The 67759-nt window shown below is 34.2% G+C and overlaps 2 protein-coding genes and 1 non-coding gene across 3 annotated transcripts; all 3 read left to right on the forward strand.

The window, feature by feature from the left end:
* Positions 1-25498: 25498 nt before the first annotated feature.
* On the forward strand, positions 25499-29535 carry LOC146950372 (RING-box protein 1a-like). Its single transcript, XM_085746296.1, has 5 exons — positions 25499-25689; positions 25790-25840; positions 25943-26002; positions 29003-29074; positions 29174-29535. Exons 1-5 carry the CDS (start codon positions 25554-25556, stop codon positions 29209-29211), a joined length of 357 nt encoding a protein of 118 aa, XP_085602422.1. The 5' UTR covers positions 25499-25553; the 3' UTR covers positions 29212-29535.
* Positions 29536-30128: 593 nt separating this feature from the next.
* TRNAN-GUU (transfer RNA asparagine (anticodon GUU)) lies at positions 30129-30202 on the forward strand. Its single transcript has one exon. It is a non-coding gene; the product is annotated as a tRNA-Asn (tRNA).
* A 2958-nt stretch (positions 30203-33160) lies between these two features.
* On the forward strand, positions 33161-34776 carry LOC146950374 (vascular-related unknown protein 1). Its single transcript, XM_085746297.1, has 3 exons — positions 33161-33743; positions 33845-33910; positions 34020-34776. Exons 1-3 carry the CDS (start codon positions 33435-33437, stop codon positions 34167-34169), a joined length of 525 nt encoding a protein of 174 aa, XP_085602423.1. The 5' UTR covers positions 33161-33434; the 3' UTR covers positions 34170-34776.
* The last annotated feature ends 32983 nt before the right edge of the window (positions 34777-67759 follow it).

The following is a 67759-nucleotide window of genomic DNA, read 5'->3' on the forward strand; positions in this document are numbered from 1 at the left end:
AAAGAGAATTAAAATTGGCATCATATCATATTTTCTGTGCATGGCTTTTCGATTTGTTTGATGTTTCAGAAACCGTTTCTGGTGAAGTATCGACATATCGATTATACATATCGACGGGAACATGATTGGAAACAAATCAAATTAGATTATCTTTTAAAATTGTTTTAAGAGATAATAATATTTTCGCAAATATTTGATTTGCTAATATTTTGATATTCTATAAGGAATTAATTTGGAATGCAAATCCGTTAATAAAATAGAATATTAAGTGTTAATATTTTATTATTTAAATTTAAATATTAATTAAAATTGATTGATCAATATCATATATGTGATATATGATTTTAATACAACATCATTATATGTGATATATTGATGATATCATTCGTTCAATAGGTTTTATATAATTGATTGTGAATTTGTAGTCAACTCGTGAGATTGAGCTTCGAATACCTATTCTGGTGAAGCATCAAAGATCCGGTTGTCCATACTGAACAAACAATTGTTAAAACTATTGATGTTTGATTGTTGTATTAGGATACCTAACTATACAAGCGTTGTATTATTATGGTTGTATCATTCGATCAATTGTTTTCAAAGAGATTGTTGTGAATTTGAACAATTCGTGAGAGTGAGCTTCAATATCCGAATCTGGTGAAGCATCATAGATCCGGTTGTTCATGCTGAACAAACAATCCTTGAAAATATTTATGTTTAATTAATTTATTTAATTGAAGAAAGGTAGTAAATTTAAAAGATCATGATTTTGAAAGAGTTTCAATATCAGATATGATTTTTGAATTTGGTAATAAAATATTTGCTTAATTTTAGCCCTGTAATTTGTTTTGGAAACAAATTGATTGCCTAAATAAAGCAGATTTAATTATAATAATTATTGAGTGTTAATATTACTATAATTAAGTAAATAAAAAATTCTACCTTTTGGATTGTTTTTCAAAAGTTGTTTGAAAGGTAATAAACGATCCTAAATTGATAGTTAATTTAAAAGATCATGATTTGAAATAGTTTCAATGTCATATATGATCTTTTGAAATTATTTAATCGATTTGCATGACTTTAACTTGATTTGTTTATAATTTAAAAGAATCATGATTTGAAAGAGTTTCAATATCATATATGATCTTTTGGATTTGATCATAATATTTGCCGAAACGATTTGGGTGTTCATAAACGTGTCAAGTGTTGATGCGAAATACGCAATCTAGAATATTTTGGAACACAATCTGAGATATTTTGGTATGCAATCTAATATATTTTAGTACTTGATCTGAAATATATTTTGGTACATAATATAATATATTTTGGTACTCAATAAAATATATTTTGGTACATAATATGAGATATTTTTGTACTTAATATAATATATTTTTGTACTCAATATAATATATTTTGGTACTCAATTAAACCCCCAGCTAATCTGCGTAGTGTGATCATATGTCAAATTTTAATTTAATTTATTTTAATTATAAGACCTTAATAATAATAAAAGTGTGTTTGTTATTATTATGTGTGTGAATGATTATGGCCTTAGTCCTTTTTATTTTATTTTGTTTGGATTTTGAAATACGGCCTGCGTGTCGTGCCTCTCTCTCATATTCTATTTGTACATTCTCTTCTCATCCACTCCCTCGTTTGTAAAACGAGTTTCTTATTATGTAATGTAAATAGAATACAAGTAGGTAATAGGGCTGAAGGCGTTAGGATAGTCCTGGAGGCCCAGCTTGGAGAAGCAAGGTCGTTTCTAGTCCTCTCATTGGCTTGAGAGAGTCATAACGTTAGGAGGCCATAATCATGTCACTTTTATTTTGTATAATTGTTATGCATGCTTGAATGATTGGAGTGCGAATATATATTTCATATAAGCCGTGGTGAGGTGAGATCAAACTTAATAAAAATCCTTCAATTCAAAATATTAAGTTTAATGCTTTCCAAAAGTTTAACACCCTTCAAGACTAATATCGAAATGTGTAGGTTTCGCCTCAGCGAGGTGCACTTTCTATACTAGTAAGTTGCGGTGCGGTAATCCAATTTACCCAAGTGTTATTCTTTTGGGTTTAACTTAACTAAATTAATTTTAATAAGATTAAAATAAATTTAGAAGCAATGTTTGGTGTAACACCCCGTTTTCCCAACGTAAAAATTTCTTATTTAAAATCAGAGTTCAACAACTTTTAAACGGAATGCTACACTTCTTAAAATTCATAAACTGAATAAATAATAATTATCCTTCAAAATTCAACATCAAAAATCTGAAAACTGTTGCAGCGGAAAATAGTTCAACATTTAAAAGTCTTGGCACGCAGGCCTTATTGGAAAATCTCATAAATTAGTTCATAAAAGGGACACGTAAGGAATAGAAGTAAAAGCAAGCCCCCATCCCGTTACGTATCAGAGCACCTAGACACCAAGTGAGGAGTCCACTCACGAACGCCTCTAATCTTTATTACCTGCACATTACCCACGGTCGAGGCAACATATACGCAGAAGGGGTGAGATTTCTCAAACAATAATATAAATCATATAAATCATATAAAGTACATTCAACAACTTAAGCATCTTATAGTTCATTAATCATATCTAACAACTTAAACTTTCTTAACTAGTGTCACTATTCTTCCTATATTAGTCATATACTTCGTATCATATCATCATATAAATATCATCACATATCTACAAATATTGGTCATAAGCATTATCATATATCCTTTTAATCATAGTATCATACATCATCTTAATCATAGACATAAACATCATCATATAACATCAAGTACTAATCATAACCATAATCATCAAATCATAATCATCAACTCATAAACAAACATCATCATCAAAACAATCATGAACATCAACAACAATAATCATTTAGCATCTTATAATCATCATAACAGTTTCTTAATCAAACTCATAATCGACTTCATTATCATAGTCACAAACAACTTCATGATCGACTCGACTCTTGACTTGACAATGCGACTCAACTCGACTATGCAACTCCTATCATCTTAAATCATCTTGAGTCGACTATGCAACTCTTAACGTCTTAAACCATCTTTGATCATCATGAAAATGCAAATGCATGTGGTACCATTTTAGGGCATAAGCCCTCATCGTCGTGGTTGAGCAAAAGCTCCATCGTCATGGTTGAGCAAAAGCTCCATCGTCGTGGTTGAGCAAAAGCTCCAGGGCATGAGCCCTCATCTTTAAATGAGTATGCATGGACTCAACATCTTACGTCTTAGAAACTTCATGAACATCTAGGACATCTTAACAACTTGACGACTTCATAAGGACTCGACCACTTAACAACTTCATATCATCTTAACGTCTTAACATCTTATAACTCCTTGACTTAGACCGACACTTACATCTTAAATAGCACATCTTTAAATCATACATCTTTTAAATAGCACATCAATTACACATCGTCAAATAAATCATTAATACACATCATCAAATAATCCATTATTACAAATCATCAAATACTTTATTGTTACTCATCATTAAATAATTTATCATTTAAAACATATTATCTCAAACACACACAAAAAAAGTAGGAATAACTTTATTATATTTGAAACATCTATAAAGATCACTTGAAATTATAGCATATTATTTTAATCTAAATAATGACAGGATAAATATGCTGCGTCTGAAGTACAACGAAGCATGTAGCAGCCACCATATTAAAAACATAAAATATACTTGAAAATCAATTTGTAGCTAGTTAGAGTTTGTGAGCTTATGTATCTCATTCTGGTTTCTTAACCTGTAGACATCCAACACATATATATTTATTATTATTATTTTTTAAAGAAGAACAACAATTGCTATCAAATTAGAAGTGACGTTACTTTGCAACTATACAACTAGAAATTTGGTAAAATAGAATTGGCATACTAGTTACTGAATGGAATTAAAATCGAAAATCAATGTGCTCACAAAAATAACAAGGACTCTGATTGCATCTTATACATAACGATAAACATTTAGTCACATTATGGGCTCTCTTGAACAATTTCAAATATACGATGCATATTACTATCACATATATTATTTAAAACTAAAACCAAACATATAATTTAAGAACACAATTTTAACAAAGTAATCAAAGGGATTAGAAACAATGAAAATTAACAACCCTTCACTACCCACATGAGTACACAACCCTTATGATGAATAAAACTCCCCCCTTACATCAATTCAACGGTTTTTCATCACCTAATCATCAATTCTCACTCAAACCCTAATTTCTCATAATCTCACAAACTCATCCTAAAACATGTTAGATGCAATCTAATGATCTACAGACTTAATATTAGTGAAAGATAGTCTCACCCTTACCTTAGATTGTTTTTCTGAAATCAAAAGCAGCGTTCTTCATTCCTAGGGTTCTCTCTGAGTTCTCCTCTTTCTTCTCTTCTCTCTTGTTCTCCTCTTTTCCAAAAAGCGGTTTAACGTAAAACTCTTTCTAACCTAAGCTTCTGTATTTATAATACTAATCACTCTTCCTAAATCTATTTAGGCCCAATAACTTATTATTCTTTCTATTCTAACCTCCAATTCTACTTACACTAGTAATTCTCATATTTTAATAAATAATATAATAATGCCACTTAATAAAATACCGACACCTCACATATTTAAAATAAATCACATAAATAGACTCTAACTTAATAAAAATAATTAAATATCAAAGTGGGCGTTACATTTGGGAACATCTATATGATAGATTAGAGTAAGGAGTTATTCACTCAAATGATTTGAAAGTTGTATGAGATACAATTGGAAGGAGTTCCTACCTAAATAACTGAGTTTTGAGTACAGCCTCCGTTGACTTAAAGCAAGGTGAAATATGGATTTCAACCCACTAGAAAATCTTCCAATGAGATTTTCCGATTCAAATGTTGAAGGTCATTTGTTTTGAGTAAAATAGTGGGAGCATATTTAATTAAAGACCTAATTAATTATGTTTTTATATCATGATACAATTTTATTTTATTTTCTGTATTTAGAATTTCTTCGGCATATATAATTTTATTATACTGTTAAATGTTCTTATGAAGAACAAAATCTTCAGAAAAGAGTTTTTGAATTGGTACAAAATTTAAGAATTGTTCTTAAGAATGAGAAAAACTGTATATTCTCGAGCAGTTATTTCCTAGCAACTTTCTATGTCTATATTTGAAAAACAACGCTTATCAGAAGCATTGGGTCAAATGAGTAGATATAGGATATCTCATAGTGGTAACGACGATGGAGAATGATATGATCATTCAACCTCAATGTTATAAGATGAATAGTTTAAGCCTATCAAGTAGATGTACATGGATAAGAATAAAATTCAAATTCTGTTTTTTCTACCTTTGAAAGGTTAAACACGGTTGCAAAAAGGGGAAGCAATTATTTCAAAAGTTGAAAAACAAAAATTGCTCGTAGTTTTGAAAGGGTCAAAATATAAGAAAGAAGTAAGACTTCTTATTTACCCATATAGTTATAGAAAGTTAAATTTCTACTTCATCATAAGTATATGATACTTGATGATTAATCTCATATTTGTTGAAATATAGAGAGTTTTAAAGAAGCAGAACATTAACTATAAGTGAAGTTCACCTACGTCTGGAATGGAACAAATTGTTTCATTGACTATAAGAGCTTATGCTTGGACTTAAACTTAACTTGATATGGAACCAAATAATTGTTATTAAATTCCATATAAAATAGAAGCATTAAATCATAAATCTTGTATTGACAAGAGAATGATTGTGTAGTTAAATGATAGGCAAATATTGTCCTATTGTCCTAATAATGTTTTCTATACAATGTTTTGATCAAGTAATGGATTTGAGTTCCATGATCTTGATAAGCTAGTCTATAACATATGAGAAAAGGATCAAATGAGATTTGAACCTTTTGTATATCATTGGCATCACTGTTTAGTACAAACAAGTGTGATTCACATTTCCAAAATCCATGGATATGGACTATTGGACTCATTTGGTTTTATATCATTTGAAGGATGTGAGTTCCACCTTTCAAAATAGATTAGTATACCGGTAAAGGTGAAAAGGACACATAATCTATTTAAGTTGATATACATATGAGATGTATATGGAGCACTAAACATATTTGCTGGATATTTTATTTCTCTTACTTCATCTAACATTACTAATTAATAGTATATGAGAAAAGTGTATTTGACACAATTCAAGAAATCTTTGAAATTGTTCAAAGAGTTTAACAATGAAGTAAAAGAAATAGGTTTGAAAAGTATAAAGACCGTATGAGTAAGTCGTGATGGTAAATGCTTGATTAATGAGTGTAATATATCGCTTCATGTTTGACATGAATCGATCTAAAATAGTTTGGTTATAAATCATTGACTCTTGATGTTAAATTAAATTACAGTTATTCTTCACCCACTACAAGTTCCAATAGAGTAATCATAAAGACACCATATTAGATATGGAGGTAAGAGTACCTAGTTTTTGACTTTATGATAATTTGAGGTTATATGGTTTATTAGATAAACTAAACTACAAATTAAATGAATGTACATTTGTGGAGGTACCCTAAGGAAACTAAGGGATACTGATTATACATCACCTTTCATGACAATAATCATTTGTCTCTAGATCTGGAGTATTCCTATTAAAGGAGTATGTCTCTGCAGGAGCCAGTGGGAGTGTTGTAGAACTTGAATTAAGTCAAGTACCACAAAATACATGTATCTTTAAGAATGGAACATGAACTAATTCAACAAAGGGTTGTTGTTAAATCACCAGTTCGAGTAGCACAAGATCTAGATGAGTTTGATATGTCATATCACTACAATGAGTAACATGATTTTGTCATTGCTCAACAATGTGTTATGATTTTCATGGTAGATGAGCCCTAAACTTACTAGAAGGTCGTAAATGGCCTGAATTTTGAGAAATGGCTAAATGCCATGGGATCTTATAAAGAATCCATGTACACAAACCATATATGGATATTGGTTAAATCATCCAAATGAGTATGACTCATGAGATGAATGTGAGTTTTCTTGTAGAAAGCTGACATGGATGGTATTATGAATACATTTAAGATGTGATTGATTGTAGAAGGTTTCATGTAACTCGTGATGCAAATCATGACGAAACTATTACACCATCATAATGCTTAAATCTAACGATCCCACTTGTCATTATTGTATAATGCAAATTCTAGGAGATGGACAACGATGTTGCATTCTTTAATTAGAATGACCTTGTATATGTATTTGACATATATGTAGGGTTTCGTTAATCCAAAGGATGCTAGAAAGGTATATATATTACAAAATTCATGTATGAATTGGAGCAAGCTTCTTGAAGTTGAATTATTTGTTTTATTAGTGAAGTTTTTTGAAAAACTTTGATTAATAAAAATCTTGTGCACACAAGGAGAATAGTGGGAGCATTGATATTAGTTTGGTGGAGTATGTGGATGACATACTAGTCACCAAAACAATTTATCTACACATGTGAGACATGGTTAGAAAATTATTTTCAATATGTACCAAAATTGATTGTAGTGTTCGACACTAGAATACTTTCAAGAATATCCATGGATGTCTTAAAGGACTAAGGATTGTTTCTTGAACACGGATTAAAGGAACATTGTAAAGAAGTTACAATGATGCTGACTTTAATATCGGTGTACAGTATATCCAAATCGCAATTTGGAATAAATGCTATGCTTGGATATCAACTATGAAATTTGTAAAAGTACAAGCTTCAAATAGTTGTTGTTTCTATTACAGATTTCAAATATATATGATTTGGATTGGTTAGCTCATAACTGAGCGAAACCATGTGTCTCTTGCGTTGCAGATTCCATTGATCCCGTCTGAGGTAAAATTGGTTTAATCTTGCGAGCAATGAATACTTGATCTCACCAATAATCCAAATGTATACTTTGACACTTCAATTTCTTTTCGATGGAAGATCGAAAGTGGAAATTGAAAGAAGTGTAACCTACCAACATAGGAAAGAGTTCCTTATCTACTAGAATAGTATCATGCCCAGGGTGTGCTTGATGCTAACACTTGATCAATATATATTGAGTTAATATTTGATTGGCTTTTAGTGCTAGTGGGAGATTGTTGGAGTAAGCCCTAATATCCAATCAATATTGATTGGGTTTGGCTTTGTATCATGATATTGATATAAATATATATTGTGAATATATATATATATATATATATAATAATAATAATAAGGCATTTCTTTATTGATTTTGTTATGTTTCAAAATAATAAAGTCCCTAGAATAGATAGTTCATGTAATGGAATATTAAGTGTGACTTAATCATGAGATTACATTATCATAAAGAACGCTATTCTTAAATGTATCCGTAGTCAAAGCTTTAATATGAATAAAGGATAATAATAAAGCGTTGAGACTATTATGTATGTAGACTGATGACCGCATCTCATGGGTCATAGATATGAGATATTAAGTCTATACATAGGTATAAATATTAGGAGTAATATTTATACTGGATTGACCCACCGTGAGAATACTACATAGTAAGTTATGCAATTGTCATAAGATATTCTCACAATGATAATAGTGTATATCGCTCTTAGACCTGAAACCACTATGATCCCTAGATGTGGACTCAAGTGCTTTGTTGCCATTCTAACGTTGTCTGTAAAAGGATAACCATAATGTTGGTTGATGGGTACTTGATGAAGCATGCTGAGGGACATGAGTGTCCTAGATGGGATTTGTCCCTCCTCATAAACGGGAGATATATCTTTAGGCCTCTTGATGAAATATGACTGTAAAACTGCATGGCCATGCCGAACTAAGTCAATATAAGATATTGGACTTGTTCGTTATTCAGTATATTTCGGAATCAAGAAATATAAATATTGATCTATACAAGGGTGACAATATCTATGCCTTGGGATCAATAAAGATATCGAGACAAAGGAGTAATTGTACACATGAGTATTATCATGGAAAGGTTTCGTCAGATCACTTGACATTCTTGTCACTTGGGTAGCAATGATGTGTTGCTAGATACCGCTCATTGTTTATAATATTAAATGTTAGATTTAATATTATTGCCAACGTGACTAGAACCTAAAGGGTCACACACAAAGAACAGTCAAAAGAGAAATATATAAGTATGACTTATATAAGGGGTGCGTTTAGTAAATAACGCTAATTAGTTAGCAAAATTACTAAACTCGTTGTTGGGCTTACGGAAGCCCAATAGTGACTTCTGACTTGCAGAGCACACTAGAAGTTCTATAAATAGAACTCTAGTGCTGAAGTTTTTAGTTACACGTTTTTGGAGCAACCCTTCTTCTCTGCACTTCCCATTCATTGGCTAGCACCGAGTTTTGGAGGAGCACTGTTCGTGTGGACTTGCTAGAGGCTTTGCTGCTTGCTGCTTGCTTGGCTGTGATCGAGATTCCAATTTCCAGTTTCCAACGTTCAGATTCCAAACTTCGAGGTAACAATCGAATCACTGATTCATGTTTGAATTTCGTAATGATCCAAGGAAAGAAAATCAAAATTCTTCTTCTTCTTCTTCTTCTTCTTCTTCCGCTGTGTATGATATCTTTCGATTTTCCTTCAAAAGGACCAATAAAAAAAATGGGATGATTTTGAAATAGAGAGGAGAAAGGAAAAAAGAGAGAAATCATTCGCCTTGTTTGAAAGAGTGATTGAGTGAAGGGTTTTGACTTTTGATCGAGTGAAGGAAAAAACTTTGATGCAACAAGACTACTCTTCCGTCTCCTTTTCCTTTCCACTCTCAAGATCCGTTGGAGTTGGTCCTCGTTATAAGTAAGGCTTGGCTTTGGTTTAGTGTTATGGAGTCTTTAAAAGTTGCAAAACAATGTAATTTTCTAATCAAACCACCACAAGCAGAGAAGCTAGTACTGCTCTTATGAGATTCGTCCACATTTACATTGAGAGGGCTTCTAAGACATATACTTTGTTAGGACCACCATATATGGGGGAAAGCTTTTAAATTTTCCTTTTCAATAAGTTGAGAATTTGCTGGAGATACCAAACCACAAGCCATTTTCAAGGTCATATTTACCCTAAATAGTTAGGGCATTGTGGTCCTTTCGGGATAGCAATTGTTGACACAATGAAGATGTAATAGACCATTTACAAGGCATTGTGCCAAAATTATCACGAGGCAAGTTCCAAACATCCATTGTTTCAAACTTAAGAAGTCAGTCCATTCGTCTAACTCGGACGATTTATTTTGAAAGTTATTAATCGGATCACAGATACGAAGCACTTGCCTAATACTTCCTTTGTATTTTTTCTAGGAAATCGTATTTTATTATAAGTTGTTTTGACATTTTAACACATTAAAAAATGTAGTTAATTTTGTATTGAAAAGTGAAATTATGAGTGATTTTACAAAATTATGTCTAATTATTAAGATGAAAACAAATATATTAAAAGAATAAAAAGAAGAGAGTGTAATAAAAGGTAAATGTTATGATGCATTGCTCTTATAAATGGGACGTCAAGGGCCTCTAACCCCATGTATACTATGCTATTGCACACTAACAAACTAGCATAATATATATATATAAAATATGTTGATATCAAGTATAAATCATAAGTTTTGGAAATAATTTAATAAATAATCAATACAAACATTAACTATAAATATTAAAATTATAATCTTATTTTAATGCGGAATAAACATATAAGCATGTATAGAAACTAGTTAAGATCTACGACATGTTGATATATCAAATATTATAGGAATACCTAGATAGATGAATCATTGATAGCAACCTCTTGGTGATCCTGAAATGCAAAGTAAGAAGAAACGATGGCAATCATCAGTTTGCCTTTTGGTTCTTCCTCAACCTAGACTGTTTATGCCTTAGACACTATTCAGACGGGGAGAAGAGACAATATATGGTGTGTCCGACATATTGAAGATCATAGCCTATATATAGTGTGATGACTAGTTATGTTTTTTATTTTTTCAAAATGGGTCATCCTGACATTTACTCAATGATCTCATATTAATTAAATAAATATATAATTAAATGGGTCATTCTTTGTTCTTCCGTTTACACGCAACATGCACCTTCATTATATAAGGGGACTTTTCGAGTTCTCCAAGGTACAAATTATTCTATCATTAAAATGTATACTGATTCAATATACTGATTTAAACGTCAGAGTATGATACACCTTCTGTCGTTTCAGCATCCAGCTTGCAACAACCTCACTTCACTAGACATAGTTCTTCTGGTCAGATAAATCAATACCATTAACAAAGTAGCAGATCTATATCAATGATAGCATGGATCTTGTTAGTATCAATTTTGTTGATATTAATGAGAGTCCTACAAATGAGGCAAAGTTTTTTTCTCCTATTTTTGGTTGAAGAACCCTTATGAGTTTTAGTACACTAAACACGATGTCAATCAAGCAAGAGGGAATCGTGAGCCATCATCATTAACCTCAAAACTTCAATTCATGGTTACGGAAAATATCCCCATTCTTGGTCTCTGTCACAGTCATGGAATCAAAAGATATTGTGATATAATTTTTTATATCCGATTTACTATTAAAAATATTGGTCCCTCATTCGATAGATTTCTAGATCCGTCTTGGAGAGCAAATTGTATCATCTAGGATTACGCCGCTATTTTTCTTTCCTCATTGGTTAACAACTATGAAGCCCGAATACTTATAGGACACATATACGATACGGTACCGATACATTGATACGGGAAAAATTTAAAATTCAAGATACGATACTCCTGAAATACATCAATAAAAAAATAAATTTGAACTACACTTTTTTTTTGACGAAATAAATTTGAATTACATATTAAAACTCAAAATACAAACTATGGATTAAAATTCAAAAGCAAAAAAATAGGCGCAAAACCTAGACCAAACAAACATAGAACATCAATAAGGCACAACAATGAAATCGTCTTCACATAACACTCAACAATATTAGGGTTTTCAAAACAACAAAAAGAGACAAATCAAGTAAATGTAAGAAATATTCATAATAATGAGAGTGACAATTAGTCAATTACATATATGATATATCCAAAAAAAGTGAACACTCATTTATTCCATTACATATATCTAAAAAATAATAGAAACATCATGTATCTCGCGCGAATCGTTTTTTTACCACCTATCCCTCGTGTATCCCTGATGTATTTGAAAAATATCGGACAATTATTTTATTAAAAATAAAATTTAATCTCCGGATACTCTCATGTTTTGATCAAAAATATATCTCTCTCTCCCCCCTCCCTCCCTTTTTAACTTTATCCCGTCTAATCTTACTATACCATCCAATGCAACATTCTAATCTCTCCTGTAATTAATTTATGTTTGTATTGATTTTTTACCGTCCAACACCTCGTCATGTACAACATTGCTCACCCTACCAATGTCTAATGGTAAAAAAATTCCTTCAACATGAATTGATAATTTCGTATCATATAAAACACACCATTCTTCTAATATTCCAACCACCGAGCTGCAAGGATTTTAAATTAATGCATGGTGTAATGCATGGTGTGTGATTCTCACATCTTTATAGTACTGCTAAATGACCTAGTTAGAGGACAAGGCAGGAAATTGGACTAAATTTATATCGGTTTTCTTCTGACTCTCTCGCGGTTTAGCGTTCCTTCCCTAGAGCCGCCGCTTCCACTAGTTTGCTAGTGTTTCTTCGGTGTAATAGACACCGTTTTTCGTCTGTTCATTCTCGTCTCCTCCTTCCCTCTTTCAACTTTTATGCCATGAGAAACGTTCAACTTTTGTGTCCTCTGTTTTTCATGGTTCCTACAGTCAACAGTGCTGGTGAGCCACCACCCATACACCCACTTGCGTTGCACCGACCGCTGCCCAAACCTCCACCCCCTTCATCTGGATCTGACCCTTGATATCCAGATCCGACTCTTTCTTTGTGTGGCCTCCCTTAAGTGTTAATATGTAGATCTACCTTAATCTCGACTGTGTTTCTTTTTATGTTGTTTAGACCCATTGTTCTATCTACTGTGATTGTTCCAGATCTTGATTAAATCTTGCCTGGTCCATATGTGTTTCAGATCTGAGGTTGTTTAACTGGGCAGCTGTTTGTCGTTTTTCTCATGTGAGTTAGAATTATTGCCTAATGTGTATTATTGCAGGTCACTCACTTTTGGGTAATAGAGATGCAGTTTGAAGCTTTTATGGTGCAACAAGATGATATAGTCGTGACTCTAAAGCATCTCCTTTTGTTGTTGTTTATGTTTTTTATCTGCTCTGTCGATGTATCTGTTTTTATTAGGATTTTATGGTGTTCTTTGAAGGGTCCTTGTTGCCCTCTGTCGTGGATGTTCATTCTTAGCTATGCTAGGTTACCATGATCGGTTAGATGCATAAGTCAGGAGCGAGTCTTGTGTTTAATGATGAATTTGTAGGATTTTGCATTAATTCTGTACTTGACCTCGATAGTGGGTACTTTTCTACACATGGTGTAATCACTAGCTATTTAGCTATCAATGAATGAAATATCTACTTTTTCGACAAAAAAAAAAAAAAAGAGGACAAGGCAGGTCCAAATCTTGCCTGAGTTCCAATTAGGTGTTCATACTTCATAATCGTAATATTGTGATGTTGCCCAAGAATTATTTAATTAAATTTTTAGAATTGATTCTTGACCATATCCATTAATTTTCTTTTGGCATATTCTAGACCGTTTCCTTTTTTCAAACTCCAACTTTTTTCCTTTTCATTTTCGGGGCAGTTGGCAGTTTCATTTATTATTTTTTTTGTTTTTAAAGCGTTTCATTTATTATTATTTGCTTCATTATATATATAGTGATATGGAGTAAGTTTTCTAATTAAGTTGTTAAATTTTCTTCTTTTATCTTAGACTATGTGCAATGGAGTGTTGAATCTGACATTCAACAAGAAAAGCCAGGCCAATGGAGTGTTTAATGTGCAGGTGAAACTGACGTGGATGAGAGAAGTGTTTAACGCATTCAACACAATTGAATGCCTCAGACTTGCCACGCGTTGCCTTCTGGTTGGACGGTTTTTGGCGCGTGTCGTGCAATCGCCGACAGGACGCGTTTACAGCAGAGGAAGGAGAGAGAAGCTGAACGTTGGAATGTGGGGGGACGCGTGTTGGCTTCTCATTGGACGCCCGGTTTCTAATTTTTTTTAATAATTGTACATTAATTATTTCGTTGAAAAATAATTTTAAAAAAATAAATAAATATATCAAAATTCATGATTTTTTTTCCTCTATAAATAGAGACTTGGTTTATTTCATTTGGACACAGAAAAAAATACCAAGTTTTTCACTATCTTCTTCTTATTATATCTTTTTATTAGCAAACTAAGTGAAGTTTTAATCTTCTTTTTAGTGAAATGGATCCCAATAAATTTTTTAAATAAATTTTTTAAATATTTTTTCAGTTTTTCTTTATTTTAATTTAATTATAATCGATAATTGTAATTTTATGTAATTATAAAAACAAAAATATAAAATTAAATAAGAATAAGAAATAAAAGGTGGTGGGGTAGAGTGTTGAATGAAAAAAACCATTGGAGAGGTTAAAGTTGAATGAGTGTTGAATTAAGAGAGAGAAGATGATGTGGAGTGTTGGGAATTGAAAAAGTGGGTGTTGAAGGGTGTTGAATGTTGGTGACCATTGTAAATGGTCTTAGCCAAGTCCTGCCAAAATTGCATGTACCTTTGTTGTAGGCCATGATGATGATGATGTAAGTAAGTCCATATATATTGGGGTATGCATGTAGATGGAGCAGGAGCTGTCATGATCCCTAGGAAAAGACAAGTGGCTCCCATATTTGTCATCATTTGACTTAAAAAGGTGAATGAGTAAACAACCTAGAAGAAATCGTCTTCCCTATATTGATTAGGTCAAACCATGAACGAGAAGGTTTCTTGGGTTTTGAAATGCCACCGAGGGGGGTCTTCCTTCCTCTCACCGGCGCTATTGAATGTTTCTTTTCTTTCTTAGGCAATGCTCCCTACTTCCTCCGGTTAGCCAAAGTCATCATAATCTATTGACTTTGCTAAAGAGTATTCTAATGACATTGTTAAGGAAATAACGAAAGGAAATTTTATTGTTAAAATTTAGGTTTAATAGCAATTTTCGTCCCCTAACTTTAACGAAGTTGCGATTTTGGGCTTTAAGAAAAAAAAATATAAAACTGCGCCCCTAAGTTTTGCAACTGTAGCAGTTTTGACCCGTCAAAGCCACAAAAAATAAATAAAAATAACATGTGCCACAAAAGTTTTAGCATTACCCTTAACTTTTTTGCAACTTAGACAAATGAAATTGTTATCGTTATCTATATTTCCACAAAAGTTTGCCTCTTCTATCCTCGTAAACAATATTGTAAGAGCATTCTTGCTTGTTGCTATGGCATGAGATTTGTTGGTTTTTAGACCCATTTTGTTATTACAGCCTTTCCATTCACTGGTCTCTAGACCTCTGACTATTACTTGTTGAGATCAACTAGCGGTTGAATCCACCTGTGTTGTTTTATTGTTTCTATTTCCTGTTTGGATTGACCTATATTTTATGTGGATTTACTATGTTATGCTTCGTGTTCCCCTAATATTTTGTTTTTGTTTTTCTTTCTTTTATTATTTTTTTAGAAGCTAAATTAGTTCACCTAAATTGACATCGGTGAGGGATTTACTATGTTATGCTTCGTGTTCCCCTAATTTTTTGTTTTACTATGTTATGCTTCGTGTTCCCCTAATTTTTTGTTTTTGTTTTTCTTTCTTTTATTATTTTTTTAGAAGCTAAATTAGTCCACCTAAATTGACATATTATTTTTTTAGAAGCTAAATTAGTCCACCTAAATTGACATCGGTGAGAATCGAACCTAAGACCTCGAGGAGTAGCACACTCCAGGTCTCAAGCCAATACCACTAGGCTAATCCAAGTGGGTTTTTTTTCTTTTAATATATATATATATATATATATATATATATTGACAAATTCTTTTAATATATTATTATGAGTAAGTATGCATTTAGGTCATGTTAATACTCTTAACTTAGGGGGATGTATTGGATTAGGATTCTAAGGGATTTTAAAAGACTTTTTAATTATGAAAAAGTCCTGTGGTATTCAATCAAGAATCTTTGCAATTTAAAAAAAGTCTTGTGGTATTCAATCAAGATTCTTTGTCATTTTAAAAAAGTCTTGAGGTATTCAATCAAGACTTTTCATCATTTAAAAAAAGTCTCATGGTATTCAAAATCATTCAAATTTTAAAGGATTGTTTAATAAATTAGATTTTGATGGATTTTGTGAGATTGTCTAGTGAAATTTTAACAAAAAAAAGTCTTTCATGAAGACATAAGATTTCTTAGGATTGTTTTTCTTTAAAAGTTTTTACCATCTCTTTCTTATCTCTTCTTCCTTCTCTCTTCTCCCTTCCCTCTCTCCTCTCTTTTCTCCCTCCTCTCTCTCTTTCCCTTCTCTCCTCTCTCTCTCTCTCCTCTCTCTCTCTCCCCTCTATTTTCTCCCTTCTCTCCTTCCTCTCTTCCCCCTCTCTCTATCTCTCATAAAAATAAAATAAAAAATAAGAGCATGTATTCAAAATATTATGATAGAGAGTGTGTTGTAATCATTTCTTTTCAATGAGTCCTTAAAATTCATAAAATCTTTTGAAATCTTATTAATCCATAAAATCCTTTAAAATCTTATGATGTAAATCCATTGAAATCCAAATTGAAAATCCTGATTGTCTTTTAAAATCATGAAAGTCATTAAAATCCTACAAAATCTTTTAAAATCTTTGAGACTTTTTTAAGCAAAAATTGTCCTTCAAAATCCTAATCCAATACACCCTCCTTATAGTAAATATATTATTATCCACATTAAATAAGTCGTCTATAATTATCAAACCAATAATAAGTTTTGAATTCTGCTCTCTACCCAAATAGATTTGCTCATTCCCAAAGTAAATGATCAAAATGCCCCTGCGTGAGTTAACTCCCGCAACATGAGTTAACTCACGCTAGTGCAAATCTCATTCACTCTCAGCATGAATTAACTCACGCTAGTGTAAATCCCGTGTAAATCTCTGCGTGACTTAACTCGCGCAAAACACTAGCGTGAGTTAACTCACGCAGGGGCATTTTGGTCATTTACTTTGGGAGTGAGCAAATCCATTTGGGTAAAGAGCAGAATTCATAAGTTTTTTGTAGAATAGAAAAGGGGAATTAATCACTTTAGTCCCTTAATAGGAAATGAGTCGTCACTTTAGTCCCTGAATGCAGATAAATTGCAAAACAGTCCTAGAATGTAGACTCTGTTAGTCAATTTAGTCCCTGAATGCAGACTCCGTTAGTCAATTTAGTCCCTGATTGTAGACTCTGTTCGTCACTTTAGTCCCTGAAATTGACCAACAGAGTCTACATTCAGGGACTGTTTTGCAATTTCTCTGCATTCCGGGACTAAAGTGACTACTCCTTTCCTATTCAGGGACTAAAGTGACTAATTCCCCAATAGAAAAAGATGATGTTCATGGATACCCCAAAATCTATTAAATACCCATCAAACATATATACACACAAATTATATGGGGGTGCAATTATCATTTTTATCAATAGAAAGGATAGCAGATGAATTCATATCGCGTTTGTCACTTTATTTACTGACAAAAATAATAATTAAGAGTATAATGTATCAATATTTTGATGTATTAGTCGTCTCTTGTGTCCTCAAAAGAAGGGGGAGATCCTATATAATTATCAAAATAATAATATTTTGTTTATATAATAGAAATAGATGATATTTGTGGATACCTCAAAATAGAAAATGTACTAGTAAGGGAGTAGAACAAAAAAGATGGGATGGAGACCAATCAAAAATCATGATATTAGCCTGGTTGAACACTTTGTTAGAGAGCAGTTAACGATGAGTAATCGTTAGTAATAAGAGAGTCGATAAACTACAAGTGGCAGTAATTAGTAATTTTATGCTTTTTAGTATAATTTTTAGGCTTAAGTTATATTTTAGTGTCACGCTTCTTGGTTTTGTACTCTTATCTCTTTTGTTTTGAGAATTTTCAGTTTACCAATGTTCTTGTTTGAATGATTTAAATGCCAAAACTGAAATATTCGGCTTCTTCGGAATTATTTTTAAAAGCACTGCACATGAAATTGACCATAAGAGTGTTTTAATATTGATCTAAAGACCTTTTAAAGCCAGTGACTCAAGTGCATTGGAAAATCTCTGGGGTCCATTCAATGTGTTGGCGAGTTTGGTGTCAAATAATCAATTTCTCACATTTTCTTTGAGAGTCTGGTGTTTTCAGGTACTTGGTACATGATTAGCAATTGGATGGGGATATCTACCTTACTTCAAAATGAAGGTCTATCCCACTTAGAACAATTTGAAGGGCTGATAGGTAGCGGTAGAGTCTTCACTAATAGACATAGTGTGATATGGTTCGTCGGCATTTGAAGTATTTGGAAGGCAAGGAACAACAAACTATTCAACAACAAGGAAGTTCACTTGGAAAATATTACCGAATCGATGAAATGTCTTTCTTGGAATTGGTTGAGATTCAAGGCAAATAGCATGGATTACAATGTGAACCCTAGAGCTTGTCTTGGATGTGTGAATTTGTGAGTTTGATGTTGAGGCTGGCAGGGTGCAGCGGCGAAGCTAGCAAAAAATTTATGCAGGGGCCAACTAAAAAGAAAAAATAAAATAAATTTTTTTTTGAAGGAAAAAAAAGTTTTAAAACCAACATATTAAATTTAAGGATAAAATATGTTTTTAATCCTATAAATTATAATTTTTTAGGTTTAGTCCTTAAAAAAAATTCAATTTTTGCCTTGATTTTTTAAAATTTTACAAAAAAAAGTGTTTTTAGTTTTGGATTTAATCTATATAACAAAAAAATTAAGGACTAAAATTTAAAAATTGCTAGTGTTGTATAGACTAAAAACAAAATAATCCAAAAATTAGTCAATACATAAAAGTTAACTTATAGCAGCAACAAATGATAAAAATTGACAATAGCTATTTAGAAAAGTTGGACAAAATGTGTTTTAAGAAGCAAATTTTATCTATAATTGATTGTTTACAAAATTGATTAATAATGTTTTTTTCAATGTAAACAAAGAGGTTATTTACAAGAAACTCATTACCCATTTAATATGTTTATGACTATTGTCTTGATAATTTTTATTGTTAAAAAAGTTTTCTCTATAGTTGTTATTCAAACCGGAATTTCCAAACCAATACAAATGAATCTATCAATCATGTAATAATTTTTTAACTTTCTTATCTAAGCTAATTTTCGGCAACTGAACTTAATTGAGGTAGCGCAATGTTTATTATTTGGGGTAGCTGAATATAAATACATACCTACCGACTCAAAAATAATATTGTTTTTGGGGTAGCCAAGGCCACCCCTTCCACATGATTGAAGGGCTACGCCCCTGGCAGGGTGTATTTGTTGTTGGGTGAAGGTTTTATGTTTTTGCTGTGATTGCTCGATGAAACATAAAATGCTGGTCTGGTAATATGATAAGTTAGTCAAGTAAGCGAGTGTTGGTAATAGGTTAATGCAGATATTCTTCGGTACTGGCAGAGCAGCATTGGAGGTGTTGTTATGCTTTCAATTGCATTAGCATAGTCCTTGTGTTTTGTCTCCTAAGTAAACAAGCATCATTAGTGGAGGACTAGGCATCGAAAATTGCATATCAAAATGAATTCATGAGCAAGATCTTTGTTTCTTGATTGCATCAATTGGATTGGAAGGCATTTACGTTTTTTCACTGTTATTTAGTAATAGGGTTATGTTAACCGGTGCCCCCGGGGCACTGGTTAAGCCAGTGACTCAAGTGCATTGGAAAATCTCTGGGGTCCATTCAATGTGTTGGCGAGTTTGGTGTCAAATAATCAATTTCTCACATTTTCTTTGAGAGTCTGGTGTTTTCAGGTACTTGGTACATGATTAGCAATTGGCTGGGGATATCTACCTTACTTCAAAATGAAGGTCTATCCCACTTAGAACAATTTGAAGGGCTGATAGGTAGCGGTAGAGTCTTCACTAATAGACATAGTGTGATATGGTTCGTCGGCATTTGAAGTATTTGGAAGGCAAGGAACAACAAACTATTCAACAACAAGGAAGTTCACTTGGAAAATATTACCGAATCGATGAAATGTCTTTCTTGGAATTGGTTGAGATTCAAGGCAAATAGCATGGATTACAATGTGAACCCTAGAGCTTGTCTTGGATGTGTGAATTTGTGAGTTTGATGTTGAGGCTGGCAGGGTGCAGCGGCGAAGCTAGCAAAAAATTTATGCAGGGGCCAACTAAAAAGAAAAAATAAAATAAATTTTTTTTTGAAGGAAAAAAAAGTTTTAAAACCAACATATTAAATTTAAGGATAAAATATGTTTTTAATCCTATAAATTATAATTTTTTAGGTTTAGTCCTTAAAAAAAAATTCAATTTTTGCCTTGATTTTTTAAAATTTTACAAAAAAAAAGTGTTTTTAGTTTTGGATTTAATCTATATAACAAAAAAATTAAGGACTAAAATTTAAAAATTGCTAGTGTTGTATAGACTAAAAACAAAATAATCCAAAAATTAGTCAATACATAAAAGTTAACTTATAGCAGCAACAAATGATAAAAATTGACAATAGCTATTTAGAAAAGTTGGACAAAATGTGTTTTAAGAAGCAAATTTTATCTATAATTGATTGTTTACAAAATTGATTAATAATGTTTTTTTCAATGTAAACAAAGAGGTTATTTACAAGAAACTCATTACCCATTTAATATGTTTATGACTATTGTCTTGATAATTTTTATTGTTAAAAAAGTTTTCTCTATAGTTGTTATTCAAACCGGAATTTCCAAACCAATACAAATGAATCTATCAATCATGTAATAATTTTTTAACTTTCTTATCTAAGCTAATTTTCGGCAACTGAACTTAATTGAGGTAGCGCAATGTTTATTATTTGGGGTAGCTGAATATAAATACATACCTACCGACTCAAAAATAATATTGTTTTTGGGGTAGCCAAGGCCACCCCTTCCACATGATTGAAGGGCTACGCCCCTGGCAGGGTGTATTTGTTGTTGGGTGAAGGTTTTATGTTTTTGCTGTGATTGCTCGATGAAACATAAAATGCTGGTCTGGTAATATGATAAGTTAGTCAAGTAAGCGAGTGTTGGTAATAGGTTAATGCAGATATTCTTCGGTACTGGCAGAGCAGCATTGGAGGTGTTGTTATGCTTTCAATTGCATTAGCATAGTCCTTGTGTTTTGTCTCCTAAGTAAACAAGCATCATTAGTGGAGGACTAGGCATCGAAAATTGCATATCAAAATGAATTCATGAGCAAGATCTTTGTTTCTTGATTGCATCAATTGGATTGGAAGGCATTTACGTTTTTTCACTGTTATTTAGTAATAGGGTTATGTTAACCGGTGCCCCCGGGGCACTGGTTAAGCCAGTGACTCAAGTGCATTGGAAAATCTCTGGGGTCCATTCAATGTGTTGGCGAGTTTGGTGTCAAATAATCAATTTCTCACATTTTCTTTGAGAGTCTGGTGTTTTCAGGTACTTGGTACATGATTAGCAATTGGCTGGGGATATCTACCTTACTTCAAAATGAAGGTCTATCCCACTTAGAACAATTTGAAGGGCTGATAGGTAGCGGTAGAGTCTTCACTAATAGACATAGTGTGATATGGTTCGTCGGCATTTGAAGTATTTGGAAGGCAAGGAACAACAAACTATTCAACAACAAGGAAGTTCACTTGGAAAATATTACCGAATCGATGAAATGTCTTTCTTGGAATTGGTTGAGATTCAAGGCAAATAGCATGGATTACAATGTGAACCCTAGAGCTTGTCTTGGATGTGTGAATTTGTGAGTTTGATGTTGAGGCTGGCAGGGTGCAGCGGCGAAGCTAGCAAAAAATTTATGCAGGGGCCAACTAAAAAGAAAAAATAAAATAAATTTTTTTTTGAAGGAAAAAAAAGTTTTAAAACCAACATATTAAATTTAAGGATAAAATATGTTTTTAATCCTATAAATTATAATTTTTTAGGTTTAGTCCTTAAAAAAAAATTCAATTTTTGCCTTGATTTTTTAAAATTTTACAAAAAAAAAGTGTTTTTAGTTTTGGATTTAATCTATATAACAAAAAAATTAAGGACTAAAATTTAAAAATTGCTAGTGTTGTATAGACTAAAAACAAAATAATCCAAAAATTAGTCAATACATAAAAGTTAACTTATAGCAGCAACAAATGATAAAAATTGACAATAGCTATTTAGAAAAGTTGGACAAAATGTGTTTTAAGAAGCAAATTTTATCTATAATTGATTGTTTACAAAATTGATTAATAATGTTTTTTTCAATGTAAACAAAGAGGTTATTTACAAGAAACTCATTACCCATTTAATATGTTTATGACTATTGTCTTGATAATTTTTATTGTTAAAAAAGTTTTCTCTATAGTTGTTATTCAAACCGGAATTTCCAAACCAATACAAATGAATCTATCAATCATGTAATAATTTTTTAACTTTCTTATCTAAGCTAATTTTCGGCAACTGAACTTAATTGAGGTAGCGCAATGTTTATTATTTGGGGTAGCTGAATATAAATACATACCTACCGACTCAAAAATAATATTGTTTTTGGGGTAGCCAAGGCCACCCCTTCCACATGATTGAAGGGCTACGCCCCTGGCAGGGTGTATTTGTTGTTGGGTGAAGGTTTTATGTTTTTGCTGTGATTGCTCGATGAAACATAAAATGCTGGTCTGGTAATATGATAAGTTAGTCAAGTAAGCGAGTGTTGGTAATAGGTTAATGCAGATATTCTTCGGTACTGGTAGAGCAGCATTGGAGGTGTTGTTATGCTTTCAATTGCATTAGCATAGTCCTTGTGTTTTGTCTCCTAAGTAAACAAGCATCATTAGTGGAGGACTAGGCATCGAAAATTGCATATCAAAATGAATTCATGAGCAAGATCTTTGTTTCTTGATTGCATCAATTGGATTGGAAGGCATTTACGTTTTTTCACTGTTATTTAGTAATAGGGTTATGTTAACCGGTGCCCCCGGGGCACTGGTTAAGCCAGTGACTCAAGTGCATTGGAAAATCTCTGGGGTCCATTCAATGTGTTGGCGAGTTTGGTGTCAAATAATCAATTTCTCACATTTTCTTTGAGAGTCTGGTGTTTTCAGGTACTTGGTACATGATTAGCAATTGGCTGGGGATATCTACCTTACTTCAAAATGAAGGTCTATCCCACTTAGAACAATTTGAAGGGCTGATAGGTAGCGGTAGAGTCTTCACTAATAGACACAGTGTGATATGGTTCGTCGGCATTTGAAGTATTTGGAAGGCAAGGAACAACAAACTATTCAACAACAAGGAAGTTCACTTGGAAAATATTACCGAATCGATGAAATGTCTTTCTTGGAATTGGTTGAGATTCAAGGCAAATAGCATGGATTACAATGTGAAAACATTTAAGTTTCGAGTTTGTTTCGGATAGGTCCTTTAAGTTTCTAAGGTTTCAGATAGATAGGTTCTTTAAGTTTCGAGTTTGTTTCAGATAGGTCCTTTCTATCAAATCAATTTTGGCTTAACGAAGGTTGATAGAAAGGACCTATCTGAAACAAACTCAAAACTTAAAGGACCTATCTGAAACCTTAGAAACTTAAAGGACCTATCCAAAACAAACTTCAAACTTAAAGGACCTATCTGAAACCTTAGAAACTTAAAGATCTATCTAAAACAAACATGAAATTTAAAGGACCTAGGGAGATATTTGGCCTTTTTGCAGTGATTGCTCGATGAAACATAAAATGCTGGTCTGGTAATATGATAAGTTGGTCACTATTATTTAGTAATATTGTCTTTAGAAAATTGCTCTTTTCCCAACAAAAAACGTTTACTCCCATATCAAAATACCCACCACTTGAGTTCATTTACTTTCGGTAAGCTGAAATATAACCTACATGAGTTAACTCACGCTGGGGTTATAATCTACATGAATTAACTCACGCTAGGGTTATAACCCACATGAGTTAACTCACGTTGGGTTATAACATGTGTGAGTTAATTCACGTGAGTGGCGAACTTGACTTAAGTCACGTTGGGTTTAACACATGCGTGAATTATCTCATGCGAGGAGTATTTTGACCAGTTTGCATGGGAGCAAACATTTTTTGTGGGAAAAAAGCAATTTATAAGTTCTTGTCTTTAAGGAGTTGTTTTGGTGTGTTTGTTGTAGTGGTTAATAGTTGAAAGTGGACCGTGTAAAAGGAGGTATTTGGTTGTATCTCAAAATCATTGTCCGTTTAGCTTTGGATTTACCGAAGATATTCTTTGCATTGACTTCAATTGGCTAGTACATCATCCAGTCACTATTATAAGCAAAAGTCAACGTTTTAGATTCATTTATTAAATTATGTATGTGGTTTATAATAAAGACCATATACATCATTAATTAAATGAATTTAAAATGTTGATTTTTGCTTGTGACATGAAGGTCTAGGAGAAACTAAATTGAGTGTAGCAGCTCTCTAGAATTCTTTATTATGTTTGGAGATTCATGATTTCTTTGTTGATGATTAAAGTGTCTCTCATGGGAGGTTTAATCCTCTGCAGACTTCGCATAACTTGTACTATTCAATACATTTATTTAATAAAAGCTCTTTTTAACCTATTAAAAAAAGTGCATTAGAAAGTGCATTAGAAAAGTGCATTAGAAAAAAGTGCATTTATTTAATAATACCTCATTTTACTTGGTCCACTTTCAACTATTAACCACTTTCAACTAATGGAAGTATTTTTACTTGGAATCATGTTTTGACGAACGAGGTTGCTTCATTTTTTCTTAAATAGTCCAATGACTAAAAATTCATCTTTATAGAACAGAACATGAGATTTGAACCTCAGATCCCTGCATATTAAAACATCTTTGCCAATTAAGCTATGTCCATGAGAACTATGTAGCTTCATTCTACTTTGTTTACATGCTATAATATTATTTTCTAAAATATAATAATTTTAACTCCCTTAAATAATGATAATTCATCAAATTACATTGATGTAACATAACATCAATGCTACCCAAATTCAAAACATTTTATTCAATTACTCAATAACAATTTACTCGATACAATTTACAGTGATATTTTTTTTGGGTATCTTGAGTCAAAAGTTATAGACTTCATTCATTCATCAGAGATCAAACTCATAACCACGTATCAGGAGATCCAAATATAGCATCTATCAACTCTATTGTTAGAAATTTCAAAATTCTATAGTAGACTAGAAGAAGTGAGATGACGACATAATGTTGTGACATAATGGTAAAATAAAGCCCAAAAGGTAAAAAGCCCAAATGAATCTACATATATATAGACAAGTAATAATAAACTCGAAACTAAAATAGTTTTTGTTCAGCGATTCAGTGAAAAGAAAAACTGAGAAGAGGAGAGAAATGGCGACACTTGATTCCGACGTTCCTATGGTTCCCGCCGGCGAAACTTCCTGCTGCGCTCACGGTGGTCCGTCTTCCAAGAAGCCGAAGCGCTTCGAGATCAAGAAATGGAATGCTGTTTCTCTCTGGGCTTGGGGTTCGTCTCTCTCTCTCTCTCTCTCTGCCAAACCCTAATTTTTTCATTTTCTACTTTACCGTTATTAACGAAACCCTAATTTTTTTTAATTGAATTTCAGATATTGTTGTTGATAATTGTGCCATCTGCAGGAATCATATCATGGATCTCTGTAAGCGTGAAAATTTCAAGATTTTTTTTTGAATTGTAATTGTTCTTGGAGAATGAATGATAAGATAACCTAATTTTATTTGAGTTTTGTGATTTTTTTTAGGTATTGAGTGTCAGGCGAATCAGGCTAGCGCCACGAGCGAGGAATGCACCGTTGCTTGGGGTATGATTCTGAATTTTATGATTCGACTAAATTTGTATTTTGTATTGTTATTTTTAAAATGATTCTTGGTTTGATGTGAAATATGGTTTTAGATGATTTTAAGTTAATGGTGTTTAATTGTTTATCAGTATGTGAAGAAAGTTGGTGATTATAGGATTTAGCCGTTTAGGTTTGTTTAAAAATTAGAAGTGGTGTTGTATTAAGAAGAATTAAGATGATTGTCTGAAACAATTAAACCTAAGTATATGATTAGATTGAGGGTTTTGGATGGTAGGTTTTGGAGGCCTAAGTATGTATTTTAGTATATATATTTGAGATTTTTAAAACTTGAACAAGTAACATGGTATTATGGTAGATGGTTGTATAACCTTTCAATCACACTCAGGATATGTTTGGACCTAGGGTTTTGAAGGGGATGGGGGACTTACTTTTCTCTTTTAAATCACGAACACCATAATCTTTTTTTTTTTTTTTTTTTTAAATCAATTAAGTGTGATTTAAATATTATATGATCATTTAACATGTTCTTTTAATTTTGACCTAGCCCTCCCAAACAGACCCTTATTTTATTTTTCGAAATTTTTAATAGTTTTCTTAAATTAGAAAAGAAAAATAAGTCCTCCTCTCCCCCTCTAAAATCTTCCTTCCAAACACACCCTAAGGGAAGGAGTAAGGATGTTTTGGTCTGCCCCTTTCTAAAGCTGAACCCTCTCTAGTGTTGCTTGTGCTATAGTGTGCTGTTTGTGTGAATGTTTCGTACTCCTTTAAGGAGACTAAAGGTGCTAGTGCTACTCATACTTGGGTTGTGATGTAAGCTTGCCTTAGATATTTTTGATTATTTTGTTCTCATCATTGCCAGCCTTAGATATTTTTTATTACTTTGTTCTCACCACTGTCAGGAATCAGGATACTCTGCCTCCCCCTCCTTTATTTTATTGCACTTTTATTTTTAGTTCAACCCTTACGTATATTTTAGTGCCATATATTTCATCCTTTAGTTTTAATTTTCTTTTAATATGGCTTCCTAATCTTCATGATTTAGCCACCAGCCCACCACCACAAATTCATGTGATTTTTGCGGTTGTATGATGAACCATACTGTAAAAAGAATCCAATCATCTCTTCTAAAAGGATGAATTTCACACTCTACACAACATTGTTGTCTTATTCATAAGTTAACTTCTGCAGAAAATCATTAGTACTCCTCAACTAGAAATCATCAGCCTCCCTGATAATCCAAGTTCACTGAACATATTATTTTTATGATTAGAGGAAAAAAAAACCCACTTTTCATAATTTCATATTTATGTGGGAGTTTTTGCCACACAACAGTTGGAGTTGTCATGTTGCAGACGTAATGAGGTTGAGCTGTAACCTTTTCAAATGCTGAATGAGGCAGCCTATGGTAAATTCATAATAGATCCAACCCATCCTTGAATGAATCTTGTTAGGACAGGAGCTTTATAGCACCATGCCACCCTTTTTGCATAAATTTATCTACATATCAATAGGGGGGGACTTAATTGTTAATGGCAGCGAACGAATAAATACCCCTATCATGTAAGATGCGGCCCAAAGTTCAGCTATAAACAAACTTATATGCAAATAAAAGAGAACCAACCATGAGCCGTTAAAAATGTAGCTCTTTACCGACTTTAGATTCATTGGGATACTAATAATTAGTGCTACGTTTGTTGTTTATTTTGGTTATCCCATCTTTGTTTTTGTCCTTATTATTGAGGTTTGCTTGCTTGATGATTATAATGGCTTCTAAGTCAATGTTTGGATACATGTCTGTTTTTACTAAAGTTCGGTGAGTTGTCACGGCAAACCAAAAGCTACATATTGTAGCTTCTTAAATATCACGTCTAATATGCATTGGGACGTGAAATATGGCATTCCAACGCTGATCCAAACATGCCATAAGGCTAGATTGTAGATCATTCATTTGATAATGATAATGATGGCTGGTTTGAAATTTTGAATAGGTCATCTTCAAAGTTTAAACCATAATGTGATCAGTAATTTTTTATTTTTTTTTAATTTCAAATACATGTAGATTTTTTATACAAATGTGCTTTGTTGGTCCGTGAGATTGGACTGAACTTTGAGAATTAGCCATTATGATGATCATTTTTATGCTTGCCCATTCTGTAGATGATGTTTTTATTTGTTGCTTTAAACATATATTTGTATGGGCATAGTCATACAGTTAACTGTGAATGTAATTTTTTGGCTCTCCCAGCATTTTAGTATAGGTTGATCCAATTAATTGATTCAAATTTTAAATTCTTAATTTTGTTCCTTTATCATACGATTTAATGGATATATAATTTCATCATGAGGTAGAATCTTCAAATACTTGAAAACTGGTGGCATAATGAGAGTCCATATCTGATGCTGAGACCTACATGATATTACCTGTATTTCTTTTGGTGTACCATTTTTTTTGGTGGGGTGCTTACAACCTAAGTAGTAATTACTGTTACTCCAAAAAAACCCATTAGCATTTATTACCACTGTCAAAATCATCAGATGGAGTAGACTTCATCCTTACCATGTGCAGTAATCCCGGTAGGAACCTATCATCTTAGGCTGGGGAAAAGTGGCAGAACGATAGCATTTACAGCCCTAGTCTTAGAGCGGGAGAGAGAGAAGACAAAGGAGGGTATGATAGTGAAGTCTTAAAGAGTGATAGAGAAACACTATCAACATCATCAGATGGAGTAGATTTCATCCTTACCTTATGCATTAATTCTGATGGCAACCTATCATCTTAGGCTGGGGAAACGTTGCAGAATGATAGCAGATAAGGCAAAGGATTGCATGATAGTGGTGAAGTCTTAGAGTGACAGAGAATGCATTAGACATTTAGACTTGCTACTATATATATATATATATATATATATTTGGAAATTTTTCTTATTTGATACTTGTAATGACACGAAGCAATGGCTGGATTACTCAAATGTTTCTCATTCATGCTCGTATCTTATGCAGGGGTTTGTAACCATGCTTTTCACTTCCATTGCATAAGCAGATGGCTGAAAACCCGTCAAGTTTGTCCTCTAGGTATGTGGACCAATTTCCTTTTGCCTTTCTTTTTTCTGTTTGGACCCAGTTGATTAAATTCTGTTGCTTACTGGCTTCTTGTTTCGCTGCTTGGTGTAGACAACAGTGAGTGGGAATTTCAGAAATACGGCCACTAGAACGTTGATGCTGCCGAGCTACTGCCTACTTGGACATTTGGACTTGCTATCTTTTCTATTGGAACATTTATATCTCTATCTACACTGTCCTTTGTCTACTTGAGGTTTATCAGTATTTTGGAAAGGTTGCTTATTAAATGCATTGTAACACAGATACATCATCCATTTGGAAATGCGATCGTACTCTGAACTTACACAAATATGGTGATTTCACGATTTGGGTTGGCTCATTTGATTCCTTTGTTTGAGAGGAAAATGAGCTGTCTTTGATTGAAATATACAATGTTATATGTACAAAAAGAATATAAAACTGCTTGAATTCTAGATGTTGGTTCCTTTTAATTAACCATATTATAATTCTTCATTTTTTCCTCCAAGTGCAATCACCTATTTTAGAGAACCCAATTCACCCCATGACAAATTATTTTGGCAAGAGCTATTGTTCTTTGGGGAACTATTACTGCATTTTTTTTTCCCACATATTTTATATATTTTCTTAATTAAGTGATGAAAACATGCAATAATTTGTGAGAAGTTGGGATAATTTTCACCCAATTTTAAGATAGAAGCCAAAAGACATTGTTTAACTTGCTTTATAAAACTCAACCCAAAGACGTCATTTTCGACCTTACAACAACTTGATATGGCACATAAATTCATTAAGAAAAAGGAATTGAAATGAAAAATAATAAAGTACGCCGCAGAATGCAAGTTTGGAGCATGACCTGTATTGATTTGAGCTCAAAGTTCATTGCAATATTACGTGAGGCTTTTGACACGGACGTTCGGAATTTTTAGTTGATAGTTCTCTCACAAGCAGATTTATTTATAGCTATGTTACTTATTGGAGAAAAGTTAAGTCGATTGAAGCAATATTACATATTCAAATTAATTTTATGTGATTGTTATATCATGAAGCTGGAATAGCTCAGTTGGTTAGAGCGTGTGGCTGTTAACCACAAGGTCGGAGGTTCAACCCCTCCTTCTAGCGGTATCTTTTATTTTTTCCTCATGTTTTCCTATATTTTGTTTTCTTTTTCGGCAAACTAATTTGGTAAGTTAGAGCGTGTGGCTGTTAACCACAAGGTCGGAGGTTCAACCCCTCCTTCTAGCGGTATCTTTTATTTTTTCCTCATGTTTTCCTATATTTTGTTTTCTTTTTCGGCAAACTAATTTGGTAATATACAGCTAATAATAAGCATAAGCTCACATGTGAAAATAAAATAGTGCACGACATTGCATCAAGAAGTAAAACTATCTATCCATCCACTAAATTCAACCATTTGTTTTTTTCATTGTTATGAAAAATTATGGTCGACGTTCTATCTTAATTATACATTAGTAACGTTTCAAGAAGTACAACTATCTATCCATCCATTAAATTCAACCATTTGTTTTTTCATTGTTATGAAAAATTATGGTCGACGTTCTATCTTAATTATACATTAGTAACGTTTCAAGAAGTACAACTATCTATCCATCCATTAAATTCAACCATTTGTTTTTTGATTGTTATGAAAAATTATGGTCGACCTTCTATCTTAAATATACATTAGTGACGTGTTGACAAACGATAATTTTTGTCATGTGATGCAATTTTAAGTCTGATATCTCATGGAAAGTAAGGAAAGGATTGTTTTTATTTAATTTGGTTAGCATGCATGTGAATCATTTGGAAGCATCATAACTAATGATTTTCGATAATCAGTAACGTCTATTAGTTTCATCCATTGACATTGTTAAATTATTGGTATGGTCATGGATTAAGTTTAAAATTAAATATTTTTCTTATAATTGCTATCAATGGAACATTTAGCATTTAGATGCTTTGGAGAGGTTTTACCAACTAATTTATTATCATTTTATTGTATTTTTGCGAAGTTGTTGTTTTGGTGCTTTGTTTAAAATTAAATATTTTTTTACCATTATATCTTTTCAATCTTAACACTATTTGTGCTATGATTGTGATGATTTAATATATAATAGTTGTTTTTTTTAAGGAATATATCATAGTTGTTATTATTTTATTTTTTCTTTCACCATGGTTTAAATTTAGGTCTTTCAACTCTTAACTTAAATGAGTAGAGCTATCCGGTATCCACCCCATCATAAATAATATCATACAAGTATTAGCCACCAAAGAAAATATCAAAATGTGAATTTAACCTACGAAAATATGCAGGGGTGGAGTTCGAACCCCGAACATTTCATTTCTCCACATTTAAAATATGTGAACTCTAACCATTAGAATACTTGACTAAAAACAAATATTTAAAGCCTTTTAACTCCTTCAACCCTTAACTTAAAGGGGCAGAGCTATCCAGTATCCCCATCATAAATAACATCATACAAGTATTAGCCACCAAAAAAAATATAAAAATGTGATTCTAACCTATGAAAATATAAAAATGTGAATCTAACCTATGAAAATTACACCATCAGTTCCAAGTTAGGTGTAAATTTTGACCTCAGTAGACAGTGGCCTCAATTTTTCTCATGATCAGGCCTGCTGCTGTGCAAGTAGAGTTTGTTGTAGTGGTCCAATTGTTATACTTTGTTCGTCATTCTCATTGAATGTATTTGGTTGAAAGATGAGTTTTAATAAGGAAAATAGTATCCAATTCTCACAGGAAATCTCCTCCAAAGCACAAAGGTCAACCCTATTTTCTCTTTATGCACACTATTTTGTTTCCCTTGCACGTTCTATACTTGACTTGGCTCATTTTTAGCCTTGTTTTTCTGTTGTAGGCTTGCAACAACTATAGTTAATTTAACTTCATTATATACTCTTGGCCCACCCCAAGATTCTATATTATATAGGTTCTCTTTTTATCCATGTTTTGCTCAATAATTTAGTATACGGACCTTTTCCACATCTAAAAAATGGAGAATTTTATTTCTTAGAGAAATAGATATAAATAAGAAGGTAGTAAAAAAAAAAGATACAAATAAGAACTTAGTAGGTTGTATTTGTCAAATTAATTTTAAAATTGATTTTATTAATTTTGTGTTTATTTCTCTCGTAAATAGAGTCATCATATATTTCTTTTAAGAAATGAAGGTAATCTTGATCTATGAACCTGTGTTGAGCATCGGTGGGAGAAAACATGAAAATTTATTTATTTTTAAACATAAAGCTAAGTTAAAGATATATGAAGAAGTTGCCACATTGTCTAAAATGGATAAGCAAATTGTATTTTATTAATAGGTAAAGTTAAATGTTATGATTTAGAAAGACATAAAAGATAGATAATGACCTTGTCAAAAAAAAAAAAAGATAGATAATGACACTTGACATGATACATAATAGATGCAACATTCGTCTCATATTTTATGTATCATTTAAAAAATATTTTTAATTATTTTGTCATTTTATAATACCAATAAATATTTATTAATTTTTTTCAATATTACCCTTATTTATTAAAGCAGTTGTAAGTGTACGGTAGATAAATTATGGGTTTCGGTAACTTATGCCCTAAGGGCACAAGATAAAGAACTAAATGTAGAAACTTAATCTTGGAAGTTGTGTATTCATAATCTTGAAAACTTAAAAACTTATCTTTTCAATGTAACATTTATTTTTTAATTCTATTTTTAGATTTTTATTTTGTGCCCTTAGGGTATAAGTTAACATTTTCCATAAATTATAAATGTAGTACAATGACATTTTAGTCTTAACATGTTATTTGTATCGAAAATTAGTATAACTAATCATATTCTTTAAGATTTGTACACATTCAATACTAGCAACACATTCTTTTTAACACACTTTTGTTGATGAGATTTAAATGGGTTTTATTAAAACAGGTAGGACCCAATTTTTTTAAAAAAATGAGCCATTCATGTTTCAACCAATCAAACATCGGATATATTGAAAAGAGCGTGTAAAGAGTGTTTTGCTAGCATAATTCTCGTGCTTTTATTAAGAGATGTGTTATTTAAACACAAAAGTTAGACATTCTATAAAATACAATTCAGATGTGTGTTGTGTTGGAATCGGTGAGAAAGAAAAAACAAGTCAAAAAACCGTATGTACATACATACATACCGTGTTATGTTGGATTTTGTGTACATGAAACATTTCCTTTCTATTAAATAGCATGATGATGATTTTTGGGTTTATATATTCTCCCAACCTCTGACAAAACATTCCTGTTATGCTCCTTTCCCTTCTTATGTCATAAGAGTATAAGACTAAAAGAGCATTCTTGAATTGTTCTATGGAAAAAACAGTATCTGCCCGTACCAATGGAAACACAAATTACCAATCCGAGGAAAGTGGTTGGACTTCTTACTTTGAAGATTTCTCTAAAGACATTGAACCAAGTTACTGTTCTTCAAGTTTAGGTGGTTCCTCTTTGGTCTCAGATGCTGCTTCTTGTGCTGCATGGAAATTCTCACATAAAAATCATGTTAGAAACTCACCAAACCTATCTAAGAAACTCTCTTTGAAGAAATCAAGAACCAAACAAATATCAGAAGATGACCCTTTGGAGGACACTGCTAGCTCACCTGTCAATAGTCCTAAGGTATGTAATTATATTATTTTTTCATTTAATTCATTTATTAATGATGAATATTTGTACACCCTTAATTTCCTTGTTTACAATCCTCATATGATTATGTGCAGGTTAGTGACATGAATCCAACAACAATGATTTCAAGAAAGATTGATGATCAGTTAGATGGCTCTAGGGTAATCAACTATGATTCATTCTTAATTGATGTTTTTATTTTTCTTTAAGAAATGATTTTGGAATTTTCATCTTAACCAAATATTATTGTTTATGATGATGATTTTGTAGGATAAGGGATTTAAATCAGAGCATTATCAAAATCTACAGACAAATGATTGTGACTTAAATTTCAATGGAAAAAATATTGAGTGTGCAGATTTGAAGAAAAGGGGACTTTGCTTGGTTCCTATGTCCATGTTGGTTAATTACTATGGATGAATTATAGTGTGTTGGTTCTTTGTCTATAATCCTCTTTCTTCTCTATTTCTCCTTCTCTTGGTGATCTCATGTGTAGGCTTAAGGAAATGGATTTGATGTAGTTAATAGTAGTCCCTTGGACTTAGTGATCTCGATTGTTGATGAAGATTGAACGGTTGAGATTTTGAGTTTTCAGCTTGTCGAAGGAAATGAAATTGATTCATTACACTTAATATTCTCGATTGTTGATGAAGATTGGACAGTTGAGATTCTGAGTCATCAACTTGCCGAAGGAAATGAATTTGATGTAGTCGATAGTTATTGTTCTTAATAATCTTGGTTGTTGATGAAGATCGGACGACTGAGATTTCAAGTATCTACCATGCCGAAGTCACTACAAAAGACACATGATATCTATCTAATGGCTTAGATTTACCAATTTAAGTGTATGTATGAGATTATTGGCTGTAGTGAAGCTAAGTCCATAGCAGCTTAAGTGCTCATGTTAAATTAGTGACTGAAATAATTTGTACCATACCTATCATTGTTCACATTCTCATAACTTGAGCTAAGAATTGATGTTTTATTAAGTTGTTCTTGAAAAGAAACTTAATTATTTAGTTTTAAATTTTGCATTCTAAATGGATATTGTTATTTGTCTGAAAAACATTATAAAAATGGAAAAACTGCCTAGATAATGTTTGGAAAACATGTGGATGACATTAGTATAAACTTGAAATTAATAATCTAAATGTTGGTTTCAACATAATAAAGGAAAAGCCTCTCAAAAACATAAAAACAAAGGAAAAGTGTGAGGAAGAGCACTATTTCAATTTTTATACTTTTATTGGTAATGGGTACAAAAAAAGTCTTAATGATATGGACAAAAGTGAAACTAGTTGGATCAAAATGCTGAATCTTTATTTTACTTCAAAAAAGTAAAATTACTTTTAAGACTAATTACCTCATAGTGTAATGAATTTATCAAATTATTACATATTTTGGTTCTTAAATTTGTGAGCGTCATAATTATCAGTGATGATAATGAATGATGATCTCATGCCCGGAGCAAATATTCGAATGTTTTGAAATTTTAATTAAAATAAGAAATAAATGAAAAGCAATAAGATAAGAAAGTATTTTTTTTTCTTCATAACGTTGAAAAACTAAGATTCGTGGGCAGGCAGTACTCTATTTTTTTTGATAAATGGCAACAGTACTCTATTTGATATATAAATAAATTTGTGCGCCACATGTAAAATATATATGCATTTTGACGCAATCTCTGAAAAATATGTTTATGCATAGTTAATTGTTGAATTAAACATATTATAATAGATATTGTATTAGATCGTGGTTAAATGGTTATCCAAAAATTTCATTTGCAAGATTAGGTCCATGGCAGCTATGTTGAGAGATAGGGGACATGGAGGGGTGAAGAGTGGGCAACACTCTACATTTTAGACAGTGAATGTATTTTTATTTTTTTTGAGCAGACAGTGAATGTATATTTTATGTCGTAAATAACAAAATTTTGACAGTTTAGTCAGTTTAATATATATTTTTTTAAACGTTAAAACTTACTCCCTCCGGTCCTTATTATAAGAAACAATTGACTTTTTTGGTTCATAGAATAATTAACGTATCTTGTTATAAATATAGACTAGATACATCACTTACACAATGAACCTAAAAAGTCAACTTTTTCTTATAATAAGGACCGGAGGGAGTACTTATTAATAACTAGGTTCTTGTACAAGACGAACCAAGATAGGCAAGCTTGAAACGACATAACGAAGTGCACCGTATAAAGGACAATCAAAAGAAAACCATACATCTTTTACATCAAAGACAAAATTCAAAAAACCAACAATAGACACCACTCAAGAGAGAGTTGCCGCCGGCAACAACAAAATCAAGGCCAAAACCAAAACCAAATTCCCGCACAACAACATAAACAAATATTGTGCCAAAACCTCAAAATCCATCACAAGTGGCCACAAAAATAACTTCCAACATCAACAATCCATTGCTCGCACCAAAACCCCCTAGCTAGTTTAATAATTATTTATGAATTATAAGTATATTTTTTATTTTTATTTTACATAAGTTCATATAATCTTATTTGAGACATCTTGCGAACCAAATGTGAATTACTAACCGAATTTCAAACTACATGCAGATTATTAGCCTCTTCCGTTAGACTCAAATCTGATTGTTGATGTAAACCAATTTCACATATTCTAAATTGATTCATAAAAGAAATTTAAGGTGAGGAGATGATATCTCTTATGAAAGGACCCCGAGGACACTTATAAATTTGTTTATATTGACTTTTCTCTAAAAGGACTACCTTGGCTTGCACTCGCTACATGCGGATTCATGATCAGTGTCTTTTTACTACTAGAAATGTATGCTTCTTATATATGCATGTAACTTAATTTTGGATATTTTTTCCTTTCAAGAAATTGAATATTCACTAGAAAAGCAATTGTACTTGACACAATGATTGAACATTCAGCTCACACTTTTTGTGGCTTAGGTTTAAGTTCGTAATTATCTAATTGGTAGGTTATATGTAAATTCAATTGTAAATCTTCAATGAATTTTTTTCTTCAATATATCCTCACGTTCAGCACTATTAATTGAGTTTGGTGCATGAATATAAACAGTGAGTGACCGACCTACAAGTTATAATACCATATTAAATTTTTATACTCGTCATAATTCATCTTTATAAAACTGTCTTTTAAGATGAATAATATCACTCTTTATAAACTCTATCCAAACCTTATCTTTAATCAATCTAATACTTTGAATTTTTCCCAATATTGAGTTACACATACAGTATATATTTAATCCAGTTATGCTGTGTGATTCTCAGGAACAATATTAGCAGGGACGGATCCAGACATTTATTATACATGGAGCTAAAATTTTGAAGAAACAATAATGCAAATTATATTAAAAATAAGAAGAGTTTTTTCTACCATATGCAAATTTGCACATGTTAAAAAATTTAAAATGGTAAGTTTGTCTTATAACTTGTGTATTTTATATTAAATATATAACAATATTGGTATTTTTCAATGAAAGTTACTTCCTTTGTGCATGCGGTGCATCAATATCATGCTTATTGCAAATTTTAATAATTTTAGATATAAATTCTTCTCATCCCTCATTCCTCATTTCTTATAATTATTTTTTGGTATCATTAACAAGTGACAAAGCATTCAAAAGATCTTATTTTTAACATGTATTTTATTTATTAAAAAAAAAAGGAAAATTTCATGTGGAGCTTTAGCTCCACATTGCTCTCAAATGGATCCGCCCCTGAATATTAGTCTTCTTTGGGGATTCTCCTATGATTGAGTAAACAATAGATACATTTATTCGGCGAATGTGTTTAATGATTGGTAGTATAATATGCTTAATACTTTACTCAAGCAAGAAGAAAATTAAAACAAAGAATCACGAAAGATACTTCTGCAAGCTTCCTTCTATCCTAAAAAATTGTTTAATTAAAAGAAAGAGTCTCAAATTTAAATATTAGTTTCTTCTCCTACCTCTTGCTGGCCAGTGATTAATGAAGAATATATTCATAAATGGTTGCAATAAAAAGACCCCGCCATGTGCTTAAGCATTTAAAACAGGTAAGCACGGAAGAAGAAGAACACAAACTTCTTCATAAAGTTTTACTTAAATATACACTGCTGTCTACTTGTCTTTCACCCTCTCCAATATACAACTAACATTATTTTTTGATAGAAACTAATTAAGGTTATTATTTTTGTTTATGATTGTGCATAGACATGAGCAATAATTTTTTTTTTTTTTTTTTACATATCAAATGAACTTCTAACACCTTAATACTCCTACTTAGATTACAAGCATGCGCTACCAAGTTCAACTGCATGAGTTAGAATATTCCTCATCTTTTCGCAAAAGATACTATATATTAAGTGCTGGTCTAGCAAATTATCACTATATATCTTATCTAAAGTGAGACCATTAATTGTTGGAACAAAATGTGTTTAACAATGAACCTTAAAGAGTTTTGATGATAACAAGGTATTAAAAATTGTAAATTGGACTAGCTAATATTTGTTCAAGTGTACAGGATCATAATTATAAAGTTACATCATCATTGGTTCTGAATGAGCAAATGAAGAGCAAAGGAAACAACAAAAATTTGAAGCTTGGACGCTCCTGAAGGCAACTTGTTACTGAAGAGAAAAAGCGCTCCTGAAATTAAGTCGCTTCTGAAGTAAGGATAGTGCTCCTGAAGTTAAGACGCTTCTGAAGTAAGAATAGTGCTCCTGAAGACAAGAAGTCCAGAAGTCATATCATCAGAAGCTGCATCATCAGAAGCTGCAGAAGTCATATCATCAGAAGCTGCATCATCAGAAGCTGCCTCATCAGAAGCTATTTCACCAGAAGCTGAATCTCAACTGGAATTGCAAAAGATTCAAGAATTGAAGAATTATCAATGCAAAAGCTGTCTATTGGATTCGTAAACACAAACAAAGAATTAGTGGAATTTTGCAACGGTCATTTCAAAGGTGTTTGAAGGCTTGTGCTTGCAATTTGGACGAAAGCATTGACATTGTACTTTGTACGAATTGTACAACCACGTTCTCCACTACTCTGTTTTGTGTCCACGCTTCAAGACAAGAAAACAGCTCCAGAATACGGTCTCGCCTGCATATATGTTCCTTTGGATAAGGAATGGATTTCAAATTGGTTCTTCATAGGACAACAACCAAATCAGGCAAAAGATCATTGGTGAAAGATCAAGCTTCAACAACGACTCTTTGGTGTGCTGGCAATTTCACAACGTCTCTTTCACACCTCTATATAAAGGAGTGAAGACTTAGAGTTTTGGTAATGCAAGAACGCTGAACGAAAGACTCACAAGATTTTCACAAGTACCAAACCTCTGCTGAAATTGTTCTGCATTCACTTAGAATTTCTGTGTCTCAAAGTCATATCTTAGAAATTCTTAAGTCCATTGAGTTTGTATCTGTTTTGTATTGTGAGCACCTCTGATTGTATATCAAGTGTTCAACCTTAAACAATTTTCTGTGTAATTTTGTTTAGTTAGGAAGTCTCTTGCAGTTGTGCTTGAGCAGGAAGTCTCTTGATTGTGTTCTTGAGCAAAGGAAGTCTCTAGCTTGTGTGCTTGAGCAAAGGAAGTCTCTTGCTTGTGTGCTTGAGCATTTGTAATCAGATATTACTCATAGTGAAATCTCCTTGGAAGTGCAAGGGGGACTGGACTACTTCCGGATTGTGGAAGGAACCAGTATAATTGCTTTGTGTCGTTCTTCTTCTCTCTCTCTGTTTTATTCCGCTGCATTTAGATTCTGATTATCACTTCAGAAGCTGTCTCACTTAGCTTCTGATCAGTGTGTTCAGTTTTAAGGAGAAACGAAGAATTTTTCAAAACACAATTCAACCCCCCTTCTTGTGTTTTTCTCACCTTCAATTGGTATCTAGAGCCTTGGTCTGTTGTGTAACACTTAACCGTGCAATAGTCAAAGATCTGAGAAAAACATGTCTACTCCTCCTCCTACTGGTCCTGGTGATACTAGCTATAAAAATGTCTCACATGATTATAGTGATAGTAAGAAAACCAGTGTTGGAAAAGTTCCAAAGTTCAATGGAGATGCTGAAGAGTTCTCTTGGTGGAAGACCAACTTTTACAGTTACATCATGAGCCTAGATGAAGAATTATGGGATATTCTGGAAGATGGTGTTGGTGATTTAGTCCTTGATGAAGAAGGAGCTGCTGTGGATAGAAAGAAACATACTCCAGAACTGAGGAAACTCTACAAGAAGCATCATATTATCAGAGGAGCTCTTGTCACTGCCATACCCAAAGCAGAATACATGAAGATGAGTGACAAATCCACTGCTAAAGCTATGTTTGCTTCTCTCTGTTCAAATTATGAAGGGAGCAAGAAGGTCAAAGAAGCAAAGGCTCTCCTGCTTGTACATCAGTATGAGTTATTCAAGATGAAGGATGATGAAACTATTGAGGAGATGTACTCAAGGTTTCAAACCTTAGTTTCTGGGCTACAGATTCTAAAGAAGAGCTATGTTGCTTCTGATCATGTAAGCAAGATACTCAGAAGCTTACCTGCCAGATGGAGACCAAAGGTGACTGCCATTGAGGAAGCTAAAGATTTAAACACTTTAAGTGTCGAAGATCTTGTTAGTTCTCTCAAAGTTCATGAGTTAAGTCTTAATGAACATGAGTCTACTAAGAAGAGTAAATCAATAGCTCTTCCATCCAAAGGCAAGTCATCAAAAGCTCTCAAAGTAGTTGAATCTGAAGAGGAAGAACAGTCAAGTTCAGATTCTGAACCAGATGCTGCTGAAATGGCCATGCTCTCAAACAGACTTCAATATCTGGCCAAGAAGAACAGAAAGTTTCTCTCCAGAAGGGGTAACTCCAGAAGCTCAAAGAAAGAAGATCAGAAGGGATGCTTCAACTGTAAGAAGCCTGGACACTTCATTGCTGAATGCCCTGATCTTCAAAGAGAAAAGTCAAAGGACAAGTCAAAGAGGTCTACATTCAAACCAAGCAAACTCAAGAAGCAGATTAAGCAGAGTTTAATGGCAACCTGGGATGATTTGGGTAGTGAATCTGGATCTGATAAAGAGGAAGCTGATGAAGATGCAAAGGTAGCTGTTGGGTTGGTAGCAACAGCAACTTCAGAAGCTGGATCAGATTCAGACTCAGAAGATGAAAACGAGGTATATTCCAAAATTCCCAGAAATGAACTTGTTGAGTCACTTAAAGAACTTCTTACACATTTTGAAGTAAGAACCAATGAGTTGAAGGATTTAAAAGAAAAATATGCTGATTTGGTACAACAGCAAAAATCAACTCTATTGGATCTGAAAGCTTCTGAACAAGGACTTAGGGGCTTTGACTTCATGTGTAAAACATATGAAGATCAGCTTAGGTTCTTATGTCAGAAGCTACAAGAAAAGTGTAATGAAAAACCTTTAAGTAACCATGAAATTGCTCTTGAAGATTTTATTATATCTGGCATTGACAGAAGCAGAGTAGCTTCTATGATTTATAGCATTTACAAGAACAATGGCAGAGGAATTGGTTTTCCAGAAGTGAAACTTGAGAAAACCAATCTAAAATCTTGTTGTGAATGCATCAAGGAAGGTCTGAAAACATTCTTTGTACCAGAAGGAGCTGAGTTGGAAACTGTTGTTCAATCAGAACCTGAAGCTTCTAGTCCTAAGGCTAAGATTACTTCAAAGCCAAAGAACTCTAAGTCAAAGGCTATGATCAAATCTGATTCCAAGACGTCAAAGGTCAGGATCCTGAAAAGATCAGAACCTATTCCTCAGAGTCTGGTGAAACCAAAATCTGGGGTTCTGAAGTCTAAGTTTCAGAAGAAGACAGTTACTGCTTCTGAAGTACCAAAACCTAAGGTGATGGTTAATCAGAAGCAACCCAACTCACAGCACAAGGTACAAGAAGTGAAGAGTAAAGCCTTAAGTACTAACCTTCCAGGACCCATAGAACAATGGGTACCTAAATCAAAAAATGTCAATGATGCAGGTATGTCTAAGAGCAGTGCCAAAGAAAAGATCATGGTACCTAGACAGCGGTTGCTCAAGACACATGACAGGAGACAAGTCCATGTTCCTCAGCCTAACAATGAAAGAGGGAGGAAATGTGAAATTTGGAGGCAACCAGTCTGGCAAGATCATAGGTACAGGAACTATTGGTAATTCCTCTACCTCAATTAATAATGTATGGTTGGTAGATGGTCTTGAACATAACCTTTTGAGCATTAGTCAATTTTGTGATAATGGTTATGATGTGCTTTTTGAAAAACCCAACTGTACAGTAATCAACAAGGAAGACAAATCCATTGTGTTCAAGGGAAAGAGAGTTGACAATGTCTATAAAATCAATTTTTCTGAACTGGCTGATCAGAAGGTGATTTGCCTACTATCAGTGAATGATAAGAAATGGATGTGGCACAGAAGGTTGGGACATGCTAACTGGAGGTTAATCTCTAAGCTTAGTAAGTTACAACTTGTGAAAGGGCTACCAGACATTGACTATCATTCAGATGCACTCTGTGGTGCATGTCAGAGAGGGAAAATTGTGAAATCATCTTTTAAAACCAAAGACATTGTTTCAACCTCAAGACCTTTAGAATTACTCCATATTGATTTATTTGGACCAGTGAGTACTGCATCCTTATATGGAAGTAGATATGGATTAGTCATTGTTGATGATTACAGCAGATGGACTTGGGTGAAATTCATAAAGAGTAAAGATGTTGCGTGTGATGTATTCAGTAGCTTCTGCACTCAAATTCAATCTGAAAAAGAATCAAAAATTTTGAAAGTCAGAAGTGATCATGGTGGAGAATTTGAAAATGAGCCATTTGAAGCTTTTTGTGAAAAACATGGAATTTTCCATGAATTCTCTTCACCTAGAACACCACAACAAAATGGGGTTGTAGAGAGAAAGAATAGAACTTTACAAGAAATGGCCAGAACCATGATTCATGAAAACAATTTACCAAACCATTTTTGGGCAGAAGCAGTGAATACAGCATGCTATGTTCAAAACAGGATCTATATTAGACCCATTTTGGAGAAAACAGCATATGAACTCTTTAAAGGAAGAAAACCAAATATCTCTTACTTTCATCAATTTGGATGTACATGTTACATTCTGAACAACAAGCTCTACCTAAAGAAATTTGATGCCAAGGCCTAAAGAGGAATCTTTTTAGGTTACTCTGAAAGGTCAAAGGCATACAGAGTGTATAATTCAGAAACACTCTGTGTTGAAGAATCTATGCACGTTAAATTTGATGACAAGGAGCTTGAAGATAAAACTTCAAAGCAAGGTGAAAGTTTTGCAGAGATACAGGTTCCTGAAGCTACTCCAGAACCTGATCAGATAGCTGAGTCTGAAGATAATCCAGAAGCTGAACCCACATCAGAAGCGCAAGATGAAGCTGCTTCTGATGAAGCACAAGATGGCTCACATCAAGCAGATCCTCCCAGAAACACATTCAAACACAAGTCTTCACATCCTGAGGAGCTAATCATTGGAAACAAAGATAGTCCAAGAAGAACAAGATCACATTTCAGACAAGAGGAGTCAATGATTGGACTAATCTCAATGATTGAACCTACAACAGTTGATGAAGCACTTTCAGATGATGGATGGATCCTAGCTATGCAAGAAGAGTTGAATCAATTTCAAAGAAATGATGTGTGGGATCTGGTACCCAAACCTCAGCACAAGAACATTATTGGAACAAAATGGGTATTCAGAAACAAGCTGAATGAGCAAGGTGAAGTAACAAGAAACAAAGCCAGGCTTGTTGCACAAGGGTATAGTCAACAAGAAGACATTGATTACACTGAAACGTTTGCTCCAGTTGCAAGATTGGAAGCAATCAGGTTACTTCTTTCCTATGCAGTTAATCATGGCATAATATTATATCAAATGGATGTCAAGAGTGCATTTCTAAATGGTGTCATAGAAGAAGAAGTGTATGTCAAGCAACCTCCTGGATTTGAGGATATTAAATATCCTGACCATGTTTTTAAACTGAAGAAATCACTATATGGCTTGAAACAAGCTCCCAGAGCTTGGTATGATAGACTAAGTAATTTCTTAATCAAGAATGATTTTAAAAGAGGACAGGTTGATACTACACTCTTCAGAAGGACCCTTGGGAAGGATATTCTTGTTGTGCAAATATATGTTGATGATATAATATTTGGTTCTACTAATGCATCTCTTTGCAAGGAATTTTCTGAGTTAATGCAGGATGAATTTGAAATGAGCATGATGGGAGAGCTGAAGTTCTTCCTTGGCATTCAAATCAATCAATGCAAAGATGGAGTCTATGTTCATCAATCAAAGTACACAAAGGAGCTTCTGAAGAAGTTCAAACTTGAAGATTGTAAAGTGATGAACACTCCAATGCACCCTACGTGCACCTTAAGCAAAGAAGATGAAGGAGCTAAAGTAGATCAGAAGCTGTATAGAGGTATGATTGGTTCTTTGTTATACCTCACTGCATCTAGGCCAGATATTTTATTCAGTGTATGCTTGTGTGCAAGATTCCAATCAGATCCTAGAGAATCTCATATGACTGCTGTCAAGAGAATCTTCAGGTATTTGAAAGGAACAACTAATCTTGGACTCCTTTATAGGAAATCCTTAGATTATAAGCTAATTGGATTCTGTGATGCTGATTATGCTGGTGATAGGATTGAAAGAAAGTCAACCAGTGGCAATTGTCAATTTCTGGGTGATAATCTTATATCCTGGGCTAGCAAAAGACAAACAACTATTGCTATGTCTACAGCAGAAGCAGAATACATTTCAGCTGCAAGTTGTTGTACACAACTACTTTGGATGAAACATCAGTTGGAAGATTACCAGATAACTGCTAACAGTATTCCCATTTATTGTGATAATACTGCTGCTATTTGTTTGTCTAAAAATCCAATTTTGCATTCAAGAGCTAAGCACATTGAAATCAAACACCATTTTATCAGAGATTATGTTCAAAAAGGAATTTTAGATATACAATTCATTGATACTGAAAATCAATGGGCTGATATATTTACTAAGCCTTTAACTGTTGAAAGATTTGATTTTATAAAGAAAAATTTGAACATGCACTTTGTATCTGATTAAATGCTTGCTTGCTCCTGAATAGGATTTTAGGTTCTGAAGTTAGTTCAGAAGCGGTAGTCCATCAGAAGCTCTTTATTGAGGTTCTGAGGAAAACTCGCTTCCGATGATGACGTCAGCATCTGAAGTCCAGAAGCTGGATTTGTTGCTTCTGAATAGTTGAATTAGTGGAAACGTTGGGAGTTACTTTTTAAAAGTAACTTCTGGCCCACTAACTTGGTAGTTACTCTGTGAACTTCTTACGTGGCCTGTATGTGTTGGTGTATAACTAAAAAGGGCAATGATGATTTAATAGCTTTGAAAGTACTTTTCACGCGCCCCCAATTTTGTCATTAATGTTATGTTTGTTTGTTTCTTTTGAATTGCAATCGTTTTACTTTTAACACTTTGACAATTCACACACTACTCACTCACAACAAACACATTTGCTCTTAAACCTCTTGCGAAGTAAGCGCATTCTCTCAACCTTAGAACCCCAAAATCTTCATCTTCTTCAAATCTTCGTCTATCATCAAATGGCATCATCAAGTTCGCAACAAGAAAATTCAGTATCTACTTCACGAATGGTCCCGGAATATGACTACAGAGGAAGAAGCATGAAATTGGAAGAATGGGATTTACAAGTTCAGATAGATAATCCAGTGGATTTTGATTCTCTGAGTTTTCATAAGTGTTGGATCAGAAGCTACTTTGAAGAGCAAGGACTCATGCATTACTTCAAAATGTTGAATGGACCAACATACGAAGCTCTGGTTAGACACTTCTGGGTAAGAGCAAAATTTTACAACAGAGCGGCATCCCTAGCTGAGGAAAGTCAGATGGTGTTAATGTATCCTGAATTAGAAGGGAAAACAAGAGAAGAAATGGGTCTTGCGCCGTTTGTTGAGGATGAAATCAGATCAAGTATCTGCGGTATTCCAGTAAGAATTACTCAATGGCAAATAGAAGCTGTTCTTAAGGTTGAAGCGTCTGGATATTACTCTGGAATTGATCTTTCAAGTGCTGCTGAACAACGCATTTGGAAGGAAAGAGCTAACTTGGTTATATACAATTCTGAAAAGGAAAAGAAATATGCTGAATTAAACATGGAAACCAAAATGCTTCTGAAGATTCAGAATGAGGATTTGTTTCCATGTGGTGATAACGAGAAACCAAATTTGGCTCAGAAGGTCTTTCTCCAGCACCTCATCAAGAAGGAAAAGATAAATGTGCCCAAATACATGTTCAAGTACTTGGTAGAGTGTCTGAAACAGAGTCAGCTGCAGGATAAACCAAGGCCCTGGGTTCCTTATGGAAGACTCTTATCAGAGATATTCTATCAAGGAGGTGTCTTGGACAGTTTAAGCAGAGCTCAAGGCTACACAGATCAGATGCTGGATACAAAAACTGGAGCATTCATAAATGCTCAAACTCTCAAGAACATGAAGCTGATCAGCAAGGTCACCAAACTTAGAACTGATCTAAGTGAATCTCATGTCGTGTCTGATCTTATGAGGGATTTTCCACCCATCTGCAAACAAGATCCTATTGAAGTACAGATGAGGTACATCAAGGAACACTATGTGGCAACCAAAGAGGTCATCAGGTTGGATGAGGTACCTGAGGAAATGTATGGTGGTACTGTGCCTCTGGCAAAAAGCAGGAGTGTTAAGAGGAAAATGACCAAAGAAGAGTATCTGAAGGTTGAAGAATCTGCTAAGAAGGCAAGACCTGCTTCTGTCAAGTTTAAGATTGGTGGTTCTGCAATGCCATCAATTGAAGAGGTAGCTGAAGACAACAACTCTTGTGCAGTCCTAAGTTCTGGTATTGCCCCTGTACAACCAGCTATACCAAAGAGGAAGAGGAAGCCAGCTTTGAGGAGGACCAAGGATTTTCCTCATATCACCATGACAGCTCAAGCTGCTTCTGATTTGGAGTTAAAGGACTTACAAGGGAAGAAGGCAGCAGCTGAAAAAGTCTTGGAAATTGCTGCTGACCTACAAGAGTCTGTAGTTTCAGAAGCCAAGCAACTGATGCTGATGACCAGTGAGTCTACTAAAGAGGATTCTGTGTTGGAACAAAATGTGTTTAACAATAAACCTTAAAGAGTTTTGATGATAACAAGGTATTAAAAATTGTAAATTGGATTAGCTAATATTTGTTCAAGTGTACAGGACCATAATTAAAAAGTTACATCATCATTGGTTCTGAATGAGCAAATAAAGAGCTATGGAAACAACAAAAATTTGAAGCTTGGACGCTCCTGAAGGCAACTTGCTCCTGAAGAAAAAGCGCTCCTGAAGTCAAGCTGCTCCTGAAGAAATAGCGCTCCTGAAGTAAGCTGCTCCTGAAGAATAGTGCTCCTGAAGACAAGAGGTCCAGAAGTCACATCATCAGAAGCTGCAGAAGTCATCTCATCAGAAGCTGCATCATCAGAAGCTGCCTCATCAGAAGCCATTTCACCAGAAGCTGAATATCAACTGGATTTGCAAAGAATCAAGAATTGAAGAATCATCAATGCAAAAGCTGTCTATTGGATTCGAAAACACAAACAAAGGATTAGTGGAGCTTGCAACGGTCATTTCAAAGGTGTTTGAAGGTGTGTGTTTGCAATTTGGACGGAAGCGTTGACATTGTACTTTGTACGAATTGCACAACCACGTTCTCCACTACTCTGTTTTGTGTCTGCACTTCAAGACAAGAAAACAGCTCCAGAATACGGTCTCGCCTGCATAGATGTTCCTTTGGATAAGGAATGGATTTCAAATTTGTTCTTCATAGGACAACAACCAAATCAGGCAAAAGATCATTGGTGAAAGATCAAGCTTCAACAACGACTCTTTGGTGTGCTGGCAATTTCACAACGTCTCTTTCACACCTCTATATAAAGGAGTGAAGACCTAGAGAATTGGTAATGCAAGAACGCTGAACGAAAGACTCACAAGATTTTCACAAGTACCAAACCTCTGCTGAAATTGTTCTGCATTCACTTAGAATTTCTGTGTCTCAAAGTCATATCTTAGAAATTCTTAAGTCCATTGAGTCTGTATCTGATTTGTATTGTGAGCACCTCTGATTGTATATCAAGTGTTCAACCTTAAACAATTTTCTGTGTAATTTTGTTTAGTTAGGAAGTCTCTTGCAGTTGTGCTTGAGCAGGAAGTCTCTTGATTGTGTTCTTGAGCAAAGGAAGTCTCTTGCTTGTGTGCTTGAGCATTGGAAGTCTCTTGCTTGTGTGCTTGAGCATTTGTAATCAGATATTACTCATAGTGAAATCTCCTTGGAAGTGCAAGGGGGACTGGACTACTTCCGGATTGTGGAAGGAACCAGTATAATTGCTTTGTGTCGTTCTTCTTCTCTCTCTCTGTTTTATTCCGCTGCATTTAGATTCTGATCATCACTTCAGAAGCTGTCTCACTTAGCTTCTGATCAGTGTATTCAGTTGTTTAGAGAAACGAAGAATTTTTCAAAACACAATTCAACCCCCCTTCTTGTGTTTTTCTCACCTTCAATTGGTATCTAGAGCCTTGGTCTGTTGTGTATCACTTAACCGTGCAACAGTCAAAGATCTGAGAAAAACATGACTACTCCTCCTCCTGATGGTGATACTAGCTATAAAAATGTCTCACATGATTATAGTGATAGTAAGAAAACCAGTGTTGGAAAAGTTCCAAAGTTCAATGGAGATGCTGAAGAGTTCTCTTGGTGGAAGACCAATTTTTACAGTTACATCATGAGCCTAGATGAAGAATTGTGGGATATTCTGGAAGACGGCGTTGGTGGTTTAGTCCTTGATGAAGAAGGAGCTGCTGTGGATAGAAAGAAACATACTCCAGAACTGAGGAAACTTTACAAGAAGCATCATATTATCAGAGGAGCTCTTGTCACTGCCATACCCAAAGCAGAATACATGAAGATGAGTGACAAATCCACTGCTAAAGCTATGTTTGCTTCTCTCTGTTCAAATTATGAAGGGAGCAAGAAGGTCAAAGAAGCAAAGGCTCTCCTGCTTGTACATCAGTATGAGTTATTCAAAATGAAGGATGATGAAACTATTGAGGAGATGTACTCAAGGTTTCAAACCTTAGTTTCTGGTCTACAGATTCTAAAGAAGAGCTATGTTGCTTCTGATCATGTAAGCAAGATTCTCAGAAGCTTACCTGCCAGATGGAGACCGAAGGTGACTGCCATTGAGGAAGCTAAAGATTTAAACACTTTAAGTGTCGAAGATCTTGTTAGTTCTCTCAAAGTTCATGAGTTAAGTCTTAATGAACATGAGTCTACTAAGAAGAGTAAATCAATAGCTCTTCCATCCAAAGGCAAGTCATCAAAAGCTCTCAAAGTGGTTGAATCTGAAGAGGAAGAACAGTCAAGTTCAGATTCTGAACCAGATGCTGCAGAAATGGCCATGCTCTCAAACAGACTTCAATATCTGGCCAAGAAGAACAGAAAGTTTCTCTCCAGAAGGGGTAACTCCAGAAGCTCAAGGAAAGAAGATCAGAAGGGATGCTTCAACTGTAAGAAGCCAGGTCACTTCATTGCTGAATGCCCTGATCTTCAAAGAGAAAAGTCAAAGGACAAGTCAAAGAGGTCTACATTCAAACCAAGCAAATTCAAGAAGCAGATTAAGCAGAGTTTAATGGCAACCTGGGATGATTTGGGTAGTGAATCTGGATCTGATAAAGAGGAAGCTGATGAAGATGCAAAGGTAGCTGTTGGGTTGGTAGCAACAGCAACTTCAGAAGCTGGATCAGATTCAGACTCAGAAGATGAAAATGAGGTATATTCCAAAATTCCCAGAGATGAACTTGTTGAGTCACTTAAAGAACTTCTTACACATTTTGAAGTAAGAACCAATGAGTTGAAGGATTTAAAAGAAAAATATGCTGATTTGGTACAACAGCAAAAATCAACTCTATTGGATCTGAAAGCTTCTGAACAGGGACTTAGGGGCTTTGACTTCATGTGTAAAACATATGAAGACCAGCTCAGGTTCTTATGTCAGAAGCTACAAGAAAAGTGTAATGAAAAACCTTTAAGTAATCATGAAATTGCTCTTGAAGACTTCATTATATCTGGCATTGACAGAAGCAGAGTGGCTTCTATGATTTATAGCATTTACAAGAACAATGGCAGAGGAATTGGCTTTCCAGAAGTGAAACTGGAGAAAACCAATCTAAAGTCTTGTTGTGAATGCATCAAGGAAGGTCTGAAAACATTCTTTGTACCAGAAGGGGCTGAGTTGGAAACTGTTGTTCAATCAGAACCTGAAGCTTCTAGTTCTAAGGCTAAGATTACTTCAAAGCCAAAGAACTCTAAGTCAAAGGCTATGATCAAATCTGATTCCAAAACTTCAAAGGTTAGGATCCTGAAAAGATCAGAACCTATTCCTCAGAGTCTGGTGAAACCAAAATCTGGGGTTCTGAAGTCTAAGTTTCAGAAGAAGACAGTTACTGCTTCTGAAGTACCAAAATCTAAGGTGATGGTTAATCAGAAGCAATCCAACTCACAGCACAAGGTACAAGAAGTGAAGAGTAAAGCCTTATGTACTAACCTTCCAGGACCCATAGAACAATGGGTACCTAAATCTAAAAATGTCAATGATGCAGGTATGTCTAAGAGCAGTGCCAAAGCAAAGATCATGGTACCTAGACAGTGGTTGCTCAAGACACATGACAGGAGACAAGTCCATGTTCCTCAGCCTAACAATGAAAGAGGGAGGAAATGTGAAATTTGGAGGCAACCAGTCAGGCAAGATCATAGGTACAGGAACTATTGGTAACTCCTCTACCTCGATTAATAATGTATGGTTGGTAGATGGTCTTGAACATAACCTTTTGAGCATTAGTCAATTTTGTGATAATGGTTATGATGTGCTTTTTGAAAAACCCAACTGTACAGTAATCAACAAGGAAGACAAATCCATTGTGTTCAAAGGAAAGAGAGTTGACAATGTCTATAAAATCAATTTTTCTGAACTGGCTGATCAGAAGGTGATTTGCCTACTATCAGTGAATGATAAGAAATGGATGTGGCACAGAAGGTTGGGACATGCTAACTGGAGGTTAATCTCTAAGCTTAGTAAGTTACAACTGGTGAAAGGGCTACCAGACATTGACTATCATTCAGATGCACTCTGTGGTGCATGTCAGAGAGGGAAAATTGTGAAATCATCTTTTAAAACAAAAGATATTGTTTCAACCTCAAGACCTTTAGAATTACTCCATATTGATTTATTTGGACCAGTGAGTACTGCATCCTTATATGGAAGTAGATATGGATTAGTCATTGTTGATGATTACAGCAGATGGACTTGGGTGAAATTCATAAAGAGTAAAGATGTTGCGTGTGATGTATTCAGTAGCTTCTGCACTCAAATTCAATCTGAAAAAGAATCAAAAATTTTGAAAGTCAGAAGTGATCATGGTGGAGAATTTGAAAATGAGCCATTTGAAGCTTTTTGTGAAAAACATGGAATTTTCCATGAATTCTCTTCTCCTAGAACACCACAACAAAATGGAGTTGTAGAGAGAAAGAATAGAACTTTACAAGAAATGGCCAGAACCATGATTCATGAAAACAATTTACCAAAACATTTTTGGGCAGAAGCAGTGAATACAGCATGCTATGTTCAAAACAGGATCTATATTAGACCTATTTTGGAGAAAACAGCATATGAACTCTTTAAAGGAAGAAAACCCAATATCTCTTACTTTCATCAATTTGGATGTACTTGTTACATTCTGAACAACAAGCTCTACCTAAAGAAATTTGATGCCAAGGCCCAAAGAGGAATCTTTTTAGGTTACTCTGAAAGGTCAAAGGCATACAGAGTGTATAATTCAGAAACACTCTGTGTTGAAGAATCTATGCACGTTAAATTTGATGACAAGGAGCTTGAAGATAAAACTTCAAAGCAGGGTGAAAGTTTTGCAGAGATACAGGTTCCTGAAGCTACTCCAGAACCTGATCAGATAGCTGAGTCTGAAGATAGTCCAGAAGCTGAACCCACATCAGAAGCGCAAGATGAAACTGCTTCTGATGAAGCACAAGATGGCTCACATCAAGAAGATCCTCCCAGAAACACATTCAAACACAAGTCTTCACATCCTGAGGAGCTAATCATTGGAAACAAAGATAGTCCAAGAAGAACAAGATCACATTTCAGACAAGAAGAGTCAATGATTGGACTAATCTCAATGATTGAACCTACAACAGTTGATGAAGCACTTTCAGATGATGGATGGATCCTAGCTATGCAAGAAGAGTTGAATCAATTTCAAAGAAATGATGTGTGGGATCTGGTACCCAAACCTCAGCACAAGAACATTATTGGAACAAAATGGGTATTCAGAAACAAGCTGAATGAGCAAGGTGAAGTAACAAGAAACAAAGCCAGACTTGTTGCACAAGGGTATAGTCAACAAGAAGGCATTGATTACACTGAAACGTTTGCTCCAGTTGCAAGATTGGAAGCAATCAGGTTACTTCTTTCCTATGCAGTTAATCATGGCATAATATTATATCAGATGGATGTCAAGAGTGCATTTCTCAATGGTGTCATAGAAGAAGAAGTGTATGTTAAGCAACCTCCTGGATTTGAGGATATTAAATATCCTGACCATGTTTTTAAATTGAAGAAATCACTATATGGCTTGAAACAAGCTCCCAGAGCTTGGTATGATAGACTAAGTAATTTCTTAATCAAAAATGATTTTAAGAGAGGACAGGTTGACACTACACTCTTCAGAAGGACCCTTGGGAAAGATATTCTTGTTGTGCAAATATATGTTGATGATATAATATTTGGTTCTACTAATGCATCTCTTTGCAAGGAATTTTCTGAGTTAATGCAGGATGAATTTGAAATGAGCATGATGGGAGAGCTGAAGTTCTTCCTTGGCATTCAAATCAATCAATGCAAAGATGGAGTCTATGTTCATCAATCAAAGTACACAAAGGAGCTTCTGAAGAAGTTCAAACTTGAAGATTGTAAAGTGATGAACACTCCAATGCATCCTACGTGCAACCTGAGCAAAGAAGATGAAGGAGCTAAAGTAGATCAGAAGCTGTATAGAGGTATGATTGGTTCTTTGTTATACCTCACTGCATCTAGGCCAGATATTTTATTCAGTGTATGCTTGTGTGCAAGATTCCAATCAGATCCTAGAGAATCTCATATGACTGCTGTCAAGAGAATCTTCAGGTATTTGAAAGGAACAACTAATCTTGGACTCCTTTATAGGAAATCCTTAGATTATAAGCTAATTGGATTCTGTGATGCTGATTATGCTGGTGATAGGATTGAAAGAAAATCAACCAGTGGCAATTGTCAATTTCTGGGCGATAATCTTATATCCTGGGCTAGCAAAAGACAAACAACTATTGCTATGTCTACAGCAGAAGCAGAATACATTTCAGCTGCAAGTTGTTGTACACAACTACTTTGGATGAAACATCAGTTGGAAGATTATCAGATAACTGCTAACAGTATTCCCATTTATTGTGATAATACTGCTGCTATTTGTTTGTCTAAAAATCCAATTTTGCATTCAAGAGCTAAGCACATTGAAATCAAACACCACTTTATCAGAGATTATGTTCAAAAAGGAATTTTAGATATACAATTCATTGATACTGAAAATCAATGGGCTGATATATTTACTAAGCCTTTAACTGTTGAAAGATTTGATTTTATAAAGAAAAATTTGAACATGCACTTCGTGTCTGATTAAATGTTTGCTTGCTCCTGAATAGGATTTTAGGTTCTGAAGTTAGTTCAGAAGCGGTAGTCCATCAGAAGCTCTTTATTGAGGTTCTGAGGAAAACTCGCTTCTGATGATGACATCAGCATCTGAAGTCCAGAAGCTGGATTTGTTGCTTCTGAATAGTTGAATTAGTGGAAACGTTGGGAGTTACTTGTTAAAGTAACTTCTGGCCCACTAACTTGGTAGTTACTCTGTGAACTTCTTACGTGGCCTGTATGTGTTGGTGTATAACTAAAAAGGGCAATGATGATTTAAAAGCTTTGAAAGTACTTTTCACGCGCCCCCAATTTTGTCATTAATGTTATGTTTGTTTGTCTCTTTTGAATTGCAATCGTTTTACTTTTAACACTTTGTCAATTCACACACTACTCACTCACAACAAACACATTTGCTCTCAAACCGTTTGCGAAGTAAGCGCATTCTCTCAACCTTAGAACCCTAAAAATCTTCATCTTCTTCAAATCTTCGTCAATCATCAAATGGCATCATCAAGCTCAAAAGTTTCAGAATCTACATCAAACAAGCAAAGCGTATCAGAATCTGGGTCCATCTACAAAGAAAAGACTATGGATATTCCATGGGAATCCTTGATAGTCCAAATAGAGTCACCAGTGGATTTTACTTCACTCAAGAAGTACGAAGTAAACATGGAAGGTTTAATAGAAACACAGGAGCTGTCTGAGTATTTCAGAATGCTAAATGGGCCAACATATGTGAATTTGGTCAAGGACTTTTGGTTAAAAGCTGAAGTGTACAATGAAAAGCCTGCAAAAGTTGTAAGCAAACAAGCTGGGTCAAAGAAAGGGAAAATGGTCATGGATATGAATCCTACATCATTTGACAGCTTAGAAATAAGGTCTGAAGTGATGGGCATTCCTATAACCATCACTGAGGAAGTTATAGCTAAAGCTTGTAGAAGGCATGCAGAGGGAAGATTCCAAGAAATAGTCAGGAAGGAAGATGTCCTGCTACAAGGTTACTACAACACTCTTTTGGGTGGGAAGAAGGATGCAAAGCCTTCTGAAATGGAGATTCACAACAGGATGTTGGTGAAGTTCAGTAATGATTGCTTCTTTCAAAGAGCAGGAGGATCTGACCAACCCAACAATCAACAGAAGCTAGCAATTTACTTCATGGCTATTTTGGAAAAGATAAACTTCCCAAGATATGTAATGGATCATCTCTGCTGGGCCATAAACGAAAGCATTACAAGAGAAAGAAAACAAGTACCCTATGGAAGATTGCTGTCTGAAATCTTTCATCAAGGAAGGGTGCTGGAGTTCTTAAAAAGGACAAGGAGTGCTTCTGATAAATGTTTCAAAGTCTCTACTGCTGAAAGGACTATCAGTAGCAGGAGCTTACACTCTATGAAGTTCTTCAAAGAAGCCCCTAAAGATGAGAAGTGGTTAGAGATGACAACTGCTGAGACTGAGATAATCAGGGACTTTCCTCCCATCTTTAAAGAAAGCAACCCTGAAATCTTAGCCAATTTAGTAGCTGAGTACATCTTGGAGGAAGATGCAAGCACTCAGGATGAAGCTGCTCCTGTTAAAGTGAAGAAAGTTAAAAATGCTCCTGGAGCTGCTGCTGATAAGGTCAAGCAACTGAAAGTTGTTAAGAGAAAGAGAGGAAAGACTGAAACTGTCTACCATAAAGAGAAGTTGGATGAAGCTCTGGACGAGTTAGAGAAAGAAGAAGCTGATCCCAAGTTGAAGAAGAAGAAAGCTCCTCTTGAGTTGAAAAACTCTATGTTTGAAGTAACTCCAGTCATGGAAAGGATGGCTAAGGAATACGCTGCTGATAAGTTAGCAGATAGAATGGAGAAGAAGAAAATTAGGGCTGCTTCTATTCCCATAAAAAGAAGCAAGGACAGATCAGAGTCAGTCATCACAGAAGAGCATCTGAATAAAGCTCTTGATGGGATAAAGGCAAATGAGCACAAGAAGAAGGCATCTGAACTAACCTTCACTCCAATGGTTGAAGTAACTTCTGATATGGAGAAAGAAGCTGATGGGCAAGCTGTTCAGATGCTAGCTGAATTAAAAAGGAAAGAAGCTCAATACAATTTGGAGAGGGATCAAAGGCTCAAGGCTTCAGGTCTGGAGAATTGTGATGAATTTTTCAAGAAGAAGTCTGAAGAAGTCAAGGAAGTGGCTGTTAAAGCTTCAGAAGCGGTTCTGAAAGCACCTAGTACTATCACTTCTGAAGCTGGCCCTGCAGATCAGGTAATCCAGATTCCAGTCACCTCTATCCCCACTTCACCCTCTTCACCATCAGCATCTGAACCAATAGAAGACACTTCTGTCTTAGACAATCTTGCTCTCCACTACTCAGGTGAGTTACCCATAGACAAAGCCTCAGAAAAAGCCTCTGAAACAACTCCAGAAGCAGCTGCTTCTGAAAATGTTGTTTCAGAAAACCCTCATCAACAAACACCTGAACCACAAAAACCCACAACACCCCCACAATCACCAATAGCCATCACTGACCCCCAACTCAACACTCAAACAACAACTTCACCACAACAACCACCATCTGAAACTGAATTTCAACCTTTACCTGAACACTCTCCTGAACCAACTCCCATGGATGTTGACATCTCTCTAGTCAATGTTCAAGCCTCAACCTCCACCACACACATTGATTCTGACCAGCCCTCATCTTCTAACACACAAACACACCTTACCATTCCAGTTCCTAACCCTATTCAAGACTTAGAAATCAGTGATTCTGATCTTGAAATCCTTGAACATCCACCCACAAACATCCTGGAATCTGGATATATCAATTCTGAGCTTCTGACAATCTTGAGTCAGATGCACAATCTGGTGGATCAAAGAAGGACGATTGATCTCACAGGTGCATATGAAGACTCCTGGGTATCTCTTCAGAACCGGGCAGCTGGGGTTATTGAAGAAATCAAGGCTAAATGCATCAGAGTCAAGCAAGCTTCAGTCAGAAGGCTAATGGAAAATCTGAATCAGAGTCTTAGAGTAAGAAGTTCTACACTGCTCTTGGCAAACCAGCCTTTCTTCTTTGAAACGGATTACTTGACCAGAGAAGCAAGGCTGTGTAAGCTTCTGAAGAAACAGATGGCACAGCAGCAGCAAGAAGCTAGAGAAAGGGAACAAGCTCTTCTTCAGAGGCAACAACAACTTGAAGAATTGTTGAAGAAGAAGATTGAAGAAATGGAAGAGATGAAGAAACAACAACAAACCAACCCTTAGTTGCACACCCTTGTGTTTTTCTTTGTTTGTTGTTTGTTTTATTTTCTTAGTCCTTGCTTCTGAAATCATCTTGTCTTATTTCTTTTGCTTCTGAATGCTTACTGATTCTGACTGTTTAGCTGCTTCTGACAATTGAATATACATGATTTTTGCTCTGATTTATTTAGTTCATTGCTTAGTATACTCTCTCACGTTTGAGTTTTTCTCATATCTTTTTGTCTTTTGTGCTTAGATTTATTTTAATTTTTTTTGATAATGACAAAAGGGGGAGTATATGTGACAAGTATTTAAAGGCTCTGAGCCCCATTAATGGCATTTGAAATTTTTGAAAAACTTCTATCTTTTTACCTTATTGGTATAAGCTATGAATGAACGAAGGAGTATCAAAATTCAAGTAAAGTTAATTGAACCATTCTTCTTATCTATAAGTAAATTCTTTCAATGATTCAATTTTGTTTTTAAGCTCTGATAAGATTATTGTGCGAAAAATGAATTTAATTAACCTGGATAGAACTTAGGGGGAGCTTACAAACCTCACCTTAAAGACTATCAGACTCAGGGGGAGTTTGAGCTTACAAACCTCAGATTCTGAGCTTACAAACCTCAGAACCCCAAAGTCAACTTGTTAATTAGATTAACAACAATTGATCAATTTTAAATACTTTTGTTTGTCATCATCAAAAAGGGGGAGATTGTTGGAACAAAATGTGTTTAACAATAAACCTTAAAGAGTTTTGATGATAACAAGGTATTAAAAATTGTAAATTGGATTAGCTAATATTTGTTCAAGTGTACAGGACCATAATTAAAAAGTTACATCATCATTGGTTCTGAATGAGCAAATAAAGAGCTATGGAAACAACAAAAATTTGAAGCTTGGACGCTCCTGAAGGCAACTTGCTCCTGAAGAAAAAGCGCTCCTGAAGTCAAGCTGCTCCTGAAGAAATAGCGCTCCTGAAGTAAGCTGCTCCTGAAGAATAGTGCTCCTGAAGACAAGAGGTCCAGAAGTCACATCATCAGAAGCTGCAGAAGTCATCTCATCAGAAGCTGCATCATCAGAAGCTGCATCATCAGAAGCTGCCTCATCAGAAGCCATTTCACCAGAAGCTGAATATCAACTGGATTTGCAAAGAATCAAGAATTGAAGAATCATCAATGCAAAAGCTGTCTATTGGATTCGAAAACACAAACAAAGGATTAGTGGAGCTTGCAACGGTCATTTCAAAGGTGTTTGAAGGTGTGTGTTTGCAATTTGGACGGAAGCGTTGACATTGTACTTTGTACGAATTGCACAACCACGTTCTCCACTACTCTGTTTTGTGTCTGCACTTCAAGACAAGAAAACAGCTCCAGAATACGGTCTCGCCTGCATAGATGTTCCTTTGGATAAGGAATGGATTTCAAATTTGTTCTTCATAGGACAACAACCAAATCAGGCAAAAGATCATTGGTGAAAGATCAAGCTTCAACAACGACTCTTTGGTGTGCTGGCAATTTCACAACGTCTCTTTCACACCTCTATATAAAGGAGTGAAGACCTAGAGAATTGGTAATGCAAGAACGCTGAACGAAAGACTCACAAGATTTTCACAAGTACCAAACCTCTGCTGAAATTGTTCTGCATTCACTTAGAATTTCTGTGTCTCAAAGTCATATCTTAGAAATTCTTAAGTCCATTGAGTCTGTATCTGATTTGTATTGTGAGCACCTCTGATTGTATATCAAGTGTTCAACCTTAAACAATTTTCTGTGTAATTTTGTTTAGTTAGGAAGTCTCTTGCAGTTGTGCTTGAGCAGGAAGTCTCTTGATTGTGTTCTTGAGCAAAGGAAGTCTCTTGCTTGTGTGCTTGAGCATTGGAAGTCTCTTGCTTGTGTGCTTGAGCATTTGTAATCAGATATTACTCATAGTGAAATCTCCTTGGAAGTGCAAGGGGGTCTGGACTACTTCCGGATTGTGGAAGGAACCAGTATAATTGCTTTGTGTCGTTCTTCTTCTCTCTCTCTGTTTTATTCCGCTGCATTTAGATTCTGATCATCACTTCAGAAGCTGTCTCACTTAGCTTCTGATCAGTGTATTCAGTTGTTTAGAGAAACGAAGAATTTTTCAAAACACAATTCAACCCCCCTTCTTGTGTTTTTCTCACCTTCATTCTGATCCTGAACCAGAGAAGGTAATTAATATATCATCAGATTCCGCATCCTCATCATTATCAGATTCTGATGATGATATACCCCTAGCTCAACTTTTTCAAAAACCAGTAAAAAGCCAGTTAACATCAACCAAAACCAACAAAAAGCCCTCTCAGTCAACTACTTATGAACCAGTTGGTCACATAATTAATGAGAAGTTGGCTGAAATGGCTGAGCAGAGAGAAAGAGTCATTGATACTATCTTTCGCCTTAACCCTCAACCCCTTAACATTCAACCTCTCAACATGATTCCTCCAGAAAATGTTGAGTCTACCTCAGAAAAAGCCTCTGAAACAACTCCAGAAGCAGCTGCTTCTGAAAATGTTGTTTCAGAAAGCCCCCATCAACAAACACCTGAACCACATAAACCCACAACACCCCCACAATCACCAACAGCTACTATTGACCCCCAACTCAACACTCATACATCAACTTCACCACAACAACCACCAATTGAAATTGAACACTCACCAGAACCAACTCCCATGGATGTTGACAATTCTCAAGTCAATGTTCAAGCCTCAACCTCTACCGCACACATTGCTTCTGACCAGCCCTCATCTTCAAACACACAAACACACTTTACCATTCCAGTTCCTAACCCTGTTCAAGACTTGGAAATCAGTGATTCTGATCTTGAAACCCTTGAACAACCACCCACAAACATCCTGGAATCTGGATATATTAATGTTGAGTTTCTCACAATCCTTAGTCAAATGCATAATCTGGTGGATCAAAGAAGGTCAATTGATCTCACCAATGCATATGAAAACTCCTGGGCATCTCTTCAGAACCGGGCAGCTGAGCTTATTGAAAATGTAAAGGCTAAGTGCATCAGAAGCAAGGAAGCTTCTGTCAGGAAATTAATGGAGCATCTGAAGCAGAATCTCAGAGTAAGAAGTTCTACACTGCTCTTGGCAAACCAGCCTTTCTTCTCAGAAAAGGACTACTTGACCAGAGAAGCAAGGTTGTGTAAGCTTCTGAAGAAACAGATGGCACAGCAGCAGCAAGAGGCTAAGGAAAGGGAACAGGCTCTTCTCCAGAGGCAACAATACCTTGAGGAACTGTTGAAGACAAAAACTGAAGAAATGGAGAAGATGAAGAAACAACAACAAACCAATCATTAGTTGCACACCTTAGTGTTATCTTTTGTTTGTTGTGTGTTTTAAATTTTTAATCCTTGCTTCTGAAACCATCTTGTTTTATTTTTCTATGCTTCTGAATGCTTAAATGATTCTGACTGCTTAGTTGCTTCTGATATTTTGGATATTCATGTTCATATACTTTGGTCTGATTTATTTAGTTAATTTCTTAGTATACTCTCTCATGTTTAAGTTTTTCTCAAATCTTTTTGTCTTTTATGCTTATTTTTTATCTCATTTTTTTTTGATAATGACAAAAGGGGGAGTATATGTGACAAGTATTTAAAGGCTCTGAGCCCCTTTAACATTAATGGCATTTGAAATTGTTTGAAAAAACTTCTATCATTTTTTACCTTATTGGTATAAGCTACGAACGAACGAAGAAGTATCAAAATTCAAGTAAAATTAATTGAACCATTCTTCTTATCTATAAGTTAATTCTTTCAATGATTCATTTTTTTTAAAGCTCTGATATTTTTATTATGCGAAAAATGAATTTAATTAACCTGGATAGAACTTAGGGGGAGCTTACAAACCTCACCTTAAAGACTATCAGACTCAGGGGGAGTTTGAGCTTACAAACCTCAGACTCTGAGCTTACAAACCTCAGAACCCCAAAGTCAACTTGTTAATTAGATTAACAACAATTGATCAATTTTAAATACTTTTGTTTGTCATCATCAAAAAGGGGGAGATTGTTGGAACAAAATGTGTTTAACAATGAACCTTAAAGAGTTTTGATGATAACAAGGTATTAAAAATTGTAAATTGGACTAGCTAATATTTGTTCAAGTGTACAGGATCATAATTATAAAGTTACATCATCATTGGTTCTGAATGAGCAAATAAAGAGCAAAGGAAACAACAAAAATTTGAAGCTTGGACGCTCCTGAAGGCAACTTGTTACTGAAGAGAAAAGGCGCTCCTGAAGTTAAGTCGCTTCTGAAGTAAGGATAGTGCTCCTGAAGTTAAGACGCTTCTGAAGTAAGAATAGTGCTCCTGAAGACAAGAAGTCTAGAAGTCATATCATCAGAAGCTGCATCATCAGAAGCTGCAGAAGTCATATCATCAGAAGCTGCATCATCAGAAGCTGCATCATCAGAAGCTATTTCACCAGAAGCTGAATCTCAACTGGAATTGCAAAAGATTCAAGAATTGAAGAATTATCAATGCAAAAGCTGTCTATTGGATTCGTAAACACAAACAAAGAATTAGTGGAATTTTGCAACGGTCATTTCAAAGGTGTTTGAAGGCTTGTGCTTGCAATTTGGACGAAAGCGTTGACATCGTACTTTGTACGAATTGTACAACCACGTTCTCCACTACTCTGTTTTGTGTCCACGCTTCAAGACAAGAAAACAGCTCCAGAATACGGTCTCGCCTGCATATATGTTCCTTTGGATAAGGAATGGATTTCAAATTGGTTCTTCATAGGACAACAACCAAATCAGGCAAAAGATCATTGGTGAAAGATCAAGCTTCAACAACGACTCTTTGGTGTGCTGGCAATTTCACAACGTCTCTTTCACACCTCTATATAAAGGAGTGAAGACTTAGAGTTTTGGTAATGCAAGAACGCTGAACGAAAGACTCACAAGATTTTCACAAGTACCAAACCTCTGCTGAAATTGTTCTGCATTCACTTAGAATTTCTGTGTCTCAAAGTCATATCTTAGAAATTCGTAAGTCCATTGAGTCTGTATCTGTTTTGTATTGTGAGCACCTCTGATTGTATATCAAGTGTTCAACCTTAAACAATTTTCTGTGTAATTTTGTTTAGTTAGGAAGTCTCTTGCAGTTGTGCTTGAGCAGGAAGTCTCTTGATTGTGTTCTTGAGCAAAGGAAGTCTCTAGCTTGTGTGCTTGAGCAAAGGAAGTCTCTTGCTTGTGTGCTTGAGCATTTGTAATCAGATATTACTCATAGCGAAATCTCCTTGGAAGTGCAAGGGGGACTGGACTACTTCCGGATTGTGGAAGGAACCAGTATAATTGCTTTGTGTCGTTCTTCTTCTCTCTCTCTGTTTTATTCCGCTGCATTTAGATTCTGGTTATCACTTCAGAAGCTGTCTCACTTAGCTTCTGATCAGTGTGTTCAGTTTTAAGGAGAAACGAAGAATTTTTCAAAACACAATTCAACCCCCCTTCTTGTGTTTTTCTCACCTTCATTAATAACTAAAGATTTTGGCTTGGAGTAAAATGGTTTTGGACCCAAAGATTTCAAGTTTAACTCCCATTAATACCTTTGAAGAAGGTAAATGTATATACATTTATAAATGTTTTTTGAATCCTAAAGTCTTTTGTCTTGTACTGAAACATCATCCTCTCACCTTAAATATTAATTTTAAAAAAAAAAAAATGTGAGACCACCATTGATTATCTAACGGTGGATAGTAGAACTAAAACTAGGTAATAGGTGTGGATTACTAGTAATAGTGAGTAATAATATTAAGGAAATACCGTCTAAAAAATATTATGGAAATACTAACAAATGTTCGAAGGACATTAACACTTGTTAAAAAGTATCAAATAAAATTTTACCTTGAGAATTATGCATTCAACACTTTAAATATTGGTGTTTACTACATAAAACTTTTTCATTTATTTCTTTTAGGTTATGCTAACTAATGTCCATGTGACACTTGTTAAGAAAACAACAAAAATATCTATTGAAAAAAGCATTTTTTACATCTTTAATAATTTGACTACACAAATTCCATAATAGTTTTAGAGTCTAATGAGTATTCTGAGATACTCTTTAATCATTTCAATTTGAGAAATTATAAAAATTTTACATTTTAAAGTATTAAAAAGTGCTCAAAAGCACTCGTTAACATTTAATATAGTTTTATATTTTTTTTTACACAAATATAATTTTATATATGTATTCTTTAACATGTATCGGGTGGCTCTTGTTATTAGCATTTTCCATTACATTTTTTTTCCTTTGTATTCTTGACAAGTATTTCAAGAATTGTTGTCGGCATGATCCATATTGTAAAGATGTTATCTAAGTGAGAGACTTTTGAGACTTGACTAATGGTAAATTTTAGGTTAAGTGAAAGGAGGCCTAAATAAAAAAAATAAAAAAACTGTGGTTAATTGTCTCCCTATTCTCTAGCTGGTCGCCAATATGGTAGGCATGACAATGTTGGCTACTATACATTCTGTACAGGTGATATGAGTTTTTTTTTTTTTTAAGAATACCGATGATATGGTTGTTGCAGTCAACATTCAGTAAATTTACTTTTATATCAGATAGATAAGATTTTTCAGAAAAGTTTATAAAGAAGAGAGACTCTTCACCTTATAATATAGTTTTGTAAGGATAAGTTATGCCTCTAATTTATGACAATGGTTATTGTGCCTTTTTTTCCTCTAACTATTTTATTATAAGTGTGCACATCCCAAATTAGACCTAGAATATTAGACCTATGTGGTATATTCTTTGTATAAGCTTTGCAGGTCACCATCATGATGCAATAATGTAAATGGGTGAACTGGTGGCCTGTTGATAGTGATCTTTGTGTAATTGCATGCCATTACCATGGCAAAATCAATGTTTTTGAGATTGACTAGGTTGGATTAGACTATAATTATGGGAAAAAGAACAAGAGAAGTAGGATTCATTTATGCCTAATACTAGTATAAACTTGCCACTAGCTAGATTGAAATGACAATCATTCATTAATTATCTGAACATGGCTTTAAAATTGGTTTATCATCACAAGTTAGGTGACCAATTGTCAAATAGTAAATGGCTACTAATGATGTGATTTGTGTTATGTGGATGGTAGATCAAAGGTCTTAGTCTAGCTCAAATCCAGAGATAGAAAATTAGAGGATAATCTTATCTTTGGTTCCACACATTGTGCAATAATTAATCGATAACCACCTTTTCACTAGTACTCATCATTGTACGGCCAGTATAATAAGTCTTAACTACAGCGACTATACAATTGATTTATTTTGTTTACATTATAAATAAAGTAGCATTTGTAAAAAAAAATACTCCCTCCGTTCCGGAATAACTGACCCATTTTCTAAAAAAAAGTGTCCCAAAATAACTGACCCATTTCAATTTTCAATACAACTTTCATCATTTCCAATACAATATAACACTAAATAATACTACTTTTATCATTCTCAATACAATATATTCCACTTTCCCCTTTATTTATACATTTTTCTTAATATGTGTGAAAAACAAAATTGTGTCAATTAAATTGGGACGGAGGTAGTAATATATTACTCAGCAAGTTTAGGTGAGTAGCTATCTTTGATTTCACACATTGATTCGACAATGAATAACTTTTTGCTGCAATGTACTGATCTATACAAGGATGATTTGAAATAAATGATTTATCGTGGCTATACCTAATACCTATACACTCTCTGAAGATGATAGAAATGATCAACCGTTGATTTCAAATGTATAAAACTTAAATATGAAAGAATTTAATGATATTTGTAACATAACTTTGGTTTAATTACTCTATCCGAAAACAAAATTAAGATCGTAAAAATATATAACTATTGTATTCAATATTATACTACTTTTTTTTTTTTACTCCAGACAGATAATTATTACCTGATGAAAGGCCTATTGGTTTGAAATTTTTCTTATAAATGAGTTCAGGTACACCATATATATATTTAAAATTTTGAGATACAAAGTAAAAACTCATTTTTAAGAAAAAACAATTTGGTACATCACTTTTAAGACTTTTTTTGGCACATCACTTTTAAGAATTTCTAAATGTTTGTAAAAAAGAGAGAGAGATGGGTGGTGGTGGTGTTGATGTGTGGTGGTGGTGTTGTTATTTCGGTATAAGAGGTGGTTGGTGTTGCTTAGGTGAGAAGGTGGAGGTTTTTGTGGTGGTTGTTGTGGGTGATTCCTTTTGGAGGTCGTCTCTATTTTTCGAGTTCATATTCATTGTCGCTACATCATGTTCGAGATTTGAGTTGCTTAGGTGTTTATGGTGTTTTGAGGATGCGTGTCCTTCGAGCTGAGCATTTATTCCTTTTTGATTGATATTTGCACCATCGCAAATCTTGTCGTCTGTCTTACATATTGTGTGCTGGATCCTGGTGGGCCGGTTACTTTTGCTGCAAGATCGGGAGTTGGCGTCTAGCTGCATTCTTGTTTGGCTGATTACGGTGATTCTCTGGTGGACCGGGGGTAATGGGTGCCCGTCTAGTTTTGATCCTGAAGGCTGGTAGGTCGATCACTTTTGATTCGAGATCGGAAGGCATTTCTTTGGTTCAAGGTTGGTTTTGGGCTTTTTTGGTGTTCTTTCGGTGGACCAGAGGTTGTGAGTTGGTGGAAGCTGATTGATCTTTATAATACTGGCTCAGCTTAGATGATGAGGGCGGAGTGTTTCATTTAGAGGGGTTTTATTTTGGGATGAGTAGCGACGATGGGTGGTTATTGATATCATTTTTCAGCGGTCGCTTCGTGAAGGAGTCTGTTTTTAGGTGGTGATGTTTATTTTGGTGGGTGTTGTCATGTAGAGTTTGATCAGGTGTTGTGTGTAGGGTGTCATTTATGGTGTTTATTTTCGGATGTTCTGCCTATATACGACGCCTTTTGTTTGTATTCTCTGAATCACCAGTCTATGTTCGTCTTGAGCAGGGATTTGGTTTTTGATAAAATTTGTTGTTTAAAAAAAATAGAATTTATAAATGTCTGAATATGCTTTTTTAAGAAAAAGGATACCATAATAATGAGTTTACTTTAATCAAAATAATAATAATGAATTTACTGATGGGTAGTGTTAACTTGTGCCTTTAGGGCACAAGTTAAAAAATCTAAAAAAAAATAGAAATATTCTATAAAATTTTGTGCATTCAATTCATTAAAAAATTAAAGATTAAATATAATGCATACATTTCATTAAATTATTTTTATATTTGATTTATGGGTCTTGCTAACCATTTGCCCTGAGGGCAATGGTTAAGGAAACCAAAAGTAGCATGTTTGCATTGGTTTCAACAACATTTTGACTTTTAAAAAGTTAAATTTATCACTTTTCACCATTTCTCAATACTATATTTCTACTTTTATCCCTTTATCCAATTTCCCAAGAACAATGGTTAACATTCTCCTTGATTTATTAACTTGTGCCTTAATTAAGGCACAAATTAATGTTTCCCTTAATTAAATCAGCCCCAAGACATGGACACACTCACGGAGAGAAACATGGGTCTATAGGCCCATAGGCAGTAGGTAGTCTAATTAGCTCCTAGTGCCTATAGCATAAATTTCCCCATACACTAACTTTGACCCTTTTTTATTTATTTTATAAAAGAGTGGATGTTGATATTGATTTTAGACACTGCAAAACATTTGCAAGATTCAATTTGATCTCTAAAAAAAATAAAAATTCACTTTCTTTGTCCTAAAATGTAAGAAAAAAAAAGACAATCTTTTATCCTATTTAATCTTTTTTTTTTTTAAAAAACCATCTTTTTCAAGATTTTTTTTGTTTATTCTCATGAAATTAAATGCAAATTATATTCAATTTTCTCTCTATTCCATTTTCACCATAACCAATGGCCAATGAAAATTGTTTTTACATCTTCCTATAAAACTTATTCCAAAGAAAACACAAAAAATTATACTTCAAATTCTTATATTTTAATAATTGTGATTTGATTTTTTTTTTCTCCATACAATTTGGGACGGAGGGATTACAAAGTAATATAAGAGTTTTAATATTGACATTTCTCGTGCAGGATTGAGTCATAGACGTCTAGTTAAGCTGGAAAGTCTCGTAATATCCAGTTAAGCTGTAACTATAGTTGATTAACTAATAACTATAGTGTAATAATATATTCTAAAACACTTAGAAAGCCAAGCTAACAAGAAAGTGATTTAGATCACCTGACCACTTAAGAAATAAACACAATCATTTTCAATTTACAGAACCCACAATGTAACACCATGCATGTGCTACATTCTCCCACTTTAATTTAAACCTAGTTGCATTAAAAAATTTAGTTCTCTTTCGGTTATCTGAATGTAATTCATGAATAATATTCCTTGTATTGACTTTTGTAGAAAACATATTTCTATTGTAGCCCGTGACAAGAATAAAGTGAGAGCGATTTAGACCCCGTGAATGCAACCAAATTGAGAAGCAGATTGGGATAATGAATTGAACACGATTGTGTTACTTACATTGAACTTCTAGAATGCAATTCTGTTTAAAAAACAAGGGTTAATTATGTTTCTAGTCCCTATAAAATAGCGACCTTGTAAGTTTAGTCCCTACTTAATTTTATAGCATTTTTAGTCCCTATAAAAAAAATTTACTTATAATTTTAGTCCCTGCTAAAACAAAGTTTGATTAATTATCCTTAAACTCTTAAATTTTTGAACGATTTTTTTGAGACAAGATTAGAACACTATGAGAGGTTCGTTTACTAAAATTTAGAATTTTCTGACATGAAATGAATTAAATATGAATTTTTTAAAACGACAAAAGTTAAAGATAAAAAGTAATAAAATCTGGATGTAGAAATCAAATTTTGCGATAATTTTTTGCGGACGACCTTTTAGTAATGTTCTAAACATGTCTGCAAAAAATTGTTCA

Source organism: Medicago sativa, chromosome 2, assembly GCF_051527215.1.
Source record: "Medicago sativa cultivar Bolivia chromosome 2, Bolivia_mono, whole genome shotgun sequence".
Classification (NCBI taxonomy): domain Eukaryota; kingdom Viridiplantae; phylum Streptophyta; class Magnoliopsida; order Fabales; family Fabaceae; genus Medicago; species Medicago sativa.

Bases quoted from the DNA above. Each gene is read 5' to 3' on its own strand.
- LOC146950372 (XM_085746296.1), top strand. From the start codon at position 25,554: ATGGCGACACTTGATTCCGACGTTCCTATGGTTCCCGCCGGCGAAACT. The intron at 25,841-25,942 runs GTAAGCGTGAAA...GATTTTTTTTAG, and splicing joins GAATCATATCATGGATCTCT to GTATTGAGTGTCAGGCGAAT. The intron at 26,003-29,002 runs GTATGATTCTGA...TATCTTATGCAG, and splicing joins GGAATGCACCGTTGCTTGGG to GGGTTTGTAACCATGCTTTT.
- LOC146950374 (XM_085746297.1), top strand. From the start codon at position 33,435: ATGGAAAAAACAGTATCTGCCCGTACCAATGGAAACACAAATTACCAA. The intron at 33,744-33,844 runs GTATGTAATTAT...GATTATGTGCAG, and splicing joins CACCTGTCAATAGTCCTAAG to GTTAGTGACATGAATCCAAC. The intron at 33,911-34,019 runs GTAATCAACTAT...ATGATTTTGTAG, and splicing joins ATCAGTTAGATGGCTCTAGG to GATAAGGGATTTAAATCAGA.